The sequence below is a fragment of the Melozone crissalis genome, unplaced genomic scaffold, assembly GCF_028551555.1.
Source record: "Melozone crissalis strain CALT ecotype California unplaced genomic scaffold, PUWL_Pcris_2 ptg000066l_1, whole genome shotgun sequence".
Taxonomy (NCBI): Eukaryota; Metazoa; Chordata; class Aves; order Passeriformes; family Passerellidae; genus Melozone; species Melozone crissalis.
The window spans coordinates 9,603,168-9,658,140 of NW_026535844.1; the positions used below are offsets into that span (position 1 = coordinate 9,603,168).

Consider the following 54,973-nt stretch of genomic DNA (forward strand, 5'->3'; position numbering starts at 1 on the left):
TTTGTCTATGGAATCGCGTGATACTTATTCTGTAGGAAAAAGAACTGGAAAGCAACCAGCCCAGTTCTGGCAGCTTTTACCAGTTCAGGTATAACTTTGGGGTTGTCAACCACCAGAGACCACCAAGGAGACCCCCAGGACAGAAGAATGTGTGCATAAAGGGAAGAAAAAATATCTTAATGATTTTGGGGAAAATTAGTATCATATGTATGTTTACTCCAGGAAAATCAATGAATATGTATATAAAATAGAGTATAGAAACAGAAGTAGTTTCTATAATCAGTGTGGACTTGGTGGAGTTACACCCCACACGTCCAGCCAAATAAAGAACACCTTCTTTCTGCAGAAAAGCAAAAGACAGTTCCTCAAACATAAAACCAAAATGCACAAGAAAGAAAAAGCTCACAAAATGTCACCAAACTGTTTTCAAGCCACCAGAATCCATTAAATGGAATCAGACAATTTAATTTAAACAGCGGAATGTGACAGGCTCCTTATCTTTGCTTTGCAAAGAACAACAAGTACAGTATGTCCACTGTCCTGGTTTGAATAGACAGGTGTCTGTTAAGGAAGGCAGGAGCTTCCCTTGAAATTGAGAACTTAAACCCCCTCCCTCTGAATTATTGTAATTTTGAAGTTAAGAGACTCTCAGGCAAAGATGTGGAAAAGGAATAACAGGAATAAAGGAAAATTAAAAATACAAATGCAATGGTACAGACAAACAAACAAACAAACAAACAAAAAAACCCCACTGACCGAGTCAGAATATGACCTGACACGCAGTGGGTCACAGTGGTGGTACCAGTCCTATTAAATGGTGGCTGCAGTGCACCTGCAGTGACAGGTATTGTTCTGTTGAAGCAGAGATCTTGTAGAAGGGTGGAGTTTTCCTCTGAAGGTCCAGTGGTGGTGTAGATGGGCCTGGACTTCCCCTGGGAATGCAGTGGAAAAGCAAGCGGCTCCTTTGGGAATCCAATGGAAAAGGCTGTCTCTGGTGTTCCAACATCTCAGATTATATCCAGGTAGGAATGCTTGGCTCCTCCCTATGGGCAGAGCGTCTCACAATGGGATGATGAAATTTCATCAGTCATGCAGTGACACTCAGTGGCCCATTAACAGAAGATATCTCCTGGAGGGAGAATTGGTTGTGGAAGAGATAAAGAAAACTGCCCAATTGACAGAAGATAACTGCCCCTCCTCTAACAGATGGGAATAGAATACACACCCCCAGCTACATCTTTCAACCCAAGACATCCACTGAAGACAATTCCTTTTGGAAGAACACATTCCTCAACTTCCCTTGAAGCTGGAAATTTGTGCTAAATACAGACAGGTTAGGGAGCCCTGACAAGCAGGCTCTGATTTTAGAAAATGTCTTGATGTGTGGACAGGAGCTACACCACTCGCTTTAACGTGAAATGAGTGTGGAAGGAGCATGGTGGGTCCCAGGGAACTCTGATCCCTGCAGAACCTCATCTGACACGGATGGGCCAGCCCAGCTGCACTGGGATCACAGAACACCGCACTTCCAACTGTCAGGTCAAACATCACCTCATCACCTTCCTATTAAATGTTTATCACTGCTTGCTGTTAATGACAGGGGACTTGGGCGGGGAATTGACATTTATTGATTTTCTGAATTATAGAAAGGAAACATAATCAATTGTCACATGAACATTTATTGATAATTCTACACAATTAGGTAATTTCATTAAATGTACCACTTACCATGCCCACAAAGACATTTCCTTTAGAGGAAAAGGAGAGTGCTTCAAACTGTGCCATAGATGAGCCCTCATTTAAGCAAGGCTTTTACAGTTTCCTTTCTGTAAACCATGACAAATTCATAATTGACTTTTGTTTTAAAAAAAAAAAAAGTCATGGCAGTTCACTTGTGCGCTGTAAGTCCCACTTTAAAAAGCTTTTAAAGAGATTGTTTTAGCTGCAATGACTCTGTGCCTGTAATCAGAAAGTATATTGAATTGTTCTTTTAACCATTACTGCCCTCAAAGTGGGTTTGCCTGAGAAGAATAGAAGCTCATACATGCAGATGTGAGCAGGCTGCTTCCCCTGAAGAAATCAGAGCAAACACAGAGTTCAGATCTGCGATTTGAGGACTCCCAGCTGACTGGAAGCTGGAGAATGTTGTCCTGATTTCCAAGGGCAAGGAGAAATCCAGACACTACAGGCCTGTCAGTCTCACTCTGATACTTGATAGAATCATGGAAAAGTTTGTTCTGGGAAGTATTGAAAAACACCTGGAGGACAATTCAGGCATCAGTCAGAGTCAGCACGGCTTCATGAGGGGAAAGTCCTGCTTGTGAAATCTGGTTTCCTTCTCTGACAGGGGAACTGGCTTGGTTGGTCCAGGAAAGGCAGTAGATGGAATCTTTCTGGATTTCAGCAAAGCCTTTGATGCTGTGTGTCCCAGAATGCTTCTAACAAAGTGCCCATCACACAGCTGGATGAACGATTGTGGAATGGGCGAGCAACTGGCCCGCAGGTCAGGCCCTGAGGCTGGCAGTGACTGGGGTGACACCACGCTGGCAGTGGTCACCAGAGGGTTCTGCAGGCTCCATGGGCAGCCCTGGCTCTCCAATGTCTTTATTAAAGATGGGAACACAGGACTTGAAGGGATAATCAGTAAATTTACTGATGACACCAAACTGGGAGGAACTGTCGCCTGCCTGGAGGGCAGAGGGGCTCTGCAGAGAGACCTCCCAAGCAGAGATGGGCAATCACCAACGGTGCGGGGTTTAACCAGGGAGGGGTCAGGTTCTGCCCCTGGCATGGACACCCTGGCTTGGCCTACGGACAGGGGAAGGAGGGGCTGCAGGGCAGCTGCAGGGAGGGACCTGGGGGTCCTGGCCAAGGGCAAGCTGAGCATGAGTCACCAGTGCCCTGGCAGCCCAAAGTGCCACTCTGTCCTGGGGGCAGCAGCCTCTGGGCTGGGGAGGGGACTGTCACACTCTGCTCTGCACTGGGTGGCCTCACCTTGAACGACAACACAATATAAAAAAGACATAAAGCCATTGCAGAGTGTCCAGAGGAGGTCACAAGGATGGGGAAGGGTCTCGAGGGGCTCTGTGAGGAACTGCTGAGGACACTTGTTTTGTTCATCTGGAGAAGAGGAGACTCAGGTGAGACCTCACTGAGGGGCAGTGCAGGGGCTGGCACCAAGCTCTTCACTCTCATGAGCAGGGACAGGACTCAAGGAAATGGCTGGAGCTGAGTCAGGGGGGGACAGGTTGGATATCAGCAGAAAGTTTTTCACCTAGAGGGGGGTTGAGCACTGGAACAGGGTCCCCAGGGAAGTGGTACCAGCCCCAAGTCTGTTTGGGGACAGGAAGCATTTGGACAACGCTCTCAGGCCCACGGTGGAATTGTTGTGGTGTTCTGTGCAGGGCAGGAGTTGGACTCAATGATCCTGATGAGTCCCTTTCAACTCAGCATGGTCTGTGTTGCTCTGAAATTACTTCAGCATCCAGCATTCAGCTTTCACTCTGGAATAAAGCTGTTCCAGCCTGGTGAACACAGACATTCCACCCCTCCTAAGTACAGCACCTACAATGTTCCTTAATTTCTTTGGATTAAAGAAAGAAAGAAACTGCATTTAAATGTCACTGTAACAATTCCATGCCCTTCTGTAAGGAGGGCTATTTACAGAGCAGCTCGACAGAGGCCATGGCTTGCCCTGGCCATGGGAGGGGGCAGAACAGGCTGTGGGTGCCCCCCGTGCCCCCGTCACTCATGGGGGATGTGACAGTGACGGGGCACAGGTGACCTGGTCAGGAGTGCCAGGATGGGGCACAGGTGGCTATGAAAGCACCACGATGGGTGCTGAGACACCAGGGCACGCATGGCCATGGAGATGCCACCGTGGGTACGGTGACACCAAGAGATGTGTGGCCTTGGAGGTGCCACCGCAGGTCCCGAGATGCTCATGGAGATGTCACCAGGGGACAGGTGGCCATGGGGTGGCAATGCCAGTGGGTGTGACAGTGACAGGCCATGCGTGGGGCCAGGCTGGAGTGGCTCTGTGCCCTGTGGGTGGCCTCAGTGGCACCGAGCTGCTTTGGCTGGATCCCAGTGCTGGTGCCGCAGGGCCTGGCCCGGTGCCACTGTCAGCGCCAGCCCTGGCACGGGCAACGCTGGCACAGGGACACGTGGGGCGGGAAGAAACCCTGGGATAGGGGAGACTGAGCATCCGGGGGGCTGTGCCAGGCCAACACCTCGCACCCCACACCCCAGAATTCATCACCCCCCACCCATCATCATCATCACCCCAAAAGTCATCACCCCCCCCCAAACCATGACACCCAAACCATCCTCATCACCCTCCACCCATCATAATCACCCTAAAAGCCATCACGCCCACCCATCGCCTCAAAATTCCCCCCACCCCTCACCACCACGCTCTGTACCCCCTCACCTGCCCCATCCTGTGCCCTCAGAGTCACCCTGGCCCCGCTGTCGCCTCCTCCTGTCCTCGGAATGCAGATACTGCTGCCGGGGTGGCCTCGTCCCCTCCTGTCCCCCCCGGTCCCCCGTGCCCTTGGGCGCCTTGGAGGGGGCGAAAGCGCCTTTTGGGGCCGGGACCCGCCCGCGCTGCCCTTGGGACGCCGCTGTCGCCAGCCCTGCTGCCGTCGGTGCCGGGGGCTGCGGGAGCGTTTCCAGCCCTGCGGCCGCTCCCAGCGGCGGCTCCCGGGACCGCCCGCCCCGTTCGGGGCCGCCGCCGGGGACAGGCGGGGACAGGCGCGACACTCGTGGTTCTTCAGTAGGGCGGGGGGCTCGGGGGTGTCCGGGAGCGCTTCCACCTCCATCTGTTGGGGGGAGAGTAGAGTTTGGGGGTTCCACGGGGTCGATGTGGGGGCGCTGGCATGGGGGAGTCACGCTGGGGGACCCCAGGGGGTAAATTTGGAGTGGTGGGATGGGGGGAGTAATTTTGTGAGCTGGAATTGTGGGTGGCGGGATGGGGGAATCATTTTGGGGGTTCATGGGCTGGATTTGGGGTTAGTGGAATGGGGGGAGGCATTCTGGGGGGTCCCTGGGCAGGCGTGGGTGGGGTTGGGATGGGGAGAGTCACCAGGGGAGTCCAGGGGCTGAACTTGGGCGTCGTGGGATGGGCAACCCCAACCTGGCATCCTCACCTTGAGGGGTCCCCAGTTTTTGGGGTCCCCCCTCCCTGGGATACCCCTGCCCATCCAGGGGCCCCAATTTTTGGGTTATTCTGCCCACCCAGGGGGTGCCCACGTCAGCGCCTCGCAGTGCCCACCCCGCCGGGGACAGGACGATAGGTGCCCCGCCATCCATGGCTCCGGAGGCGTTTCCGTCCTGCCCCGGCCGCGCTCCCCCCGCACCCTGGGGACCCCCTCGTCCCCCCTTTGTCACCCACTCAGCGCGGGGGACGCGCTGGCACCGCAGGACCCCCTCTGTGACATCCCCGAGGTGGCACCTGTGCTTTTGATCATCACCACCCGCCAATTTGTCACCAGCGCCCCAAAGCGGGCAGAGGCCCACATCCTACAAGGGCGGTGGCAGCAATTTGGGGTCCTCCCACGTTACCTCCAGCCCCCGCATCCCCCCGAGGACGCCGCGCGACCCCGTATCCCCCCCGCTGTCCCGGCCGCAGCATCCCCCGAGGGTGCCCTGGGGACTTTGGGGACTGTCCCCACGTCCCCCCGCGCCGTCCCCGCCGCTGCTCCCGCGCTCGGTCCCCGTTCCTGTCGCGGCCTCCCCATGGGCAGGGCAGGAACTGCAGTCACCCCGTCACCTCCTCCTCCTCCTCCGCCGCTCCCTCGGGAGGTGATGCTGCTGCTGCCGCTGGGGACGACCCGGGGGACACCGCGGGTCACCTCTCGGAGACTGCGGGGTCACGGTGGCTCCTAGAGTCCCCCCGAAATGACAGCTGGGGGGGGCGGGATGCTGCAGGTGCCAGTTTGGGGACTGGGTGCTCGTTTTGGGGGGGGAGTTTGGGGTATCCAGGGTGGGTCCCGAAGTCTCCTCCCATCACCCCAAAGTCACCCCCAGCCTGTGCCTCAGTTTCCCCCTTGCTCTGCAGGGACCACCCAGAGCTGATGTTCTGGAACTGGATTTATTTTGGGGGGTTTTGAGGTTGGGGCTGCTGGGATGGGCTGGTGGGCCAGCAGGATGGGCCAGGCTGTGGCTCGGCTGGTGGTCATCTCGGCTGGGGGCTGTCCAGGCTGGGGGGCTGCAGACCAGAGTCCAGCTGGGGCCCATCAGACCAATATCTGCTGGACCAGAGTCCATCCAGCCTGGGCTGGTCTCCATCTGGACTGCGGTCCAACCTCTCCTGCCTCCATCCAGCCCAGGCTCCCTGGCCGGGGCCGCTCCTCACTGCAGAGTGGACAAGACACACGGTCAGCCACAAGATGACCCTAAACCCCTTCCCACCAACCCCACTGGGCCACCCACCCCGAGTCCCCGTGCCAGCGGCGTCCCCTGGAAGCCAGGCCAGCTCTGGATCTCCTGGAAGAGGGCGTTGCCAGGGCAGTTGGTGTGGCCAAGCTGGCGGTGGCCGCGCAGGGTGAAGTCCGGCCGGATGTGGCCGAAGCGGACGGCGCAGGGCAGGAGCTCATCCCGCACGAGGGCCAGCGTGTCGGGGTCCGGCAGGGTGGCCGTGAAGTCCCCAACGATGCCGACGCCGAAGCCTTGGGTGTTGTAGCCCTTGGTGTGGGCACCCACCCAGCGCCAGCCCCGGCCCTCGTACAGGTACCCATCTGAGCCCACCACAAAGCTGTGAGGACGTGATGGCAGTGAGGGGACAGTGGCGGGGACTGCAAAGGGACAGGGACGGGGATAGTGGAGAGACAGTGATGGGGACAATGCGGGGACAATGATGCAGGCTGTGGGGGCTTTATGGGGACAGAAGGGAAATGGGAACGGGGACTGTGGGTCAACAGGGATGGGGACTGTGAGGGGACAGTGATGGGGACTGGAAAGGGACAGGGATGGGGACTGTGGGGGTTGTGAGGACAGTGTGGGGACAGTGATGGGGACTGTGAGATGACAGTGGTGGGGTCTGTGAGGTGACACCAACATGGACTGCCATGGGACAGTGATGGGGACCGCAGGGGATGACAGTGACCATGGGGGTGGACAGGGACCATGGGGAGACAAGGATCGGCCCCATGGAGGGTGGCAGGAACCAGTGGGGGTGACAGTGCCCACAGGGGTACAATGACCGCTCCCACAGGGGGTGCCAGGGCCCGTGGCAGGTGCCATCGCCCCAGGGAGGTGACAGTGACCTGTAGCCGATGTCGTCCCAGCCGCGGGTGTCCTGGTGGAAGCGCTGCATGTCCCTCATGGCGCGGGCGCAGGCGCCGAAGGTCAGGCAGGGCCGCGAGGGCTCCAGGGTGTGGTGCAGGAACACGGAGCCCAGCGGGGGCTGCAGCGGGGCCGGGGTGCCCCGGTAGGGACGGGCACCCCACAGGCAGCGTGGCACGATGGCCGGGCACTCTGCGGGGACAACGGCACGGTGTCACCTGAGATCCTGGGGACATGGCAGAGGGGACACGAGGGGGACATGGGGCTTGGTGGGGACGCAGTAGAGTCTGCATTAGGACAAGGGGCTTGATGGGCCCTTGGGGACATGGTGGTGTCCACATGGGGACGTCATTTGGGGTCAAGAGGCCATTTGGGGACAAGGGCCTTGGGATCACAGCAGAGGCTGTGTGGAGACATAGGGGGTGATAATCTTGTCTGGGAGGTGACAACGCCCATTTAGGGGGTGACAGTCCCTGTTTGAGGGGTGACACCCCCGTTTAGGAGGTAACAATCCCTGTCTGGGAGATGACAACTACTGTTTAGGGGGTGACAACTCTGTTTGGGGAGGACAATGCCCATTTGGGCAGCGACAATCCGTATTTGGGAGATCACAATTCCTGTTTGTGCGGTGGCAATCCCTGTTTAGGGGGTGACAACCCCAGTTTGGGAGGCATCAACCCCATTTATGAGGTGCCACCCCATCCGTACCCACGTAGCGCTCGCTGAACTCCCGCGCCGCCCTCTGAGCCACGGCCGCCACCTCCTGTGTCCCCACGTCTCTCAGGAGCTCCGAGGTGGGCGGCAGCGTCCTCAGCAGCTCCAAAACCGCTGCCACCTCCTTCTCCAGACGTCCCTGTCCCGCCAGAGCCCCAAAACTCCGGCGCCGGTAACTGCTGGGGGGTCTCCCCGCTCCCGAGCCGTTCCTGGTGCCGTAGTAGCCCCGAAGCAGCTCGGCCACCGGGAGCGGTCCCCGGGCCAGCCGCGCCCCCAGGACCGCCCCGTCCATGGCCCCGATGGCCACAGCGTCGGGCACGGGGGACGGGGGACCCCTCAAGGTGTAATTCTGGGGGTTCTCCACGTCGTCCCAGCAGCCGCCGGGTCCTAACGCGGTGGCGTTGTGGCCACCCCCCTGCGCCAGCAGGAAGGACGTCCCCAAAGCCTCGGTGATGGTGACAGCCAGGAGGGGGTCGGCGGGTGGGTCGAGGGTGGGCAGGGGTCGCCCAAAGCCGCCGGATCTCAGCCCCGCCTCGATGCCGGCCAGGAGCGGCCCGAGCGCCACCGCGGAGCCGTCGGGCGCCAGCACCGCCCCCAGCGCCGGGGCCGCCCCAGGGCCGTGGCCGAGCAGCTCGGTCAGGAGCCGCCACTGGCCCGCGGTCAGAGCCGGGGGGCGCTCGGGGGGCACGGGGGGCTCGCCCAGCACCGCCCGGCACCCCGGGGCGCTGCAGACCCCCAGGGCCCGCCCCAGGGCCGCGGCCGCGCCGGGGGAGCCGCCCCGGGCCGGGGACTCGAGCGCGTCCAGGATGTCGAGCACCGAGTCCATGTGGCGCGGGGGGACAGCCGGGGACACCGCCGGGGACACAGCCGGGGACTCCGCTGGGGACACAGCCGGGGACACTGCTGGGGACACAGGCGGGGACACAGCCGGGGACACAGCCGGGGACACTGCTGGGGACACAGGCGGGGACACAGCCGGGGACACTGCCGGGGACACTGCTGGGGACACAGGCGGGGACACAGTCGGGGACACAGCCGGGGACTCCGCTGGGGACACAGTCGGGGACACGCCTGGGGGGACAGAGCGTGGGGGTGAGGGGGGTTAAGGGAGTGGGGAGGGGGTTGGAGGAGGGAGAGGCACCCAAAAGTGCCTCAAGCAAGGGGAGGGCACCCAAAACAGGGGGAAAGGACCCAAAAAAGGGGGGAAATGACCCCAAATAAGGGGAAAAGACCCAAACCCGGGGGAAAGGACCCAAAATAGGGCAAAAAGGACCCAAAAGAGGGGGAAAGGACCCAAAATAAGGGGGAAAGGAACCAAAACAGGGAGAAAGGATCCGGGGAAAGGACCCAAAATCAGGGGGGACGGACCCAAAAGAGAGGAGAACGACCCAAAATCAGAGGAAAAAAGGTGTCGTAGGGTGTTGTGGGATGTCGTGGCGTGTCCTTACCTGTGCCAGGGTGGGCGCAGATGCTCAGTGCCAGCAGCAGCCACGGGAACATCCTGCAGGACACGGGGACACCCTGCGGGACACGGGGACACCCTGCAGGACACGGCCCCGGGGCCCTGGGGACTTTGACCCCACAGGGACACGTGGGGGAGGGACAGGGACACAGGGAAAGGGACAGGGACACAAGAGGGGAGGGGACAGGGACACACGGGGAGGAGGGGGCACAATGCCACCAGGACACACATCAGGGACAATGACGCCACACCTGTAGGGACACTGCCACCATGACATGTCAGTGCATGAAGCCACCATGACATGTCAGGGATGCTGTCACCAGGTCATGTCACCCCCCCAGGTGACACTGACCCTTGTCCTGTCCCCAGCCTGTCCCCAGAGGCATTGGGGTCCCCTGAGTGCAGTGGCTCTGGGACACCCTGGTGGCTGTCACCTGCTTCTGGGCCACTTGTCACCAGCTGAACAAGTTCCCTGTCCCGCCTTAGTGGGTGGTGACATTCAGCTGGGACACTGTAGTGGTGACAGTGGGAACACAGTGGCAGGAACTGCATCAGGCCATGGCTGAGATGAAGGTGCTGATGGCACTGTGGTGGCACTGACACTGTCTCAGTTTGTGACCCCACCCATGTCCAAGTCCCCCATGTCCCCATGCATGGCCATGTCGCCATCCATGGCCACGTCCCCCCATGTCATTGTTCCCCACTCATGCCTTTGTTAAACATCTTTATTTTTACCCCAGTTCCAGGGGTTTCAAAGGGATGAACAAAAATGAAAAAAAATCAAGGCTAAACCAAAAGGATTTATGTGTCTGTGCCAGTTGAGCATCCACGTGCTTACATGGGTGGAAGAACCTTTTTAGATGGGATTTCCATCCCACTGTCTCCAAAATTGTGAGTTTTGCCCCAATACATCCCCATTTTGCTGTGGAAGATGCCTGTGGGCCAGAGAGAATTAAAACGATGGATTTATGTTCGAGAAGACCTCCAAGGCCATCCGGTGTTGCTTGATGCCACCAGAAGATGCAAAAGGTGAGATTTTTCTGGGGACGGAAGTTGACAAATCTGCTCTCCACAATGGATTTCTGATGTGGGTCTGTGGATGTGCCCAGGTGCCCGCAGGGAGACAGGAGGATGGGGAGCCCCCCAGCCAGGGGTCTTCCCGATACGGATCACCAGGACCATGGATCACCAGTTCATCCTGAAGTTCTTCCCACCCTCTCCACACTTGCAGGACCTTTCCCCAGTGTGGATTCTCCAGGGGTAGATCAGAGTTGAGCTCTGGTTGAAGCTCTTCCCACATTCCGATTGCTTGGGGGGCTTCTCCCTGCCATGAAGCTGCTCATGGACACCCAGCTCTGAGCTCTGGCCTATCTCCAGCTGCTTTTCTGGCCCAGGGTGGGTCTTTCCTCCTCACAGATCCCAGGGCTGGGTTTACAGCCCCTCCTCATAAAGGATCTCTGAGGCTTTTCCTCCCTTTTGGATTCCTGCAACAGGGAGCTGCTCAAAACGGCCTCTGCCACGAGGTCCTGCTGCAGGGATCTGTCCGACCTGGTCCCCAAGCTCAGCTCCATCCTCTGTCTGGGGGAGGAAGGACAAGGAGAGGATGGGATTTGCCTCCGTGCCAGAGGGAAGGGGAAGGAGATCCCCCATCTGTTCCAGGCAGCACCGGGGTTGTCCTGCAGCCGGGGCCGTGCTGGGCTGGGAGATGGAGCAGGAGGGAAGGGAAAAGGGGCACTGAGTTCCTCCTCACCTGCCTCAGTGTCCCGGGACCTCTTCCTCTTCCTCGTGGTCGTCTCCCCTTCTGTCAGGCCAAGGTTTGGGAATGGGAAATCCTGGTTTGTGGGGGAAAACCAAGGGGTGAGCTCATTGAAGGTTTGATGGTCCCGCTACGCGAGTCCAGCTGGACAAGTGACCACCCCGCTCAGCCTCGGGGGCCTGGGCTTGGCTCATCTCCAGCCTCCCCCAACCCTTCTGTCTACCGGGCATCCCCCGGCTCCGGGATCGCCCCTCTGTGCTCTCCCCACTCCGGGGCTCCCGCGTTCCCCCCGGCTCTCTCCGGGGAATCCCCCACACCGACATCGCCCCTGTCCCCAAAGGTGCCGCGCCATCGCCACCTGGAATCGCTGTAGATCCTCCAAAGTGGCATTTGCGGCTCGGCTTTGGGCTCCTGTATTATAAATAAGAGGCTTGACTAGGCCAATATTCAAGCAGCAATCAATTTATTAACTAATATGGTAAAGTATGAGCAATACAGCGCTGGGTACAGTGGGGGAAGTTTTCCCTCCAACTGCACATCGATAGTTGAGGGTTACAGATTGTCATGGTTTATAGATATTTATAGGGGTACTCATAAGCTTTCTCAGCAGTTTCTATTCCAAATTTTTACATCACAATTCTATACACTATTGTGATTTAGTTTTTCTCAGGATGTATCTCAAAGGAGTATCCCCAGATGGTGATGGTCCAGTTTCCGAAAGAAGAAAGACGAATCCCATCTGGTAGGGTCCAGCTCCCCAGATGTGGGTCCACTTTTTAATTGCAGAGACTCTAAATCTCATAACAGTGATGTCCAGCTTCCCTTTGGTCAAAACCATAAATCCTTCAGTTGATGTTCATCTTCCTTTCTCAAGCTGTTTTTCTCTGCTTCACTAAGGCGTGAGATAAGCATATTTCCTTTATATATATTCCAAAGCTATAGTTTCAAGGATACAAGTAATATTCTAAAATTTTACTTCAAAAGGTTATTATTGCAGAACTCTTTAAGGCTTAACTACAAGCAAAGAGCAACATCTTTAACACTTTAATTCAAATGCTCCTAAATCAACCGAGGTTAATTGTGAACAAAAGATAGTTCAAAGGCCTTCTTCCATGCTTTACTTTCCTCAGTTATTAGAATTTTTCTTTATACCTGTCCCATGGTCGGCTTCCACACATATCACAATCACAAATACACACATTGCCTGTATGTACCTGACACGAAACACAGCTTTGTATTTCACACCTGCAAGATCCAAACATCCCTGCCCCGCAAGAAAACCCTCCTGGAGACCCTCCGATGGCTTCGAGGCGAGCTCCCCCTCTCCGGTGCCCTGCGGATTCTGGGGGGAGCGACGCTGCCGTAGCCGGGGGAGCCTCAGCGGGCGGGCCGGGAACATCGCGGTTTTCTGCTGCTGCTCCTCTTCCTCCTCTGTTTCTTCTTTCTGCCGCTCCTGCTCCGCTCCCAGCCCGGCCCGGGCAGCGCCGGCACCCAAAAGCGCCCGCGCTCTCCCCTGGGGGTATCTCCAAAACTGCCCCGCCCGCCCGGCACTGGGAGCGATACTGGGAGCACTGGGAGCGATACTGGGAGCACTGGGAGCGATGGTGAGAGCACCGGGCAGGAGCTGGGAGCGCTCTCCCTGCCGGTGCCGCCCGTACTGGGAGCACTGGGAGCGAGCTGGGAGCGCTCTCCCTGCCGGTGCCGCCCGTACTGGGAGCACTGGGAGCGAACTGGGAGCAAACGGCGCCCGGAGGCGGCTGCAGCCGGCGGGGGGGCGGGGCCAGGCGGGGGCGGAGCTATGGAAATGTCAGGGGGAGCGCGTGCTGTGATTGGTGGGTGGGAGCAGAGCGGGGTTTCTCCGGTCACGTGAGGGCTGAGGCGGGCTGGAGCCATGGCGGCGGTGTCCGGTGAGAGGGGGCCGGGACCGGGAATGCAGGACAGAGACCGGGAATGGGAGCGGGAACACAGGACAGAGACCGGGAATGGGGCCGGGAATACAGGACAGAGACCGGGAATGGGAGCGGGAACACAGGACAGAGACCGGGAATGGCAGCGGGAACACAGGACAGGGAGCGGGAACACAGGACAGAGACCGGGAATGGGAGCGGGAATACAGGACAGAGACCGGGAATGGGAGCGGGAACACAGGACAGAGACCGGGAATGGAGGACAGAGACCGGAAATGGGACCGGGAATGGAGGACAGGGACCGGGAATGGGAGCGGGAACACAGGACAGGGACCGGGAATGGGAGCGGGAATGCGGAAATGGGAACGGGAGTGGGAATACGGAAACGGCAACGGGACTGAGAATATGGGATGAGGAGTAGGAAGAAAGGACCGGGATTGAGGATGGGAATAAGGGAACGGGACTGGAAATGCGGGAACTGGAATATGGGAACGGGACCGGGAATGGAAATGTGGAAACGGAAGAGGGAATATAGAAATAGAAATATGCCGACAGGAATACGAGAACGGGAACAGGAAAGATAGGGAATACGAGACTGAGAATATGGGAGCAGCAACCAGACAGAGAATATGGGACAGGAACAGGGAATGAGACCGGGAATGGGATCCGGACTGAGATGGGAGCAGGATGGGGCACGGGAGTGACAGCAAGGAGAGGGGCATCCGGGACAGGGGACACCAGGAACATGGACAGGGGGACTTGGGCATAGCTCCAGGGCAGGGGTCCTTGAGCAGCTGCTCCAGAACCTCCGCCAGGGTCTCTCAGTGCAGCCAGAGACGCTTGGCCCTGGTTTCCCAAAGCCCTGAGCAGCTCCCAGGTCCCTTCCAGGAGCACTCCCTCCAGCTCACACAGCCCCTGCAAGTTCCTGCCATGGCACCGACCATGTCTTAGTGCAAGGTCTTTGTTTTTGCCCCATTTTTGGGTGTTTGGAAAGGACAAAGAGAAATGAAAGGAAAATCAAGGTCACAGGGAGCCTGGAAGAGGTGGAGCCCCCCAGCCAGGTGTCTTCTCAATATGGATCACCAGGACCACGGATCACCAGGGAGTCACTGTGGATCATCCAGCGCGGATCCTCCCATGGGGGATGGAGCTGGAGCAGTGCACGAAGCTCTTCCCACACTCGGGGCACTCGCAGGGCTTCCCTCAGTGGTGCCTCCGTTGGTGTCGGGTCAAGGCTGAGCTGTGCCTGAAGCTCTCGCCACACTCGAGACTCTAGTATGGCCTCTCCACAGTGTGAATCCACTGACGTAGGAGCTTGGAGCTACTCTGAAACCTCTTCCCACACTCAAGACACTCATAGGGCCTGTGACATCACGAGGAGCAGGGCTGGAATGTGCTCTGGGGCCTGGGTCATCACAAGGAGAGGGGCTTGGATGTGCTCTGGTGCCTGTAAATGTGGTAATCACATATGCTCTGAACAAAGAGAGACATAGCTCTCCCAGGATTTTCCTGGGAAGCTGTGAGAAGCTGCGAGAAAGCTTAGAGAAAAGAATTAAAACAATTTTTATCTCTCTTTCTGCACATGTTGTTTATAGATATGATTTTCCATTGTGTGCTATTCTTACTTCGCCAAGAGTGTGAGGTTTTTACTTTAAGACCAATCAGGTCTCAGCTTAATGAGTTGGGTTATAAAAGATGCGCTATTTTCTATTAAATGCCTTCTTTCCACCTTCTGAAGACTGGAGTCTTTGTTCCCGTTCTTGAGTCAATGGCAACGTGTGCAGTGCCCAGGGCAGGGTCACAGCGGGGCAGCTCTCAGTGTCCCCAGCAGTGCCCAGGGCAGCTCTCGGTGTCCCCAGCAGGTCACACTGCCCAGGGCAGCTCTTGGTGTCCCCAGCAGGTCACGCTGTGTCCCCAGGGCAGCTCTTGGTGTCCCCGGCAGGTCACGCTGTGTCCCCAGGGCAGCTCTTGGTGTCCCCGGCAGGTCACTGTGTCCCCAGGGCAGCTCTTGGTGTCCTCGGCAGGTCACTGTGTCCCCAGTGCCAGCGCTCACTGTGCACCCGGGGCAGGCTGCACTGGACGGGACTGGGGCACAAACGCCGTCCCCGGGCCGGGCTCTGCCCCTGCCCCTGGGCAGGGCACGGGGCTGCTGCTGGCCCGGGGGGACAGGCCTTGCCCCCTGCCACTGCCCGGGCCCCTCGGGTGCCTGTCCCATGTCCCTGTGCCTCCTGTCCCTGCTGCTCCCCGCCACCTCCACTGCCTCCATCAGAGCCCCTCTCAACCTCTGCACTGTGACCTCTGTAAAACAAAGAAAGAATGAAGGAAAGGAAGGGAAGTGTAGCTGGTTGACCCTGGCTGGATGCCAGGCACCCACCATAGCTGCTCTCTTGCTCCCCTCCAGAGATGGGCAGGAGAGAGAAAACAGAATGAAGGCTTCATGGGCTGAGCTAAGGACTGGGATAGATCACTAAGCAGATACCATTGTTAGTGTTCAGGAACACATAATCACGGAATGATTTTATTATTTAATAAAATTTTTTAATAAATTATTTAATAAAATTATTTAATAAAAGCAGGTGCTTTTATTAAAGAGCTCTGGGCATCAGGGGTACACAGACCCAAACCTGATTCCAACATGGTTTCGAGCTGAACATGTTTTATATTCTATCATTATACACTTACATATTAATTATTAAACTTACATTGTTCTATTGTATACATTGATTTCATCCAAGCATGATTTTCTTGTGATTCCCTCTCAAACCCCACTACACAGTTTCTCATGATTCTTTAAACAATAATTATATTTAATCACATCTAACAATTATATTATTTATCATGTACTGACTATACAGGTGCAATTTCACATTATCTAGCAAATACAAAGCCTAACATTTCTCAGTGCCTACCTTTAACATTATCCCAAGGCCTACTAAGCCTAACTTTCTTTCTAGCTCCCCAAATTTTCTGCGATTTTAAAATCTTTTATTACCACCATCATGGGCAAAACATGTTTGAAATTAGAGACATTAATTCAATTAATTGTTATCAAAATCAGAGCAGAATAGTGAGAAGTAAAATAAAGCTTTAAAAGCACCTTCTGCCCATCCCTCCCTCCCTCCCAGCTCTGCCTCCTCCCCAGTGGGTGCAGGCAGACAGGCAATGGGGGTTCAGGTCTGTTCATCACCCGTTGTTGCTCCTGCTGCTCAAGGAGAGCAGTCGTTCCCCTGCTGCACCATGGGGTCCCTCCTGGGGACACTTCTCCATGAACTTCTCCAAGGTGAGTTCATCTCAGGGACAGCAGCTCTTCACAAACTGCTGCAGCGTGCCTCACTCTCCCATGGGCTCACGTGGACAGACCCTGCTCCAGCGTGGGCTCCTCTCTCCATGGGTTTGCAGGCCCCTGCCTGGTCCCTGCTCCAGCACAGGTTTCTCATGGGGTCACAGTCCCTGCTCAGGCCCCTGCCTGGTCCCTGCTCCAGCGTGGGCTCCTCTCTCCATGGGTTTGCAGGCCCCTGCCTGGTCCCTGCTCCAGCACAGGTTTCTCGTGGGCTCCCAGCCCCTGCTCAGGCACCCCCTGCTCCAGCACGGGCTCCTCCAGGTGCTGCAGGTGCATCTCTGCTCTCTGTGCCCTCCATGGGCTGCAGGGCCCAGCTGCCTCCCCAGGGGCTGCCCAGGGAACCTCAGGGCAATCGGCTCCAGCCCCTGGAGCAGATCCTGCCCCTTGTCCTGCCCTGCCCTGGGGTGTGCAGAGTTGTTCCTCTCACGTTCTCACCCTGGTCACAGTTACAACTACACGATCACCAGTCTTTTTCTGGAATCTCTTTTCCCAAGGTGTCACCACCATTTCTAACAGGCCCAGCCGGAGGCCGCTCCATCCTGGAGCTGGCTGGAATTGCCTCTGTGGGACACAGAGGAGCAGCTGCTTCCAGCAGCCTCTCACAGAAGGTGTTCCTAGAGCTCCTCCTTACCAAAGCCTGGCCATGCAAATCTAGTATGAGTATGGTAGGGTTTTTATAACCATTATTAATTATTATTATTTCTATTATCACTATTGTTGCTATTAATGTTACAGCCATTATTATTACTAATTTGATTCTTTTTTACTCTATATTAATAGTGGCTATAGTAGAACTTGAAACCAAAGTTCTTAATTACAAATAGAAGTTATAATTTTGGCAGCTGCTTGCCCTGCCCTGTTCTGTGTGTGAACCTTCCAGGGCTTCCTATTTCCCTGGTTTGGAGAAATCAATGGCATTGCTCGCATGTCAGAAAGAGAGGGCTCATTCCAATCAAATGGAACAATCCTTGGATATATGGAAATTTGGAAGTAGAATCCCAGTTTTGACCATGGGCACCTGGATGGGAGTGATGGTTCTTCTCCATAGTAGGGAAAGGGTGTAGCCCCAGTGTTTTGAAGGCAGATGAGAGGTGCCCCCCAGGAGGTCAAGGCCAGCAACACGTCTGTCTTTGAAGCTCTCACTGAGGAGCAATCCTTGGATATACAGAATTTGGGAGGTAGAATCCCAATTTTGACAAGGGCACATGGACAAGAAGGACAGTTCTTTTCCATAGGAAGAAAAGCATGGGGCCCCAGTGTTTTGGTGGCAGATCAGAGATAGCCCCCAGGAGGCCAAGTCAGCCAGACCCATCTGTCCTGACACCTTTAGTGACAGAACAATCCTTTGATAGAAGAAATTTTGGAGCCAGAATCTCAGTTTCGGCCACGATCCCCTGGAGGAGAAGGACAGCTCTGTTCCATAGGAAAGAAAGCCCAGAGCCCCAGTGCTCCAGGGGCAGATGAGAAGCTGGCCTCAGCATGCCAAGGTCAGCAGGACCTGTCAGGTGGCCCCAGCAGGCCAAGACCTGTTCCATGTTCCCATGGTTCCAAGGGCTCCCTCAGTGTCACAAAGGTGTCCTTGGTTCCACAGCACCCAGCAGTGTCACAGTGGACTCCATGGGGACCTGTGGTACCACAATGGTCTCCTTGCATCCATGGGGCCTGTCACAATCACACTGGTCCCTTGGTTCCGTGGGGCCCAGCATGGCCTGATGATCCCCTTGGATCAAATTCCAAAATTACGGGGCTCCCAAGCAAAAATGTAGGAATAGGAATAACAGTTCTTTGCTATGAAATACATAGAGAACAGAAAAGAACAAACACCAACATGCTAACAGAAGTTTTCCACCTGCTAAGCACAAGTGATCATGGGATACTCCATTCCTTATCCATGCCCCAGACAGCTTTGAGCAATGAACCCTGTGTGAGCCCACCAGCTGCAGAGGATTTTCCTTTGACAACACAGAGGATGCTCTGGGGGGCTGTTGAGAGACTGAAATATTGTGATTCATGGCTTAAACTTTGTTAGGATGGACTTTTTGCCCATTATGGCAGCGTGTCCAGAGGAGGGCAACGAGGCTGGTGAGGGATTTGGAACACTCCCTTCCCTTCCCTTCCCTTCCCTTCCCTTCCCTTCCCTTCCCTTCCCTTCCCTTCCCTTCCCTTCCCTTCCCTTCCCTTCCCTTCCCTCATATTTACTGTTAAACACACTCCATACTGTTGACTTTGGCATATGGTCTTGTTTGCACCTTAATTCTAAGAGGCCCCACTATGTCACGACAGAGCCTTGGTTCCATGAGATATCTTTGTGTCACAATGGTCTCCTGCTGCATTCTGCCACAGCGAGGGGGGCAACAACTCCCCTGGGCCCTGGAGCCTTGGACTTCAGCCGCTAATGACCAAACAGGAAAAGACGACAAGAGAATGGGTGTTGGTTCAGCAACATCCGGGATCCTTTAGTGAGTCAGGGACCAAGGCAAGATGCAGGGTAGAGTCATGGGTTTTATATGCCAGGGTAGGGATGGAGTTTAGGGTTGGGATTCAATAGCGAGAGGAGCAGGAGACTGCAAAGGGGTAGACTAAGGAGGACAACTAATGGGAAGAACTAAGGCGGGAACACTGCAGTAGGATTTAAACCAATGAGGGTGCAGGAAAAGAAGAACATTCTGGGGCCATTCCTTATCTGACAAAATGGGGTGGGGTGTCTTTTCCCAGGCTTGCGGGGACACACCCCACAGGTGGAGGGATGGAAAAAGACAGCACCTCACCCAGTGCTGTCTGTCTGGGTAGAATCCCTGCCTCCTGGGGCAGGAGCACTCCATAGTCTCCTGGTTCCATGACACTGGGCTGTGTCACCATGGACACTGGATTCGACAAGAGCTGGCAATGTCCCAGTGGCACCTGTGTCCTACAAGGCCCCACTTTGTCAAAGTAAAGCCTTGGATTCATGAGATTCCATGTTCTCACAAGTGTCTGGCGAGTTCCATGAGCTGCGCTGTGTCACAATAGAAACTGTTCCACAAACCTTGGTAATGTCCCAGTGCCTGTGTTCCATGAGGCCCCGTCTCTTCAAAAGGGAGCTTTGATTCCACGAGATTACATTGCATCTTATGGTCTCTGAGGTTCTATGAGGCCCTGCTTTTGTCACAGTAGACATTTGAGTCCATTGCATCCCAATGGTGTCCTGGGTTGGATGAGGTTCTGCTGTGTCACAACGACCCCTTGTTTCCAGAAGCTGTTTCAAGGCCCCAAGGGCACCTGGGTTCCAAGAGGCCCTGCTGTACCTCAATTGACACTTGTTTCCATGAGATATCATTGCATGACAATGATCTCTAGGTTTCCGTGAGCTGCACTGTTTCACTGTGGGCACTGGGTTCCAAATGAGCTGGCAATGTCCCGGTGGCACCTGGGTTCCGTGAGACCTCCTGGGTGACAGCTGACCATTGTTTCCATGAGATTCCATTGTCACACAGTGGCCTCCCAGGTCCCATCAGTCCTTGCTATGCCACAGTGGAACTTTGTTTCCACTAGACCTGGCAATGTTGCATTGACCCCTGTGTTCCATGAGGTCCCTGTTTGTCACAATGGAGCCATTTCCATGACATTGCATGGAGTTACAATGGTCTTTTAGAGTTTGTGAGTTCCTTCTGTGTCACGATGGAGCCTTGATTCCTTGAGATTTCATTGTGTCACAATGGTCTCCTGGGTTCTATTAGATCCCGCTCTATCACAATGGACACAGGGTAGCAAGAGCCCTGGCAATGTCCCATTAGCACGTGGGTCCCACAAGTCCCTACTGTGTTCAAAAAAGAAACTTGGTTCCATGAGATTCCATTATGTCACAATGGTGCCCTGGATTTCATGAGGCCCCCCCGTGTTACAACTGAAACTTGGTTCCATGACTTCCAGTTGTGACTAAAGGGTCTAGTGGGTCCGAGGAGGACTCACTGTGTCTGAATCGAAACTTTGTTCCATGGGATTTTGTTCTGTCACAATGGTCACCTGGGTGCCATGGAGCATTGCTGTGCAACAGTGGAGCCTTGGTTCCACAAGCCATGGCAATGTGTCAGTGGGCCCTGGGTTCATGAAGGTCCTGCTGTGTCACAATGGAGCCTTGGTTCCATGAGATTCCATTGTGTCACAATGTTCTTCTGAGTTCCATGAGGTCCTAGGGTTTCAAAATTAAAACTTTGTTCCATGAGATCCTATTTCATCACAATGTCTCCTGGGGTCCATGAGGCTGTGCTCTTTTCACAACTGACACTTAGTTCCCTGAGATACCATTGTGTCAAAATGGTCTCCTTGGTTCCATGAGGCCCCACTGCCTCACAATAGAGCCTTGGTTCCATGGGACTCCACTGTGTCACAACTGTCTCCAGTGTTCCATGTGGCAGTTCCAGAAAAAGTGGACAGTTGCTTCCACATGTTTCCATTGGATCACAATGGTCTCCAACATTCTATGAGCCTTGCCATCAAAGAATGAACACTGAATTTCATGAGATTCCACATTGTTACAATGGTGTCCTGGGTTCCATGCATCCTCTTTGATGCAATTGAGACTTGGTTCCATGAGATTCCATTTCATCTAATGGTCTCCAGTGCTCTATGAGGCCACACTGAGAAACAGTGGACACTTGTTTCCATGAGATTCCACAGTGTTACAACAGTGTCCTGGGATTCATGCGACCCTACTTTGTCATAATCGCTCTTTGTTTGCATGAACTTTGGCAATGTACCAGTGGCCTCTGGGTTCCATGAGGCTCTGCAGTGGAACTTCACACTTGGTTCCATGAGACTGTATTGGGTCACAATGATCTCCTGGATTTTATGGGTTGTGGTGGGTTCTCAACTGACACTTCATTCCATGGGATTCCATTGCATCACAGTGGTTTTCAGGTTTCCATGAGCTGTCCCATATCATAATGGACACTGGGTTCCAGAAGCTCTGGCAATGTCCTAGTGGCACCTGTGTCCTATGAGGCCTCACCTTGTCAAAGTATCCTTAAGATTCCATGTTGTCCCAATGCTCTGCTAAGTTCCACGGAGCTGCGCTCTGTCACAATGGACATTGAGTTCCATATACCCGGCAATATCCAAGTGGCACCTGGCTTCCATCAGGCCCCACTGTGTTTACATTTGGTTCACCAAGATTCCATTGCATCACAGTAGCCTCTGGGGTTTCACGAGGCTGAAATTTTTCACAATGGACACTTGCTTCCATGAACCATGCATCTGTCCCAGTGGCTCCTGAGTTCCACAAGACTGTGTTTTGTCACACAGGAGCCTTGGTTCCATGAGATTCCATTGCCCTACAATGGTCTCACAGGATCCCTGAGGCCTTGCTGTGTAAGAATGCCATCTTGACAGGACAAGGCCTGGCAATGTCCCAGTGGCACCTGGGCTCCACAAAGCCCTGCCATTTCACAATTCTCTATTCATTCCATGGCCCCACAATAGTCTCCTGGGATCCATGAGGCCTCCTGGGTCACAACTAACCATTGGTTCCATGATGTTCAATTGCAGCACAGTGGTCTCCTAGGTCCCAGGAGGCCTTGCTGTGCCACAATGAAGTGTTCTTTCCACTAGACCTGGAAATGTTGAAGCAGTCTGTGGGTTCAACTCACCCTTGGTTCCATGAGATTCCATTCTGACACAATGGTCTCCTGTGCTCCATTAGGCCTGGCTGTGTCAGAACGGGCACTGAGCTCCACAAGCAGTGGCAACGTCTCCGTGGCACATGGGTTCCCTGAGGCCCCACTGTGTTAAACTGACATTTTGTCTCATTAGAGGCCTTTGCATCGCAATGGTCTCCTGTGTTCCATGAATCAAAGCTTTGTTACTATGGACAGTAGGTTAAAAGAACCCTGGCAATGTCCCGCTAGCTCTTGGCTCCATGAGGCTGCGAAGGGCCAAAATTGACGCTTAGTTTCATGACATTCCATTGCTTCACAGTGGTCTCCTGGGTGCTGAGAGCCCACGCTGTGTCACAATGAAGCCTTGGTGTCTTGAGATTCCATTGCATCACAATGGTCTCCTGTGCTCCATTAGGCCCAGCTGTGTCATAAAGGACACTTGGTTCCATGAGCAGTGGCAATTTCCCAGTGGCATTTGGGTTCCATAAGGCCCTGTTATGTTAAACTGACAGTTTGTTCCATGACATTTGTCCTGGTTTGAGAGGAAGTGAGTTTTTTGGGATGCTGTGGTGAAACCAACAGGTGCTCAGATTTGAATATTGGTGCCTGGTGTGGCCACTGCGGACATGGATTCACCTCTGAGCACACAGGGGGTTAAAAGCAGAGAACTCCCAGGGGAAGCTCTCTTGGTTCCGGTGGGTGAAAGGTTCAGAGCTGCCCTGCCCGGCTGCGGGCTGGGTGCGGGAGGGGAAGCCATGCGGCCGGGTGAGGGGAGCCGGGCCTTGGACAGAGAAGGGAGCTGAAGGCCCCTGCAGGATGGAAGGGTGGAGGAGCACTGACAGGCATCGGGCAGCGGCCACAGAGAGAGAGAGAGAGCCGGTGTCTGTGCCTGTGCCACCTTGAAATTTGCTACCTTGTGCTGGCAGCACAGCCGAGAAGGAGAAGGGGTGCAGAGAGAAGGTGCCCGGCAGGGCAGCTGTGGGAGTTCTGGACAGGCAGAGCCTGAGATTTTAACCCTTTTCTTGGATGATGGAAACCTTACAAATGCTGATCCTCCTGGAGCTGAATGAGAAGAGATATAGAGATAAGGTAAGAGGAAATGGCCACGAGAGCAGTTGAGAAGAATCTTGGTGGGAGGGATGATGGAGTGGCCTTTGGCTGGACTTTTCTTGTATAGCCATGGGCAGAACCACTTATTCTGTGACACAGAGACTGCATTTAGGGGGAGGCAATGGCTTGGAGCCAAGAGAGTGCAGTGATGTGATGTGAAGGAGTGGCATGAACAGAGATGACAGGCGAGGAGGGTGGTTGGGGCCCTCAGTCTTCAGGGAAGAAAAAGAAGATCTCTGTTCTTGGGACTCCTCAGCCCCAGGGGGTGAAATTTGGGGGGGACAGGTGTCCTAAAGTGAGAGACTATGCTTTTTTTGGAACTGGACAAAGCATCCTTAAAAGGGGAACTCTAGAAGCAGCTTTGGTCCATGTGCAGTGGTGAGAGCAGTGGACATGGAAGGAATTGTCATGATGGCAAATGATCTCCGGGCAGTGCCACGTGTGACACGGAAACACAAGAGGTCTCAACTGTGTTTCCAGGGGAAGCCTATGGCACAAGAGGGACTCCTCTCTCCTTGTTGAACTGAGAATTGATTATCTAAAGGGTGGTGGTGGACTGAGAGTTGGTGATCTGAGGGATGGATGGATTGGAAATTTGGTGGAGGGAGGAGGAATGGTTTTGGAAGGTTTTCATTCTGAGTTCTGTGTGTGTTTCTTTCTATATATAGTTGTAGGTTAATAAAGTTTTTTTCTTCTTCATTCCTAAGTTGGAGCCTGCTTTGCTCTCTTCCTGGTCCCATCTCACAGCAGACACCAGGGAGCATGTATTTTCATGGGGGCACTGGCATTGCGCCAGCGTCAAACCCTGACAACATTCCATTGTATCACGCTGGTCTCATGTGTTCCATAAGGCCCCACTGTGGTGACAACTGACAGTTGGTTCAATGACATTCCATTTCCCCACAATGTTCTTCCAGATTCCATGAGGCCCTGCTGTGTCACAATGGCGCACACTTTCATGAGCCATGGCATCACCTCAGTGGCACCTGGGTTCCATGATACCTTGCCATGTTCACAATTGACACTTGGTTCCATGAGCTCCCGTTGCATCACAATGGTCTCCTGGCTTCCATGAGGCCTGACTGTGTCACAATTGACCCTTGGTTCCATGAAATTCCTTGAGTCACAATAGTCTCCTGAGTTCCTGTCCTGGCTCAAAAGACAAGTATGTGCCAAATAAGGCATGAACCCTCCTGCGATAGGTTCATGCCTTACTTTCTTCCAAATTATTATAACTTTGAAATTACTAGGCTTTCAGGCAAAGATATAGGAAAAGGAATAACAATTCTTTACTAATAGATAAATACATAACAAGACAAAAAAACAAGACCAGCAGCAACAATATTAAAACCAGAATCCCAGAGGCAGCCCTCACTCAACGGTCAAGGACCTCCCCATGGGTGCAGTTCTGGGCACGGCCAGCAGCGGCGCTGGCGGCTCCCAAGCAGGCAGGGGCTGTCAAGGACCTCCCCATGGGTGCAGTTCCGGGCACGGCCAGCAGGGGCGCTGGGGGCTCTCAGGCAGGGCAGGGCAGGGGCTGTCAAGGACCTCCCTATGGGTGCAGTTCCGGGCACGGCCAGCAGGGGCGCTGGGGGCTCCCCGGCAGGCAGGCAGGGCGGGGCGATGCCCGTTCCGTGGCTGCAGGGGGCGCTGTGGCGCGGGCTCAGAGGCCTCTGCCCCGGCCATGGCGGCTGTGGGGGCGGCACGGGGAGAAAGGGGCTGCTTTCGCCAGAGCCATGGCGAGCAGCCGGCCTCAGCGCCACTGCAGGGGCAAATGGACGGCAGCAGGAACCTCGGAGTGTCAGCTGGAACAGAGGGGAGCAGATCCCCGGGGGCGGTGAATGAAAGTGTAGCACTAACCCTGGAGCGGTGGCAGAAGCAGAAGCAGAAGCAGCGGGCTGTCCTGAGGGATGCAGGGTGTTGCACTAGTGTAGCAAAAAACCCTTAATTAAGCAGTGGCAGAAAACAGCAGCGGCTGGGTGGGAGATTTCTCCTTTGCACGGCTCACTGGTGATGTCCGGTCCTGAGGCTGGGTCACCACGCAAAGGGAGCAGCCTGGTAGGGGAAGGGGTGCTCCCAGCTCCCAGCACACCAGCCCTGGGCTCTCAAGTGGCAGAGCAGCAGAGAAGCAAGCTGGCAACCCTAGTCACAGTGCCAAAGGAGAAAAAAGAAAACAAGGAAAAAAGCAAAAGGCCAAAACTGCAGGGCAACAGTGTCTCAAATGAGATGCACTGTGCTGCATGGCTGCTGAGTTGATCCCCCCAGCCTGAAGGAAGAGCAGCCTCTGGATCAGCCCAGCCCCCACAGGATCCCAGGCTGGCCCTCCACCCATTGCAATATTCTCAGAGCTGGGGAGGGGAGGCAGTGGCCATTATGAACACAAAACAAAGAAACCCCAAAATGGTTATGAGATATGAACCATCCCCAAGACAGCTCCATGAGGCTGCACTGTGTCACAATGGGCACTGGGTTATACCAGCACTGGCAACATCCCAGTGACACCTGTGTCCCAGGAGGCCCCACTTTGTCAAAGCACAGCTTCAGTTCCATGAGATTCCATGCTGCCACAATGTTCTGCTGAGTTCCATGTGGCTGTGCTGTGTCACAATGGACACTGAGTTCCATGTGCCCGGGCACTATTCAACTGGCACCTGGGTTCCATGAGTCCCTGTTGTGTTTGCAGGTGACACTCGGTTCCCCAAGATATCATTATGTCATGGTGGTCTCCTGCATGCCATGAGGCCCCACTCTGTGAGGCCTTAAAGAACCGAGAAATAAAGCAACACCTTTTGGAGATAGTATTTGTATAGGAGGTAATATAAAAGCTGGTCTTTATTGGAGGCCTCCAGGAGTAGATATGAAAAATGTCCACAAAATGCCCACACCCACCACAAAGGGTGAATACAGTTTTGCAAGTTTAGCAGATTAGCATTGTTGACAAAAATCACTAATTAGGAGTGCAAGTGGTGATGCAATTCCCCCCTGGGTCTTCTAAGCCTTCCTCCCCTCTGGTCTTGGTTTAGGGCAAATCTGGGAGAAAGCCCCCAAAAGAGGCCCCTCCAGAAAGCCAACCTACACAGCCTCTCTTCTTCAATCAGTTAGGGACGAATTTCTTCAGAGAGAAGTGGAAAAAAACCCTGTTTATTTAATAGGTAAAGCACTCCCCAGCTCACAGAATGAACTATACCAGATGACAACACTCACTTGCTGCTCTGAAGAGATGACAAATTCAGAAAGTGTCTCTGGTGGGTGGTCACTCCGTTCTCGGTCCCTCTGGCGCTGGCAAAGGCTGCAGGGTCTGAGCTCTAGGTGATTCCCCAGGTCCCGCTCTGGAGCAGCTTCAAATGGCTCTAAGAAAAAGGGAAAGAAAAACAGTCCAGGGAAAACTCAGACTGCCTCAGCTAGCTAGACTAACCAACTACGTAAAAAGCAAAAGGAGTATGTTGTTCTGCCCTGTCTGTGCCTAGACATCAACAGTCCAGCCAAATGTGGAGGAGTGAGTGAGTGAGTGAGTGAGTGAGTGAGTGAGTGAGGCTGATAACAAACTCGGTGCTTCTTCTCCCTGCCTTTGCTTTCAGCCAGTCTTGAAGGCACAGAATAGAACACCCAGCACAGACAGAACACATGAGGGGGGATACAAGCATCATAACGTCACCCTAGAACACCCTCCAAAGGGACTGTACTTTATGAGAATTGGTCCGGAAGAGCTGGTTTTGACCTTGGTTTCTAAGGAGAACCAAGACAGGATAGAGGCTTTGAAATGTGTTTTGTCTTTCTGTGTAGGGAAATAATGAAGCTAGGCTACAATAACAGACTACAAAGCTACAAATACAGCTCTGTAGTTTGTTATTGTAAATGAGTAAAGAATGCAGAGACTATATAAAAGAAAAAAGGCAGAAATTCTGCATAATTCCTCTTTTTTAGAGACTATGTTGTCTAGTTTGCTCCATATTTAACCACAGCATCATATAATAGATGTCAACTATACACTTTTTATTCAGGCCCACTTGAGTAACCATGAAGTGAGTGTACTGAAGATATATCCAAAGTTCAACAAGACTTTTGAAAGCTATCTAGTGTACAATTTGAGTTTGCTTTCAAATTTCAACCAAATCTTTAAGAATTCTTACACTCTGATCTACATAATAACAACTACATTATTAATATTTCTGTGGCTAGTAGGAAATTGAAAGGTATCCTGTTTGGTAAAACTATACTAGAAAAATCATGGACTTCTTCTTGTAAGGCTGAAATTGCGTTTGAAGTTTTGCCTTTCAGCGTGTCCAATAATCCTTGATGTGATCAGATATTATGTGTGGAATTACAGCCCCAAGAGCACCGGCCTGATCTTTATCTAGGGGCAAACCTACCAGGCCAGATTCTCACATATCCAGTATCACCCTGACAAGTTGTTCTTATGAAGAGCTTTTGGATACACTTTGGGCTCCACTTACATGCAAATTTTGGGGCCAAACTTGAGTTATGGTTACCAACTGTGCAGATAACAAGCACAAAAAGAACAATTTAAACCACATCATCCTGATTTGTGTCAGTCTCTGTTTTCCAGCTGTTTCAGCAGAGATTTCCCCAGATAATATGACAAATCTCTGGAGCTTCTGCAAAGTGGAACTTCAAACAATTAAATCCCTCTGTAAGTTAATTTTTCCCTCATATATGAATTCCTCCTGTGAATATATATACATAATTATATATATATGTAAATTATATATATAACATATATAATATATACAATTTGATATGGCCTGCCATGTGATGTTTCATTAGGACTTAGGTTGTCTTTTTGCTTTGGTATCGGAATAACTCACATGAGACTTTATTTTCTTCATGGTGAAAAAGCTTATTCTTTATTCAAGTAACTCGTTTTTATACAGTTTTACATACCTTGTGTGTGTGATTCCAATTGGGTTAGTAGCTTTCTTGCCAATTACTTTATTGGTTAGTAAGAGATACTTTACTTGTCCATCAAATCTCTCTATAAATTTGTTTACATATTTTCTCTTCTGGGTCTCATGGGATAGATTTAATGTTTATGCAGGCACTAGTTGTTTTTCATCCAGGAATAAATTGTTATGTTAACGAACTCTTCACACCAGGATTGCTTTCACATGGGAACTTGCAAAGTGCTAGCTTGACAAGGTCACTGATCTAACAGAGCAGGCCTGATTTTATGAGGCCTTTTAAAATAATTTTTCTACCTTACTGCAACACTTTGGTTGTATGTGGATTCTCAGTAAGGCTCTGGGTAAAACCTGAACTCATGTCATGGATGTTTCCAACAAATTTTATATATCTGCGCTTTGAGGGTTCCAGTCACACATGCAGTCTTACCATTTATCTGGGATGTGTAGGGAATTTATAGATCCCAAACAATTCCCAGCATTTGACTAACATCTCCAATCACAGGGGGACCAGCTCCACAGGAACCCCAAACACTGGAATGATATGAATTAGTAGAATATCCACCACTTCCTTTTGTTGTGTTGGTGCAACAGGGGTAAGCCTCAGACCGTCCACTAAAGGTATCACCTACCCCTAATACACACCTGTATCCTTTCTGGTTGGTAACTCAGAATTTATTTGCCAACAATGTCCAGGAGAACCCCCTGCCTCTGATATTTCTAACACAACTCTTTTGCTCATGTTTGGGTGGGTTCCAGAGAAGATTTCACATTTGTTACAGATTGTACAATATCAGTTTTTTTCCCTTTCTGTTACTGCTTTCTTAATGTTTCAAAAGGTTTCTTGTTCCCCTGCAAGTGTTTTTTATGTTCTCGCTGAGGTGGGACTACAGTCTGCCCCTCTGGTGTAACAGTCCATTCACTTTCCTTGATTTCAACCTTTGTGCCAGAAAACTGATGGCTCTGGTGATCACATTTTGGGGCAAACCTTGTCAAACTGATTTCCTTCTGTAGCACCACTGTTAAGATCCTTTTTCTTGCTTCTTTTACTATTTTATCAACAAAAAGATTCTCTAACTCAAGAGTTGCTTCCCCATTTTGATGAATCTTGCAATGTATAAAGGCTGCTTCTCCAGACTCCTTAATACTCTCTAGCAGTGGATGGGTCTGTTCAGTGTGTTCAATTCCAGGCCTTGAACAGTTGCCAGTCCTCTCTCTTTCCAGATGACCTCACCGAAAACATTAAATGCATATTCAGAATTAGTCCATATTTTTACATTCTTTCCTTCGCTCAGTCCTTGGCCTTTCTTATTCACAGGGATGCAGAAGGTATTTTTAAAATTTAATTCAGTAAACCATCCTCAACTATCTGTTATTCTCCACACTTTGCAAAATTCCAACAGATCCTTCTTAGAAGCATTTGGCAAATAGGGTGAGTGATGCATCACCCAGTGTTTTCCTAATTCATATTTTAAAGGTTGAAAGAAGGTCTCAGTTTTCAGCTACAAAGGTGACATCAGTCTTTGGATTCCGCCTCTGCCTTCGCCCACCGTGGCTGTAGAAGAGTTAGAAAAAGTGATGAAAGGGAAAAGAAACCCCTTGAGAAACAACCCCATAAGCAAATTCCCTCACCCCGCTGGGACAGAACAAGTGGTCTAACAAACCTTACGAAACAGGTGGGATCCTGTAAAATGTTACAATTTGGTTTCTAAGAGCCTTGATTTTCCTGAAAACACACAAATGCACAATTTCACGCTACACAACAAAAAGAGCTGCCTTTATGTTACCTCCTGTGGGGTCCTGGGACCGTGGTTCCTAACCCCTCAGGTCACTGTATGGAAATTCTTAAAAGTCTTCAGCAGGAAAGAGTTCCTTGCAATATGTTTCTGGTCCAGAGGGAGGCTGCTGGGTCCAGTCCCATCTGAGATGCCAGAAAAACTGATGCCTTAAAAGCCTTAGAAATGAAATAACACCCTTTGGAGATAATATCAGTTCAAGAGGTAATATAAAGGCTGGTCTTTATTAGAGGCCTCCAAGGGGCAAATATGGAAGATGTCCACAAAATGCCCACCCCACCATGGGGTAAATAGTTTATAAGTTTAGCAAATTAGCATATTTGACAAAAATCACCAATTAGAAGCGCAGGTGGTGAGGCACGACAAAGTTCTTTGGCAAGAGTCACTCTGCCTGTGACTGGAGACTTCAGGCACAGCAAGGAAACAAAGCAACAACAAAGCAAAACAAAATCCAGGCAATCAAACCAGAAATGGACCAAGACCTGTCCGTGTGTGTTTAGGTGCATCTGACAAAAGGACAGTGGGGGGAAGGATAAAAGGAATATGGCCTAAAAACTTAACAGCACTCAAACACTCAAATTTAACTTAACCTTAACTTATATCTTAAACATAACAATTTAGCAAAGGAACAGCACTTCACAGTATTTAACCCAACTTAAGACTTAACAATTTACAGAGGGGAAGTGTTTAATTTAGCTTATAACTTATATTAAACCTGGAATTATGGTAAGGCACTTCACAAAGCACTGACTCAGCAAACTCTAACCTGTCCAACTTCAAGTTATCCAGATTTTGAGAAGTCAGGAAAAGAGTGAGAGGGAGAGACAGAGCAAGAGAGAGAAAGGAAAGAAATATCCACAGCCATGGCTTTAGATCTAGAGTCATGTCAGCTGATATGGGATGTGCCAGTGTCACACCCGTGTCATGGCCTTTACCTGCTCTGGTCCCTCTCACATGCGGGATTTTTGGGGTGCCACGGGCCTGGCAGCCACTTTGGGGCTGGGCCAGAGGCTGCAGTGCTGGGGCAGCAGCCACCCCACCTACACAGAACTTGCTCTGACCTCCCAATTCACACTGGAGATGTCTGGGACCATTCATCATTTCTCTCCTCTCCAACGCCGAGGCAACAGACTCTGGCTACAGCTCTGAGCTCGTGCCCAAGACAACCACCCTGGCAATGGGGCTCCATGGAGCTGCTCCCAGGAACCCCCCGAGAACTGGAGAGTACCCCAAAACCACTTCCAAAATGTGGGATGTCCCAAAATCCCTGCAGTCAGGGCATTTGCGGTGCTTTCCTTACCAGTGCCTCTGTCGGTGCTGGGACAAGTGAGAGCCCCTGGGGAAGCTCTTCCCACACTGCTCACACAGGTAGGGCCGTGCCCCAGTGTGGGTCTGCCGGTGGTGGTTCAGGTTGGAGCGATCGCTGAAGCTCATCCCACACTCCTCACACCTGTAGGGCTGCTGCCCAGTGTGGATGCGCATGTGGACTATTAGGTGGGACCTCTGGTTGAAGCTCTTCTCACATGTCCAGCACTTGTAGCTGTCACATATCCTGATTTCCACACACAGGTGGTTGTGAATCTTCCTGAAGCTCTTCCCACATTTCTCACAGTTGTTGGGCTGTTCCCTGGTGTCAATGCACTGGTGGACATCCAAGTGGGTGCTCTGGCTGAAGCTCTTCCCACATTTGGGACATTTGTGGGGCCTCTCCCCAGTGTGGATCTTCTGGTGGCGGAGCAGGTTGGATTTCTGGCTGAAGTTCTTCCCACATTCCTCACACACATAGGGCTGTTCCCCAGAGCAATTTATCTTGTGCTGGTTTAGTTTGAATGTCTCTCTAAAGCTCTTCCCACGTTCAGAGCGCTTGCAAGGCCTTTCATTATCATGAGTATTCTCATGACGGGCCAGGTTGTTGCTACGGCTGAAGCTCTTCCCACATTCCCTACACTTGTAGGGCTTCTCCCCAGTGTGGATCCTCTGGTGTTTCTTCAGGTTGGAGATGTGGCTGAAGCTCCTCTCACATTCCCCACACTTGTATGACTTCTCCCTGCTTCGATGGTGCTCAGTGACCATGTCTGAGCTCTGGCTGAAGCTCTGTCCACCCTCCTGGCACAGGGAGGGTCTTTCCTCCTCACAGATGCCAGGGCTGGGTTTGCAGCCCTTCCTCGTGCGGGATCTCTGGGGCTTTTCCTTCCCGTTGGATTCCTGCACTACAGAATCGCTCAAAACGGCCTCCTCCACAAGGTCCTGCTGCGGGGATTTGTCCTCCCTGCTCTCCATCCTCCGCTCCTATTCTGCAGGAGGAAGGACAACGAGACGATGGGATTTGCCTCCGTGCCACAGGGAAGGGGCAAGAGATACTCCCAAAGTATCTCCAGAGATACCCCCTGGCAGGACGGCACCGGCACCGGGGCTGTGCTGCAGCCGGGGCTGTGCTGAGCTGGGAGATGGAGCAGCAGAGAGGGGGAGAGGGGCACTGAGTTCCTCCTCACCTGCCTCAGTGTCCCAGGGCATCTTCCTCGCAGCCTCCTTCTCCATCTGACCAAGCTTTGAAAATAAGAAATCCTGGTTTGGGGGGTAAACAAGGTGTGAGTGCCTTGGGTTGGGTGTTCCTCCTGCCCAAGTCCATCTCTGGAAGTCACCAGGTGTCTGGTGACCGTAAAACCTCCAATAATCAAGAGTGAATCCCAAACAAGCCTTTCCCTTTCTAATCTCCTCACTCTGAGGTTCTGAGGCCCCCCTTCTTGGGGCTGCTGGAGGTCCTGTGGATTCTCCCACTCTGGGGTCCTGCTTTGGGATGCCTGGAGGGTTTTGCAGGTCCCACAAGTCCCTTCTCCCTTAATTCGGCTTTGGCTCCCAGGGGTCCCAGGCTCCCCACACTGTAGGCACTCAAGGCTCACCCCTCTCTTGGCGACCCTTTCATCTCCTGGACCCTGCTCATCTCCAGGCTCCACCACTCCACCGGGCTGCCAGGGCCGAATAGCAAAGCCTCTGGCCTTACAAATATTGAAACAGCTCCATGCAGGGAGCCCTTGGAGTTCCTGAGGATTGGCAGAAGCCTTACTCAAGATGTCCTGCCTTGGGTATTTTTGGTATGGCAAAACAGGCTCCTAAAGGTTGCTTGATTTGTGCTAACACCAAGGTTTGAAAGACGTGTTGGCCAAGGAAGGCTGGAACCTAGGAATGGAGAATATGACCACCTTTCCTCACAATTATTATAATTTTGAAATTAATGGATGGAAAAGGGATTTCCTTTACAAACCCCAGAGGGCAGGAGGTGACAGTGCCCCCTCTGGATAGCAACAGGAGCTAGAGGCAGTACTTCAGGAGCAGCAAGCTGCAATGGCAGGGCAGGCTCACCCGGGGCAGCAGGCGAGAGGGCCCTGCCCGAAGCTGTGGGGTGTCCAGGTGATGGGTTACAGTCTGTCAGTGGGGCCCGACAGGGAATCGCTCCCTGCCATTCCTCACCAGCAGTGCCTGGTCCTGGGCTCTGGATTTGTGCAGAGGAGGCAGCCCCTGGTGGGGAACGGGATGCTCCCGCTCCTGGCACGGCACGCACCGGCTCTGGGCTCCCAAGCAGCAGAGAAGCAAGCCAGCAAGCCCAGTCACAGCGCCAAAGGAAAAGAAACAAAAAGAAACAGACAGAACCCATGGAAGCAGCAGGATCCCCGGTCAGAAACACCAGCAGTGTGGCCACTCCAACAGCTGGCTGGAAGGAAAGGAGCTGCCCCAGACTCTCTCTGGAAACCCCAACTTGGCTCCCACTCATTGCAATACTCCCGGAGCAGCAACCATCCCAGACAAAAAACAAAACAATGAACCCCAAAAACTATATGAGATAAAAAACCATCCCCTAGACACTGCTACAGGTAGATAATGAGATGATTGGCTCTCACAATTAAGGGATGACTATTGTGTGTATATTAAGAAAAGCTATAGTGATGTATAGTTATGTTATTCTAGTTTAGATGTCCTCTGTTCTCCCCATAGATCCTTTCCCCCCTCTGCATTGCTGTTTAAGACAGGTACAAAGAAGGTGTGCACACCTGCCTTGCATGGGGCAGTTGGGAATGGAAGCTTGGTGCTCAGGGGGCGAGGCATGGCAACACATGACCTCCAATCCCCTTACAAGAAAGCATCTCCACCAATAAATGGCACAGAAGAGCTGCCTGACAGACTTTGGGAAGGGCCAGGGGTATAAAAGACTGAGCATCCATCTTGAAGATGAACTGGCCATGGGGTATCCATCAGGGTAGTTCCCAGTGCTGCGAATTTTCCCTTATGCAGTCCTTTTGTTGTATTTTTGTCAAAGTTTAATAAACCTTTTAAATTTTCAAAGTGAGCAGTTGTTTCTCACAACACCAAGTTAAAAAGAAACTTGCCAGAGGAGGGAGGCCTTGGGCCTTGTCCTATGTCCCTTCCAAAGATGCCAGGTGGATTTTACCAGACTGCCCCAAGTGGGAAGGCTGAAATATCTTCTGGTGACAGCATGTCAGCTAACAGGGTGGCCAAAAGCATTTCCAAGTGCTTCAGCAACTACAGGATCAGTTATATAAGTATTTTTGGAACAAATAATTTGAAGATATGGGATCATGGATGCAATAGACTCAGACAGAGGAACTAATTTTACAGGAAAAACTCTCCAAGGGGTTATGACTGGCTTAGGAATACAATGGAACCTCCATCCCTCCTGGCACCCCCAGAGCTCAGGTCAGGTAGAAAAAAAAACGAGTGAAGAAATAAAGAAACACCTTTTGAAGCTAGAAACAGAAACCAAGATGCCATGGGTACAGCTTTTGCCATTGGCTCTGGCAAGAAGAAGAGACAGACTCAGGGCAGATATTCAATTATCTCCCTTGGAACTGATGTCTGGAATTCCTTACCCTGGTAATTCTCCACCTAGAGCAGGGTGGAGATGAGGGATGTACATTTAAGGCAGTCTGTGGCCACAATCCTGTCTCTTGTGAAATCTCTCCCACAGGAAGCTGGGCTGGCACTGAGCCTGCCCTGGCACTTTGCTGCTGCCAACACCCAGCCAGGACATCGGCTCCTTCCTAAGGAGTGCAAAGCAGCACCACTGGTGGCCAAGGGGCCCATGCCAAGTGTCCCTGAGGCCAGAAACAGCCGCCAGCACAGCTCAACACGGGGGGACCCCTCAGCCTGGCCTCAAGGGGTCTGAAGCCCCGCAGATTTGCACTTCCCGCCTGCAGCAGGAGGATGGGAGGCCGCCCCTGAGCCTGCCCTGAAGGCAACGCAGCAGCAGCCAGGGCTCCACAGCGGGCCAAGCCCCTGCGCCTGCCCACAGATCCTCGCCTGGAATCCTCTGCAATCCTGGCCACCCTCCTCTGCCATCTCCAGCCCCTGGCAGGACAATCCTTATTGTCACTGTTTTCTTTATGTTAAATTGTTTCTGTGCCTTCGGTTGCCACAGGTGGTGGGGAAGACAATGTGAGAATTTGACTAAATAATTAGATTACACTATTAGAATATTTTCCTTAATAGTTTATATTGTCAGTCAGGGTTGGGCCAGAGGTAGGAGAATCAATTTGCAGCCTTAGGAGAAGAAGCAGCAGAAGTTCTTAATTTTAGCAATTGTTGGGTCAGGAGGGGCATGAGCACCTGAAAGCTGGCCATGGGTGACCAGCCAAGCCGCACTTAAATGGTGGGTCAGCACCTCGAGTGAGGTCCATAATGGAACGGGATTTTGGGATGAGGAAGGAAGTCCATGGCAGCTTCATTGCTCTGAAAGAGGTATTTATTGCCTAAAAAGGACGGGTGTTTATTCACAAATGCAGGAAAAAGCATTTGTGAATAAACCTTGCCTTTGGGTTTAGACTGTTGGACCCCCAACTGCCCTCCTTATGATTGTTGCAAATACTGAGGCAGATGGAATGAAACCCAGTCAGATGAGAAATGGAACATTTCAACATCAGACAGTATTATGTTATCTACATCAGATAGTATTATATTATCTATTAGCATGAAAAGGAGAAGTTTTTGCAAAATTAAACAACTCAAGGACAGAATTATGTCATTGGGTCAAAGAAGACCCAGGAAGAGAAGATTAAATCAATGGTATTTAAAGTTTGTAAAGGCAATTACTAAGAAAATAAAAGAGGAGGGATTGAAACAAATAAGACGAATGTGTCTTTACAAACAGACCGTGTGAATCTGCTTGGGGATAGGGCCATGCACTCAGAGATAGGGAAGTAACAAAAGAAGCTATTAGCTCTGGAGAATGTACTGATCAACACAGACTGTTGCTCAGCCAAGGCCCTGTTAAATTCCTGAACCTAGAGCATGAGAACACAGACTTAGTCAAATAATGAGTAGGTTTTTCTTTCTTTTATATAATGAAAGGGGGGTGCATATTGGGAGGGGGTGCATAGAGCAGGCGATTCGGTAACTCTGTACCTTCTGATTACCTTGGCCGTGGGAAAAAGGAAGAGGGTGATGCAGCAGGAATTGTAAGATAAAAGAGAGGCTGCATCCTCCAACCATCTGAGAGACCCCACGGGAAATGCCCCATGGCCTCTCCCTTTATTCGAATAAAGTTACAAGACCCCTCTGTCTCCTTTTTGGATATAAACCTCTGACATGGTGGGTTAATTCCACACACATTCACCCACCCCGACCCACCCAGCCCGCGTTTTCCCCCTCACCACCCCCCTGGTGCTGCACTGAGGCCGGCTGAGGCCTGTCGGAGCGCGGAACGCGGAGAGCGGCGCCGCCGGGTCCCACAGAGCGCCCTCAGCGCTGCCGACAGCCCCCGCGCCGCCTCAGCCGCCCTCAGCCGCCCTCAGCCGCTCCGGCCGGTCCCGTTTGCGGGCCGGGGGACACTCACCGGCACCGGGGTCACCGGAAAGGCCCTGGCACCCGCTGGGCTCCGCCGGGACCTCCCAGAGCCGCGGCGTTGCCTGCAGGTCCCGGAGCCCCGCGGCGAGCAGAGGAAATGGTTACGGACCGCCCCGCCCCGCCCCGCGGGAATGGGAGCGGCAGGGCCCGGAGGCCGCTCCTCCCCCATGTTATGAATAAGAAACTTGACTAGGCCAATATTCAAGCAGCAATCAATTTATTATTTAACATGGTAAAGTATGAGCAATACAGCGCTGGGTACAGTGCGGGAAGTTTTCCCTCCAACTGCACACCGATAATTGATGGTTACAGGTATTTATTGATGGTTACAGGTATTTATAGGGGTCCCCATCATTTTTTTTCAGCAGTTTCTATTTCCAATTTTTACTCATCAGCAATTTTTATTCCAAATTATTACATCATAACTCTATACACTATTGTGATTTTAATTTCACAGGATGTATCTCAAAGGAGTATCCCCAGATGGTGATGGTCCGGTTTCTGAAAGAAGAAAGAGGAATCCCATCTGGTGGGGTCCAGCTCCCCAGATGTGTCCACCTTTTAATTGCAGAGACTCTAAATCTCATAACAGTGATGTCCAGCTTCCCTTTGGTCAAAACCATAAACCCTTCAGTTGATGTTCATCTTCCTTTCTCAAGCTGTTTTTCTCTGCTTCAATAAGGCGTGAGATAAGCATGTTTCCTTTATATATATTCCAAAGCTATAGTTTCAAGGATACAAGTAATATTCTAAAATTATACTTCAGAAGGTTATTATTGCAGAGCTGCTTATGGATTAAATGCAAGCAAAAAGCAACATCTTTAACACCTTAATTCCAATGCTCCTAAATCAATCAGGGTTAATTGCAAACAAAAGATAGGTTCAAAGGCCTTTTTCCATGCTTTATTTTCCTCAGTTATTATTAGAATTCACAGCTCTCCCATTGTCGAGGTCCACACATTTTGCATTCACAAATGCACACGTCTCCTGTTTGTACCTGACACGAAACACAGCTTTGTATTTCACACCCATTCCCCAGTGCCTCCCAATAACCTTCCCATGCACCTTCCCCAGTCCATCCCAGTGCCCTCCCAGTTCCCTCCCGGTACTCCCTGGTGCCCGCCAGCAACCTCCCAGTAACTTCCCAGTCCCCACCCAGTTTCTCCCTGTGAAAAACGCCAATCACTTGTTTTTAAAATTTTTAAAAGTTTAATAGTAATAAAATGGTTAAAAAGAATAGTAACACGATTAGAGTAATAACAATTTGGACAAATTGAATTAGGACATTATGAGACAATAAAAGTAAACAATTACAGACATCCGAGTACCTTTTTCTGGGCATCAGGAGCCGAAAAAGGACCCCCGTTAACAAAGGATTAACGCTTAAGAACAACAGCCTGTTGCATATTCATACACCTCATACACGATGCATAAATTCCATTCAAACACAGGATTCCGTCTGGTCTTCATCAACTTCTCCCCTCTAATCCTAACAGCGCCTTCGAGGCGGGAAGAAGTTCGTTTCTTCTGATAAGAGGGCAATAAATTCATTTTCTCTGGAAGATTTAGGTGTCCTGCTATCTCGCTGCAAGTCCTTTCCTTTAAACAAAGCATCTTCCATAGCACAGTTTCTATTTTAACAATTTTTATAACCTAAAACTATATTTAACACAGTACTTAAGAGAATTAATACAGCATTGCTTTCTAACACAACACATATAATATTCATTTTAATATTTGCAAAAAGCCAATCATAAAATACATGCATTTTTCACATCCCAGTCCATCCCAGTCCCCATGAATTCCCTCCCAGTGCCCTTTCCAGTTACTCCCAGTCTCCTCCCAGTGCCCACCAATTACCACACAGTAACTTCCCAGTATGTCCCAGTGTGTTCAAGTCCCTCCCAGTCCTATTCAGTCCACACAAACCAATTCCCAGTCTCTGCCAGTCACATCCCAGTGCTCCCAGTATCCCCTCTAGTCTCTTACAGTTTCTCTCAGTCCATCCCAGTCTCCTCCCAGTAGCTCCCAGTATATTCCAGTTCCTCCCAGTCCCCTCCAGTGCCCACAAATCCCAGCCCATCCCAGTTGCCACCAGTGCCTCCCAATGTCCCCCAGTATCCTCCCAGTTTATTGCTGTTCCCTTCCCAGAACACCGTGTTTATCCCAGTCCATTCCAGTGCTCCCAGTCCCGTCCAGTGCCCACCAGTCCCTCCCAGCTCTTCCCCAGTGCTTCCCAGTCCCTCTCAGTTCCCTCCCAGCACTCTCCACTGCTCCCAGTTCCTCTAAATCCCTTCCAGTATCTCCCAGTGCCTCCCAGTCCTCCCCATTCTCTTCCCAGTCCTTCTAAGCATGAACCAATCCCCTCCTAGTTTGTCCCAGTGCTCCCAGTTTCCCCTCCCAGACCTCCCAGTTCCCTTCCAGTGACTTCCAGTCTCCTCCCGGTGGCTCCCAGGATCCCCCAGTGTCCACCAGTAACTTCCCAGTGCATCCCAGTACATCCCAGTCCCACCCAGTGCCCACAAACCCCTTCTCAGTGTATTCCAGTTGCCATCAGTCCCTCCCAGCCACTTCCCAGTCTCTCCCAGTTAGTCCCAGTCTCCTCCCAGTGACCCCCAGTGCCCACCAGGAGCCTTCCAGTCCCTCCCAGTGCTCCCAGTACATCCCAGTTCCCTGTCCCAGCATGGGCAGACAAGCTCCACCCCCCAGACTCTGCCTGGCACCAGCAGCAGGAGGGGAAACTGAGGCAGTACTGGGAGGCCATGGACACCTTACTGGGAGTACCGGTTTGTACTGGTTTGTACTGGGGGTGGGACTGGGAGGGCATTAAAGGATTTTAAAAAGGGATCAATAGGGGTTGAAGGGTGATTTTTTTGCTGGTTTATACTGGTGTTGGACTGGAAGAGACTGGGAGGTCACTGGGATGTTACTGTTCCATACTGGGAGGTGACTGGTTTATACTGGGGGAGGTCACTGATTTGAACTGGGGGGTTACTGGGAGGGACTGGGATGAACTGGGAGTTACTGGTTTGAACTGGGAGGGTAACTGGGCCATACTGGGAGGTCAGTGGGAGTTACTGGGATGAACTGGGAAATCCCTGGGGGGTTACTGGGCTGCACTGGGAGGGGATTGGGAGGGCATTGGGATTTACTTGGTCTATACTGGTTTATACTGGTTTGGACCTGGCATGGTCCAGCAGGGGCCATCCCATGCCCAGGTGTTGCCCTTAATGGTACTAGATGTTACTGGGACGAAATTGGGATTTCCTGGGGCTCTACTGGTTTCTACTGGTTTGAACTGGGATTCACCTGCCCCACAGGGGGTGCCACCCAGCCAGGGGCTGTCCTTGACCAGCATCATCCTGGTGGACATCTGCTGGAACCTGTGGGGACTGGGAGCACTGGGAGGGAACCGTGTGTATTGGTTTGTACCGGTTTATACTGGGAGGGCACTGGTTTGAACTGAAAGGGTTTAAAGGGGGTTAAAAAAGGGTTAAAAGGGAGTTTGGGGTTACTGGTTTATACTGGAAGGGCACTGGGAAGGGTTAAAAGCAGACTGGGAGGGAATGGGAGAGCCCTTACCAGTCTGTACTGGTTCATACTGGTCTATACTGGCCTATACCAGTCTATACTGGTTGGTGCTGGTTCATACAGGTCCATACTCATTTTAGAGCTCTGGATGCATTGGTGTTTTTCAGGGAGTGAAGCCCAAATCTGTACCATAGGCATGGGGAACAAAGACACGCAGAGCTCCTTGCTTGCTCCGAAGAAGAGAATTTATTGTAACCAACTGAGCTTTTTTATACTCAAAACTTGCCCCAAACTTAACCAAAATAAGCACGCGTTGTCTGCCTGCCACTGCAGTGTTGCTATTGATATGTCCCTTTACCCAATCAGCTCACTGATCGTGTGGTGTCCACGCATCTCCTCAGCCAATCCCTGCCTCACACATGAGGCAACTACCAACCCACTCTCTGGCCATGGACCCACAGCTGAACCTCCCCAGAATGCCTTTTGGTGAACAGAAGTATCCCACTGTGGCAGAGCGGGAGGGAGCCACCATCGCCGCTGTACTGGGCCCCCTCAGTGGCCACCAGAGGGGCTGAGGGTTGGTGACCGTGCTGGGGTGCCCACGGTGCCACTGCCATCGCACACACATCGTACACCCACTGGGGGGGTTACACACCCACAGTGTGGCGCGGACAGGCACAGGCAGGGCACAGAAGGGCCGATGGCACTGTCGGCATGCTGTCCCTGCAGCCTCCCCAGGCTGCTGGGGGGGCAGGAGCTGCCATGCCCCGCCTCACCTTTGCCTGTGCTTCAGGAAACAGCTCAGGCTGGTGAATGGCAGCACCGTGTGCGAGCAGAGAGTGGGGCTTGAGGTGCTGGGGACCCGGGGAACTCCCTGTGCCTCCCGATGGGACTCGTGCACACCCGTGTTCTCTGGGGCCACCTCAACTGCGGGTTTGCCACTTCCATTCGTGAATTTTTCAAGAGGAACCAGATGTGTCTGGAGGCACTTGTTGCGCTGGGATGGGACTGAAGCCCGCCTGAAGCAGTGGCCAGGGACTGCCTTGGGGCCCTCACCCTGCTCCCACGGGATGCTGCTGCTCTCCTTTGCTGAGGGGGTGCTGGCAGAACTCCAGCCCACCCGCAGTGGTCCCCAGGTGCCCCCAGCAGCAGCAGCAGCAGCCAGGGCCCCCCCAGTGCTGCCCAGGCCCTGCCATCTCCATGCCCCGTGCCTGGTGCCACAGGCACGTGGAGATGCTGCCGTGGGGCAGAGTCCTGCATGCACAGTGGGACGTGCAGGGCCAGTGCAGTGTGCCAGCAGCTGCGGGGTGAGAGGCAGAGACATCTGACACCCCCTGGAACCTCAGCGGGGCTGCGAGGAGTCCCTGGGCAACAGCACCTGCATGGCCAAGCAGGCACCGTCTGCAGAGTTCGTGGAGGATGTAGGAGTCACTTGTTGTGTTGTACCATTTATCATGTTTCACTTCTGGGTTTTGGTGGGGTTTTTGGTTTGTGTTTTTTTACTTGTTTATTTTGGTTTTGGTTTTGCTTGTGGTTTTGGTTTTCTTTTTTTTTTGTGGCTATTTTTGTTGTTATTACTTTTAATTAAGATATTTTCTTTTTTATAATCAGCAGAAATCCTTCCATGCCTATTAACAGCCAGATCTAGGGTGAAAAGAGGTGGAAGTTGGTGTAAAGGAGCTGTAACATGTAGGAAAGACATTCTGTGCTGTTCTTGTGAGCCAGCAAAGGCCTCCTGAAGATAAAGGAAAGCCCTATATCTCTCCTGAGGAAGACACCAAGGTTGTCCCCATGGAGACGTGATGAAGGAGAGAAAGTTAAGCGATACAGATTCCAGCTGGCTCACAGAATGGTGTGGCTCCTTGGTCACTCACTGAAAACTTTGTTTATTTCTTGTAAACCAATGGGCAGTGAATGTATATGTAAAGTGAATGTAAATATCTAGAAAGAGTATAAAAGCAGCATGTTGCTATAAGAAATCTCTTTCACCCTTCTGATGGAGTCGTGGTACTTTGTGCTGTGTCGTGCTCTATAACAACAGCAACATCCCTACAGAATTCAATGAAGAAGTCTCGCATCACAGAAAGTGAGGCATGTCCCAGGTGGCCACTGAGACACAGAGCAGGGAGGTGGAGGGGATGGGCAGAATTGTCCATCCCATGATAGCCCCGAGGAACTGTTTTTCCATTGGTAGTGATCTCCTTAGGATACCCTGGATCAGTGTGAGCTGCACAATACTGTTATCACGTCTTTAAAGTGGGCATTGGAATCTTTATCTCCAGTCCTTAAACCTCTCTAATTAGCTGTACACATGTTGAAGACTTGACAAAGGGGCTGGGAAGGTAACAACTCATTAGGTCTTTCTTCATTTCAATGAAACCTGGAGTGTATTTGGTGTTGAGTCCACAATCCTCAGATCCTGAGAGGAGATAGCTGCAGTCCCTCAATAAATCCAAATCAGAATAAAAACCCAAAGTGTCTTGGAGCATGAAGAGTTGCCACTTGAAACCCTTCCTGATGAAGTCTGGCCAGAGCCTTGTTAGCACCAGTGATGGGAGGCTGTGGTTGCAGCAGGCAGAGGCACTGGGCAGGAGGCTCTGGTGCTGAGCGAACCCGTGCTTTGATGGAGCAGAAGGGCCAAGGCCTGATCCTGGTCCCTGGGACGAGAGCTCCTGTCTCTCCCAGAGCCCAGGGTGTTCCCTGGAGGCAGCCCGGGCTGTGCTGGGCAGTGCCCAGGGCAGGACAGCAGGGTCATGGTGCCCAGGGTCCCCAGGGCTGCAAGGACACGGCACCAGTGCCACGAGCACAACCTGACTCCTCACACACCTCGCTGGTGCACACGACTGCCGCGGCCAAGGGGACCAAGAGCTCAGGCACTCGAAGGCAGGCTCGAAGCTCTTGGGGAAGGGCCCTCTGGGCAGGCAAGGACAGGGAGTGCTCCTTCCTGATCCTCTTTCAAGCACTCATTCAGCCCTGTTGGCTCCTTCACCACTGGCCCCGCTTTGGCTTCCCTTGCCCCACCTGTGGCCTTTCTGAGCCGTGCTAATTCTGCCCAGGCCAGCAGTGCCATTAAATGAGTCCCTTCCATAAGCTCTGCTGGCCTGCTGCTCCTCACACTGCCATCCAAGAGATCCCACCATGAGGCAGAGAGTTTGTACACGGAGAGCGGTGAAAGCGAGGAACAGGCTGTCCAGGGAGGTGTTGGGGTCTCATGCTTGCAAAGATCCAGAGCCACGTTGGATGGGGCTTTGAGCAGCTAGCTCTGGTTGAAGATGTCCCTGGCCATGAGTTGCCTCAGGTAATTTTTCCCCTCTTGCGGAAACTGTATTGTCCTGGATCTGAGCTGAGGTTCCTCCCAGGATTCTCCTGAAGTCTTCTGATCTCTCATTTTGGGACCTGAATTCATAACCACAGGCCCACAGTCTTCCAGGGAACATATCCAATTTGTTGTTTCTCCTTTGGAGGTAAATTTTTTCTCTGCAATCTACCCAAGACTCCTCCCAGGTATGTCCCAGAGTCTTTACACCTCCTGGAGGAAACTGAGAGGCCAGGAAGCAGCTGCAGATTCCTCCAAGGAATAATCGCAAGATATTTTGGATCATTTGGAAGCATTTCTCTATGCCAGGATGCACTGGAGGGTCCTCTTGGCATCGGCCAGTCTCTTTTCCTCTCAGGTTTAGGCACTTGATATCCCAGGTAGAAGCCCCAGGCTTCTCCAAGGCAGGTACCTGAGGTGATTTTTCTTTTTTCATGGAAATTGGATCTTCTGTGATCTACCTGACACTGTTCCAAAGAATCTCACAGAGTCTTGACCTCCAGGAGAGAAGGTTCTCCTCTTCAGGAGAACAAATGCTGTCTGGCAGCCCTAGGAAATCTGCCCAAAGGGATTTTGTGGCAGGAAAGAGGGAGCTGAGCAGGGCTGCAGGAGTGCTGTGCTGTGCTGCCTCGGGAGCAGCTGAATGGGGCTCCTCTTGTGCTGGGGTGTGTCTGTGTGCCCTGCGTGACACTGTGAGCAGCAGCTGGATTGCCTGTGGGGCAGGCTCTGTGTCTGGGGCTCTGCAGAGGGCTGGGCAGGGCCCTGTTGGTGCTGAGCCCCAGGCAGGGCTGGCTGGGGCTGTGGGGCTGGCTGGGCTGTGGGGCTGGCTGGGGCTGTGGGGCTGTGGGGCTGGCTGGGCTGTTTAGAGTAGAAGTGCACTGTCTAACGTAGGTGATAGGTATTGGGAATTAAGTGTAAATAGGATAAACGTAGTTTGTAGTATAAAAAGACAACACCATCTTGGGGGCGGTCAGAGTGCTCGTGGCTGCCCTGCTGAGCAGACCTCTGCTGGGCAGAAAGAAAATTTTATAGATAAGAATTAATAAACAACCTCAAGACCGAAAAGTGAAGAGTCCAGACTCGTTCTTCAGCTGCGCGGGCCGAAGCAGAGACACCCTGCACATCTGGGGCAGCAATGAACCACCAGCTACCCGAGAAGTGTCATCTGCTGGCTGGGCACGTTCCAGGAGGGCACAGATAAGCCTCTTGGGAAACAGCCAGAACAGCCCGAGAAGCTGCAGGCACTCTCAAGACCATCCAGAGAGCTTCTGCCGAAGAGACTCATACCCAGAACAGTGTGGAGCAGAACCAGAAGGCGCCTGGATCCTCTCTCCTGTGAGCTGCTGGCTGGTGTCCAGGTGCACCTTCAGACTGACCCGACGCATTGCCTGCCCTCAGGAGAATTGCTCACAGGTGCCTTGCACTGACTCTTGGTGTCTGTGTGCACACAGGAGTGCCTGTGCTGGGGAAATGTGGCAGAAATGCTGCTCTCTGAGGGCTTGGAGTGCCTTGGATAGCTGAGCCAGTCAGGCCTGTAGGGAAGGGTGAGTCACAAGGTCTAAGTGAAGTTAATTGCTGCTAAGAGTTGTTCTTTTGCTAGGTAGTGAAGTTTAATATAAGTTATAAGCTAAGCTGAATATTGTTAAGTGTTTTTCCACTGTGAAATCATTAAGTCCTAGGTTATAAGTAAGGTTAAATACTGTCAAGTGCTGTTCTTTTGCTAAATGCTGAAGTCTAAGGCATCAATCAAGGCCTGTTAAGTCTGAGCTCAGTGTAGCTTTTCGGCTCCATTCCTTTTATCCTTGCCCATACTGTCCTTTAGGCACACACACAGGTGCACAAATTTCGATAGTTCTGGGTTAATTTCTGGTTTGATTGCCTGGATTTTGTTTGGTTTTGTTGTTGCTTTGTTTCCTTGGTGTGCCTGAAGTGCCCAGTCAGGAGCAGAGTGACTCTTGCCAAGGAACTTTGTGCTGCTGTTGGTTAATATTAAATCTGGTTTTTGCTGCTCCCTTGCTTGGAATTTTTCAGCGCTCTCAAGGCCTCATTGGTAGCAGGGTGAAGGAGCCCTGGCCCAGGCTCTGGCCTTGGGGGACATGGGGACGCTGCCGGGGGGTCCCTGTTCCCCTGTGCCACCCCCAGGGCCCCGGCCCCCCGTCCCCGTGTCAGGCTCTGGGGTCGATCTCATGGAACATCCTCTGGGGGAGGCTGCGGGGCCAGGGGCGGGGGGACCCGGGGGGACAGGGGACCCCACTGTGCACGAGCAGGGTTGGACTGCTCTGGGGGGAGCTGTGAGGGGGGCTGGGGCAGACTGACCTCCCCAGGGACCTCACACAGCCCCTGTGATGTCACACAGCCTCTGTGATGTCACACAGCCCCTGTGATGTCACACAGCCCCCGTGATGTCGCACAGCCCCTGTGATGTCGCACAGCCCCTGTGATGTCACACTGCCCCTGTGATGTCACACAGCTCCTGTGATGTCACACAGCTATCTGTGATGTCACACTGCCCCCGCTATGTCACACAGCCCCTGTGATGTCACACTGCCCCTGTGATGTCACACTGCCCTCGCTATGTCACACAGCCCCTGTGATGTCACACTGCCCCTGTGATGTCACGCGGCCATCTGTGATGTCACACCACCATCTGTGATGTCATACAGGCCCTGTGATGTCACACAGTCATCTCTGTGATGTCACACAGCCACCTGTGATATTACACTGCCATCTGTGATGTCACAGCCCATGCTGGGATGTCACGAATCCCCCTTGTGACGTCACAGAGCCAATGCTGGCATATCACTCTGTGATGTCATACAGCTGCCTCCTGGGATGTCTCAGAAGACACTGTGATGTCACAAATTCACCCAGTGATGTCACTGCATGTTCTCTGATGTCACAGACTGTTCTCTGATGTTACTCAGACACCCAGTGATAGCACAACTCACTCTCTGATGCCACAGAGCCACCCTCCATGATGGCAGAGTCTGCTCTATGGCATCACATCCTATCCTATCATGTCACAGCCACCTCTGTGATGTCACAATCCCCTCGGTGATGTCACACAACCCTCTCTGTGATGTCATACTGCCACTCTGTAATGTCCCTGCACATACTTTGACCTCACTCCCTGCTCTGTGTTGTCACGGAATCCCCTCTGTGATGCTGTAGCTGCTCAATGACCTCACTCAACAAACTCTGCGATGTCAGAGCCCAATCAATGACCTCACACAGCCCACTCTGTGCTGTCACACAGCCCCTTGCTGACATCCCAGCTGCTCTGTGCCTCTGTGACACAGCCACAGAGGTGCTGCTGTGACACAGCCCCCTCTGGGCCATCCCACAGCCCCTGCCAGTGCTGAGCCCTTGTGAGCTCTGTCTGTGCCCTGCTGGTGTCCCTGAGGGGCCCTGGCAGTGCCCCAGCCCTGCTGGGCTGTGCACAGGAGCTGCTCCTGGCCAGAGCTGTCTCTCTGCAGCGCTGCCCTTGCCAGGAGCTGCCTCTGGGCCAGGAGCCCGGCCCAGCTCAGCAGCACAGACACAGCACAGGGACTTGAATCACCCTCTGGGGCTTTGGTGCTCTTTGCATCAGACCCAGTCCCTCAGAGAGGGTTCAAAGAACTTCTCAAGAGCTCAAAGTGAGATTGAAACACTGAATTTGCTAGATTTAATGGGTCTCACTGAGGGACATGACTGAGAAAGTGTCCCCAGGTTCCAGTTAGAGCAGAACCCGGGAGGCAGTGATGACAGCTGGGGACAAACAAGGTAAAAGTGTCTCTGGTGCTGAGCAAAGCTGGATGTGTTTCAGGAATGCCAAGGGCCCAGGCCTGAGCCCCAGTCCCTGGCCAGGCAGATCCTGTCCCTCCCTCCTTGCTCAGGGCTCTTCCCGGGATGGGCACTGGCATGTAGGGATGTGCAATGGCAAGGGCAGGAGCATGGGGCGGCCCCTGCCAGGCTGCTGAGCAGGGACAAGGAGGCAATGAGGCCCCAGCCCTGCAAGGGTCACTTGTCTCCTGCTCCTGCCTCAGGCCCAGGGCCAGCAGCCATGGCCAAAGTGGTGCCCAAGTTGGCTCTGGCAGGGCTGTCTTGCAGCTGCTGCCCCTCCCTGTGCCCTGTGCAGCCCAGGCTGTCCCACGGTGTCCCTGCCCTGCGCCTCTGTCCCTGCAGGCTGTCGGCATCCCCCGGCTGCCCCACCTGGCTGGGCCCTTCCTTTGCTGACAGCTCTGCCTCCTGCCTGCCTCTGCCTGCCCACACAAAGCCTTGGGCTGCTCCAGGCTCCTGCTGGGGATGTGCTGCACCACAGCCCTGCCCTGGCAGGGAAATTCCTTTCTCCTGGTGCCAGTCTGGGCCCCCCCAGCTGCCCTTGGCATTAATTCTTTCTCTCTCTGGCTGTTTTCCACTATGGCAAAAGGATCCACCATCCCTGAAATCTCCCTTTAAACACTCTCATGGCTCTGCTCCACTGTCCTCAGTCTCCACCCCACTGAGCACAGAGCTCCTTTGTCCCTGCACAGTGCTCATGTGCCCAGGGCCTCCAAACCCCACCTTGGGACACCCAGAGGGGAATGGCCTTGCAGCAGAAAGTGCCCAGAGAGCCCAGAGCCAAAGAGCCTCTCCCCTGCAGGCACTGCTGCTCCGGTGCATTGAAACATTTCCAGTGCTGGAGTGGGCTGACGGCTGTTCCTCATCCCACCCAAAAGAAGCTGATGGTTGGATATTACTGGAGAATTTCTCTCAAGTTGAGCCTGGCAGGGGGTTCTTGACAGGGAGAAGCTGCTACAAGAAATACCCTGATGCCTCCCCCAGGCTCTGTGTGTTTCAACGCTCTTGGCCTTTCCTGATGCTTCTCAAATGAAAAGAAATTCCTGGGGCAGCAGCAGCAGGATTTGCCTCTCACCATAAAATACTGTTACATCAGCTGGTTTTCCAGTCCATCCAGCTCTTACAGTGGCTATCCTGGCATGTGTCCAAACCCTAAAGATGTTCATATCCCCAAAGGGTGACACAGGGTTTTTCCTGTTGTTCAGACCTGGAAGACTTTGAGGCTTACAAATAGAAGGGGGAGTAATTGCAAGGTGCTGTACTGTATTTATAGTGGTCTTTTAATAAGCAATAAAATTACAGATGGACCATGATAGGAAAATAACTTGCTGCAGGAAAAATTCCTCAGGATACCTGGTTATTCTCAAGATCTATTGCTGCCATTGAGTAGGGAATGACGGACAACAAGCCATGTCTGAATAACAACAGATTAATGTTGTGCTCTCTTCCTGAGTCTGCTCCCAAAAGATCGGGGATTGACAAAGATAAAGGAATTTTAAGAGCTGGTTTTGGTTATTTCAGAGAAAGTCTAAAAGGGAGAAGGGATTGAGGTGATGAAGAGGCTGTCATTACCTATCCTTTTCAGTGCTGTCTATTGGAGCAAAAGTGAGCAATGTGCCCTGCTGGTGTTTAGATGTTCTGAGTCCCTCAGCTGTGAGTTGGTTGCCGTGCTGTCCTGCCTGGTGCTTGCTGGATGTGCTGGCACAAAGAGCTTGGGCCCTTGATGAAAATGACCACAAATGAGTTCCTTGGGATTTACTGGGCTCAGAGTAAAAGGGATCAAATTCAGGTTTGATCTACAAAATGCTTCTTCCCTTTCAGGGTGGTGAAGTCCTGGCTGCACAGCTTGCTCAGAGAACCAGAGTAAATTAAGTTTCAGAATTCTTCCTTTCTGTCCCATTCCTATTCCATAAGTTCAGGTTTGGTTTTCAGAGTGCCACCTTCTCAGCTGGTTGCCATTTGTGTCCTGCCTTCTTTCCTGCCTTCCTTGGTCTGCTCCTTTTCCCTTCCACAGGGTCTGTCTTTACCTGTGGCAGCTCCCAGACAAAGACCCTCCCCTGATTTTATTTTTTCCTTCCCCATCCAGGTGCTCAAACAGCCCTGGATGAAGTTTTGGAGGCTGGCAGTGAAATGTCTGTGGAAGATCTTGCTGCACTTGTGTCTTGGCCCCTTCAGAATTTGGCCTTGAAGGGCAGGACCGTCTTTTCCTTGCTGGCAGCTGGAATTGCAGCCCATGGCAGTGAGTGCCAGAGATGTCAGAGGGCGATTGCTGAGGCTGCCAGGGTGCTGCTCCTGCCGTGCCTGCCAGGGGAGCTGTGCAGGGCAGGGTCAGGCTGCAGCAGCTGGCTGGGCTCCCCAAGCAGACAGCAAAGGCGGCTTTGCTGCACATTCTGCAGCTGGGAGCAGAGGGAAGAAGGGCAGGGAGTCCCTGACAGAATCCTGGAATGCCTGTGCCTGGAAGGAACCTGCCCGTGGTTCCATCCAGGCTCAAGGCGCCATGAGGGAGAGGGGCCTCTGCCCCAGTGAAGGCACCAATGAGACCACAGGAGAACAAAACCAGATTGTTTTGTTCACGGATTCTATTGAACAAGAAACGGGAGCTCGGGAGATCGAAGTGCGAACGAGGTCCTGGAGAGAGAGAGCTCAGGAGACGGTCAGTTGGAAGCAGGCGCTGTTTAAGGTCCGCTCCTGCATTCTGGGATTCCAGAAGACTTGACGCCATTTTTGGGCTCCAGTCCCCCTTCACTGCTGCTGGCGTTTCCCGGCTGGGTTTGGGGCGCGCTGTCGGGGCGCCAGTAGGAGCTGTGCAGCTGCAGGAAGAGCTCCCGGCAGCGCACGCGCCCCCCCAGGTGGGCGCAGGCCATGAAGACGCCGCCCAGCTTGCGGTGCAGGGCGTAGCTGGGCTCGGGGGGCGGCCCCAGGCGGCCCCGCAGCATCTGGGGCAGCAGCCCCCGCACCCCCCGCGCCGTGCCCTGAGCCCCGAAATCGAACGGCTGGGAACCCCAAAAAGGCTCCCCCAGCAGCAGAACGGCCTGGAGGTGCAGGGACTCCATGGCCTGGGGAAGAAACAAAATGTGGGTCAGGAGGGACGGGAAAATTCGGGGGGAAGAGATAAAAAATTGGGGGCCAAAACCCCAAAATTCGGGGTGAGAGAGACCAAAACTGGGGTGAGGAAACCCTAAATTGGGGGATAGCCCAAAATTAGGGTGAGGAACCCAAACATTTGGGATGAGGAACTCCAAAACTGAGGAACAAAACCCCAAAATTGGGGGGTGAGAGAGCCCAAGATTTGGGGTGAAAAGGAAATGCAAAATCTGGGGGAAGGAACCCCAAAATTGGGGGGGTGCAAAACCCCAAAACTGGGACAAGAGAAATCCCAAAATTGGGGCAAGAGAGTCTAAAATCGGGAGGGCAAAACCCCAAAATTAGGGGGGTGAGGAAACCAAAAATTGGAGGGGGAGGACCCTCAAAATCAGAGGGGAAACCCCAAAATTAGGGTGTTGGGGCTGTGAATATTTGGGGGTGAAGAACCCCAAAACTGGGGGGCAAAACCCCAAAATTTGAGGTGACAGAGACCAAAATTGGGGTGGGGAACCCCTAAATTGGGGGAAACCCCAAAATTAGGATAAGAGAAATCCTAAAATTGGGATGAGAATGCCCAAAACTGGGGTGAGGAAGGACCTGAAATTGGGAGATCCCAAAATTGGGGCAGAAGCCTGAAACTGAGGTGAGAAAGCCCAAAATTGGAGTGAAAAACCCCAAACTGGAGGGGAAACCCCAAAACTGGGGTGACAAGACCAAAATTGGGATGACGAACTCCCAAATTGGGGAACCTCAAAATTCGGGGTGAAAGGGACTCAAATTGAGGTCAGAGAGAACCAAAAAATGGAAAGACCCCAAAACTGGGGGTGAGGAGAGAACTCCAATATTAAGGAAGGAAAAAGCACCAAAACTGGGGGTTTTTGATCCCAAAATTGGGTGAAAGTGGTCTAAAATTGGGTTTTTGGCTGCAAAATTGGGCAAAAGTGGCCTCAAAACTGTTTTTTATTTTTTCCCCAAATTCAGTGAGTTTGCCCCAAAATTAGGGTGAAAAGAGCCCAAAATCAGTTTTTTTCCCCAAAATTGGGGTAGTAGTGGCCTCAAAATTGGGGGTTTTTGCCCCAGAATTGGGGAAGGGAAAAGGCTGAAATTTGGGGGTTTTGACTCCAAAATTGGGGTGAAAGAGGCTTAAAATTGGGGGTTTTGTCCCCAAATTCAGAAGGTTTTGTCCCAAAGCTGTTTTTATTTGCCCCAAAATGGAGGAAGGAGAAAGGACCTAAATTGGGAGAAATGGGCCCAAAATTGGGGTGAAAGGGGCTCCAAAATTGAAGGGTTTTGCCCCAAAATTAGGGTGATAATTGAAGTTTTGGTCCCAAAACTGGGGGTTTTGGCCCCAAAATTTTGGGTTTTTTGCCCGTTCTCACCGGGGACTCGAAGCCCGTCAGGAATTTCAGCTCCCGGGATTTGCTCAGGATTTTCTCCTCGTCCCTGTCAGCCGCAGCCCGAATCACCTGGAACCCCAAAATTCTGATTTTTTACCCAAATTTCTGGGTTTTACACAATTTCCAGATTTTATTTCTGGGTTCTTTCCATCAAAATCCCCTCAAAATCCTCATAAAATCCCCCAAAATTCTCCAAAATCCTTGAAAATCCCCCCAAATTCCCCATTTTTCCCAGTTTTCCCCCCATTATTTCCCCTTTTTTTCCCATTTTGCACCTTTTTTTCCCATTTTACCCACACTTTTCCCCATTTTTCACATTTTTCCCTTTTTTCCCCAATTTTTTAAACTTTTTACTGTTTTTCCTGTTTTATCCCATTTTTGTACTTTTTTCCCATTTTCCATATTTTTCTCCTGTTTTTTTCCTGTATTTTTCTATTATTTTTTCCCATTTTCCCCTTTTTTCCCCCATTTTTCTCCTGTTTTTTTCCTGTATTTTTCTATTATTTTTTCCCATTTTCCCCTTTTTTCCCCCATTTTTCTCCCATTTTCCCCATTTTTTCCCAATTTTTCTCAAATTTTGCCAATTTCTTCCCATTTCTCCCCATTTTATTCCATTTTCCCGTTTTCCCCACTTTCCCCCATTTTCCCCTTTCTTCTCATTTTTCCTGTTTTTTCCCATTCTTTTCCCATTTCCCCCCCCTTTTCCCCTCTTTTTCCAATATTTTCCCATTTTTCTCCCATTTTCCCCATTTTTTGCTTCCTTTCTATTTCTTCCTGCGTTTTGTCCAATTTTTCCTCATTTTTTCCCATTCTTTTCCAATTTTTCGCATTTTCCCTTAATTTTTGCCCCATTTTTCCCATTTTTTTCATTTTCCCCCCATTTTTTCCCATTTCCCCCATTTTTTAAATATTTTTTTTCCCATTTTCCCATTTTCTTCCCCTTTTCTCCCCAAATTTTCCCACTTTTTAATTTTTTTCTTTTTCCCCCATATTTTCTCTTTTCTTATTTTTCCCATTTTTCCCTCTTTTTGCCCATTTTTCCCCACCTCGATGTAGAGATCGGTGAATTCCTTCTCGAAGCTCCGGCACGCCCCGAAATCCAACAGCGTCACCTGGGGGACAAAACCACCAAATATCCAAATAAATCCTCAAAAATTCCCTAATTTGGGGGATGGGGAGGTGGTTGGGCTCTCCTAAAAAAATCCCCCAAAAATTTGTCCCAACTCCTAAAAAAATCCTAAAAAATAAAAAAAAAATACTGAAAAAAATTCCAAAAATGCCTAAAAATTCCCCAAAATAAAAAAGAATCCTCAAAAAAATCCTGAAAAAAATCCGAAAAACATTCTCAAAAAGTCCTCAAAAAATTCCCAAAAAATCCCCCAAAAATATCCCAAAAAGTCCTGAACACCCCCCCCCCCAAATCCTCAAAAAATACAAAAAAAATACTCAAAAAAACCCCTCCAAAAATACTGAAAAATATCCCCAAAAATCCTTGGAAAAAATCCTCAAAATATCCCAGAAAATTCTTTAAAAAAACCCGCAAAATCATGAAAAAATCCTCAAAAAAATCACAAGAAAATCCTCCAAAATCCTCAAAAAAAATACCCAAAAAATCCTGGGAAATTTGTCAAAAAAAAAAAAATAAATCCCCAAACAATCCCCCAAAAGTCCTGAAAAAAATAACAAAAAAAAAATATCTTGAAAAAAAACCCAAAAAATCCTGGAAAAAAGTCCCCAAAAAATCCTGAAAAATTGTCTAAAAAAATCTCCACAAAATTCTCAAGAAATTCCAAAAAATTCCTGGAAAAATCAAAAAAAATCCTGAAAAAATCCCAAAAAAATCCTCCAAAATGCCCAAAAGTCCTCAAAAAATCCCTAGAATTTTTTCAAAACATCCCCAAAAATCCTGAAGAAAAATCCCAGAAAATCTTGAAAAAATAAAAAAATACCCAAAGAACCCTAAAAAAACACAAAAAAACACACACACAAAAAAAAAGTCCTCAAAAAATCCTGGGAAAAAAATCCCCAAAAATCCTTAAAGCTATGCCCCAAAAATCCTGAAAAATCTTCAAAAATCCTGGGGAAAAAAATTCCAAAAAATCCTCAAAAATCCCAAAAAATTCCCCAAAAACCCTGGAAAAAAATCCCTAAAAAATCCCCTTAAGATCCCATTTAATTCCTCTAAAATCCCCTAAAACCTCCCCAAATCCCCCTAAAATCCCACAAAATTCCCGAAATTGGCCAAAATTCCGATTTTTTTGCTCACTTTGTGCCTCTCGGGGTCGTAGAGGAAATTGGCCCAGTTGGGGTCGGTTTGCATGAAGCGGAACTGGAAAAGCTCCTGGAGGCAGAGCCGGAGCAGCTCCGTGCAGATCTGGGCGGGAAAGGGTTAAATTTGGGTGGGAAAGGGTTAAATTTGGGAGCGGGGGCATTAAAAGCCCAAAAAAAAACCTGAAAAAAAATCCCAAAACTATGAAAATTCTGTTTAAAAAAACACAAAAAAAATGCAGTAGAAATGCCACAAAATCTCCCAAAATTTCTCAAAAGTTCCTATAAAACCTTCACAAAATCTCCCCCCAAAAATCCCCCTCAAAATAAAAAAAAATCCCCAAAAATTCCCATAAAACCTCCACAAAATCCCCCCAAACAAACCCCCAAAACCCCCAAATCCCTCCAAAACTTCCCCCAAAATCCCCCCTAAAAATCCCCAATCTCCCCAAATCCCAAATTCTCCCAAATCCCCCCAAAAATCCCCAAATTCTCCACATGCCCACCCAAAAAACCCTAAAAATCCCCAAAAATCCCCCCAAATTCTCCATAAAAATGCTCCCCAAAATGCCTCCAATTCCCTCCAAATTCTCCCAATTCCCAAAATGTCCCTAACAACCCCAAAATCCCCCCTAAAAACCCCAAAATTTCCCAATCCCCCAAAAATTCCCCCAGAAATCCCAGATCCCCACAAATCCCCTAAAATCCCCAAAATCCCCTGAAAAAAAATCCCTAAATCCCCCAAAATCCCCCCAAAAACCCCAATATCCCTAAAACCC

At 51.6% G+C, this 54,973-nt stretch overlaps 3 protein-coding genes across 4 annotated transcripts; all 3 read right to left on the reverse strand.

The window, feature by feature from the left end:
• Positions 1-6,178: 6,178 nt before the first annotated feature.
• Positions 6,179-11,542, reverse strand: LOC128945585 (N-acetylmuramoyl-L-alanine amidase-like). The gene is made up of 6 exons (XM_054289321.1): positions 11,537-11,542; positions 9,450-9,522; positions 7,996-9,072; positions 7,269-7,479; positions 6,436-6,757; positions 6,179-6,211 (listed from the first exon to the last, which is right to left on the reverse strand). Exons 1-6 carry the CDS (start codon positions 11,540-11,542, stop codon positions 6,179-6,181), a joined length of 1,722 nt encoding a protein of 573 aa, XP_054145296.1.
• A 13,117-nt stretch (positions 11,543-24,659) lies between these two features.
• Positions 24,660-33,656, reverse strand: LOC128945504 (zinc finger protein 239-like). 2 transcript variants are annotated; one of them, XR_008483877.1, is made up of 6 exons: positions 33,393-33,656; positions 32,417-32,489; positions 31,225-32,218; positions 28,774-29,683; positions 26,414-26,559; positions 24,660-25,351 (listed from the first exon to the last, which is right to left on the reverse strand). XR_008483877.1 is itself a non-coding variant. In XM_054289270.1 (4 exons), the coding sequence occupies exons 3-4, from the start codon at positions 32,202-32,204 to the stop codon at positions 29,620-29,622; spliced, it is 1,044 nt and encodes a 347-aa protein (XP_054145245.1). In that variant the 5' UTR covers positions 32,205-32,218; positions 32,417-32,489; positions 33,393-33,656; the 3' UTR covers positions 28,058-29,619. The 2 variants fall into 2 exon arrangements, 1 of the variants encoding a protein (XP_054145245.1); XM_054289270.1 differs by lacking the exons at positions 24,660-25,351; positions 26,414-26,559 and having other exon boundaries at positions 28,058-29,683.
• Positions 33,657-50,120: 16,464 nt separating this feature from the next.
• LOC128945586 (atypical kinase COQ8B, mitochondrial-like) lies at positions 50,121-54,300 on the reverse strand (the record flags this gene model as incomplete). The annotated part of the gene is made up of 4 exons (XM_054289322.1): positions 50,121-50,501; positions 51,909-51,995; positions 52,973-53,038; positions 54,193-54,300. Coding segments are annotated over 4 exons (642 nt in total), but the record flags the coding sequence as incomplete, so codon positions are not given.
• Positions 54,301-54,973: the final 673 nt, after the last annotated feature.

Bases quoted from the DNA above. Each gene is read 5' to 3' on its own strand.
- LOC128945504 (XM_054289270.1), bottom strand. From the start codon at position 32,204: ATGGAGAGCAGGGAGGACAAATCCCCGCAGCAGGACCTTGTGGAGGAG. The intron at 29,684-31,224 runs GTAAGGAAAGCA...ACTCTTCTACAG, and splicing joins CAGCACCGACAGAGGCACTG to CCACGGTGGGCGAAGGCAGA.
- LOC128945585 (XM_054289321.1), bottom strand. The intron at 9,073-9,449 runs GTAAGGACACGC...CTGTCCCCCCAG, and splicing joins CTGCGCCCACCCTGGCACAG to GCGTGTCCCCGACTGTGTCC. The intron at 6,758-7,268 runs GTCACTGTCACC...ACGTCCTCACAG, and splicing joins TGGGACGACATCGGCTACAG to CTTTGTGGTGGGCTCAGATG.